General features: G+C 38.0%; 5 protein-coding genes across 11 annotated transcripts; 2 read left to right on the top strand and 3 right to left on the bottom strand.

Annotated features, from left to right (window-relative positions):
- The first annotated feature begins 24,566 nt into the window (after positions 1 to 24,566).
- On the top strand, positions 24,567 to 33,129 carry LOC110624860 (pumilio homolog 1). Of its 6 annotated transcripts, XM_021770272.2 has the most exons (9): positions 24,579 to 25,598; positions 27,028 to 28,430; positions 28,516 to 28,657; positions 28,768 to 28,875; positions 29,395 to 29,607; positions 29,718 to 29,828; positions 30,755 to 30,949; positions 32,175 to 32,349; positions 32,691 to 33,129. In XM_021770272.2, the coding sequence occupies exons 1-9, from the start codon at positions 24,996 to 24,998 to the stop codon at positions 32,729 to 32,731; spliced, it is 2,991 nt and encodes a 996-aa protein (XP_021625964.1). In that variant the 5' UTR covers positions 24,579 to 24,995; the 3' UTR covers positions 32,732 to 33,129. The 6 variants fall into 6 exon arrangements, 5 of the variants coding, with proteins under 5 accessions (XP_043817119.1, XP_021625965.1, XP_043817118.1 ...); XR_006352352.1 differs by lacking the exons at positions 32,175 to 32,349; positions 32,691 to 33,129 and adding an exon at positions 30,220 to 30,452 and having other exon boundaries at positions 24,567 to 25,598; positions 30,755 to 30,893; XM_043961184.1 differs by lacking the exons at positions 32,175 to 32,349; positions 32,691 to 33,129 and adding an exon at positions 30,220 to 30,342 and having other exon boundaries at positions 24,567 to 25,598; positions 30,755 to 30,892.
- Positions 33,130 to 35,697: 2,568 nt separating this feature from the next.
- Positions 35,698 to 38,180, bottom strand: LOC110624861 (L-type lectin-domain containing receptor kinase S.4). The gene has a single exon (XM_021770274.2). The coding sequence runs from the start codon at positions 37,919 to 37,921 to the stop codon at positions 35,855 to 35,857; it is 2,067 nt and encodes a 688-aa protein (XP_021625966.1). The 5' UTR covers positions 37,922 to 38,180; the 3' UTR covers positions 35,698 to 35,854.
- A 4,893-nt stretch (positions 38,181 to 43,073) lies between these two features.
- Positions 43,074 to 45,882, bottom strand: LOC110624846 (ribulose bisphosphate carboxylase/oxygenase activase, chloroplastic). Of its 2 annotated transcripts, none has more exons than XM_021770244.2 (7): positions 45,722 to 45,882; positions 45,079 to 45,395; positions 44,890 to 44,995; positions 44,395 to 44,480; positions 43,827 to 44,302; positions 43,413 to 43,733; positions 43,074 to 43,318 (listed from the first exon to the last, which is right to left on the bottom strand). In XM_021770244.2, the coding sequence occupies exons 1-6, from the start codon at positions 45,764 to 45,766 to the stop codon at positions 43,447 to 43,449; spliced, it is 1,317 nt and encodes a 438-aa protein (XP_021625936.1). In that variant the 5' UTR covers positions 45,767 to 45,882; the 3' UTR covers positions 43,074 to 43,318; positions 43,413 to 43,446. The 2 variants fall into 2 exon arrangements, with proteins under 2 accessions (XP_021625936.1, XP_021625935.1); XM_021770243.2 differs by having other exon boundaries at positions 43,452 to 43,733.
- Positions 45,883 to 50,091: 4,209 nt separating this feature from the next.
- Positions 50,092 to 51,239, top strand: LOC110624652 (LOB domain-containing protein 33). Its single transcript, XM_021769872.2, has 2 exons — positions 50,092 to 50,561; positions 50,669 to 51,239. Exons 1-2 carry the CDS (start codon positions 50,283 to 50,285, stop codon positions 51,035 to 51,037), a joined length of 648 nt encoding a protein of 215 aa, XP_021625564.1. The 5' UTR covers positions 50,092 to 50,282; the 3' UTR covers positions 51,038 to 51,239.
- A 3,027-nt stretch (positions 51,240 to 54,266) lies between these two features.
- Positions 54,267 to 59,354, bottom strand: LOC110623935 (probable phosphoribosylformylglycinamidine synthase, chloroplastic/mitochondrial). The gene is made up of 4 exons (XM_021768958.2): positions 59,143 to 59,354; positions 58,990 to 59,043; positions 54,608 to 58,809; positions 54,267 to 54,516 (listed from the first exon to the last, which is right to left on the bottom strand). The coding sequence occupies exons 2-3, from the start codon at positions 59,032 to 59,034 to the stop codon at positions 54,613 to 54,615; spliced, it is 4,242 nt and encodes a 1,413-aa protein (XP_021624650.1). The 5' UTR covers positions 59,035 to 59,043; positions 59,143 to 59,354; the 3' UTR covers positions 54,267 to 54,516; positions 54,608 to 54,612.
- Between the last annotated feature and the right edge of the window lie 12,060 nt (positions 59,355 to 71,414).

The raw sequence follows: 71,414 nt of genomic DNA, 5'->3' as shown, positions 1-71,414 counted from the left end.
ACTCTATTAAAACTTACTTAAAACTTCATGAAACATAAGGAAAAGCAAGGATCTACACTAACCTCTTGAAGATCGAGGGTGGTGTGACCCCTAACTCGGAGGTGTGGAGAATCCAAGCTCCAAAAGCTCCAAGCTCCCAAAACTCCTTTTAAGCTTTAAATCTTCAAACACAAGAGTAGGAATCATGAAAAACCTGAGAGATGGGTAGAGAAAACACGAAAACGACCAAAGGAAGGCATAAACTCACCTGAGCTCGAGAATGGGGAGAAAACTCACCCATTTCCGATCTGAGGGCCCTTTATAGGTGGCCTGGTCGAAGACCTTCGGCAGCCTAACGTGCCCCCTAAACTCATGCATGTTCGGCGGCCGAACTTGACTTTCGGCGGCCGAACCTTGGCTCGTTCAAACAAGACTTTCGGAGGCCAAAGGCGCTCCCGAAGCCTTTCCATGTTCGGCGGCCGAACTTCACTTTCGGCGGCCGAACCTGGCAAACGCCTCCTTGGTCTTTTCCCTTTCAAACTCAATTTATTTCCATTTAAAACCATGAAATCATGTGAAAAACATTTTAGAAAACACATTTTACCCCTTCTAGAGAGATCCAACACCCTAGATTCCGCCGGAAGGCAGGAATCCCGATGCCGGATTCTAGCCGGGTATTACAGTAAGGAAAGACCAGGACCCCATTCTACGGCCTGGCACAGTTATGGGACTCAAAGACCAGGAGCCCAGAGGAGGCCCTGGGAAAAATGGTAAGTAATGTATGTTATGACAGGAAGACCAGGACCCCATGCTACGGCCTGGCACAGAGTTAGCTTGGACTAATTGGTGACAAGTTCACCCAACCCTTATGTGAATTGTCTGTGTTATGATGCATTTCATTGGAGCATGTTTGATAATATGTTTTATGGTTCTACTCACTGGGCTTTTAGCTCACCCCTCTCCCTTTACCCCCAGGCTTGCAGGTACAGTATAGTGCGGGAGTCCGGATAGAGTAAAGAAGTCATGCTTATGTAATAGCTAGCAATGGACATGATCAAATTGTAATGTAAAAAGTACAGTATAGGTGTGTAATGAGATGATGTATATGGATGTTAGTGTGTGCTTGACCATAGAATGTTGTATCCCTTTTTATACATGATCTTGGTTATTTTATGTCACTTATGTAAATCAACTCAGCATATGTTTTGTCACCCATTGGGGACACTGATGAGATCCCACAGAGGGATCAATGTTATATTAATGTTTATGCACAGGTTGAGTTTGGTTGATGTTCATGGAAAGAAAAGTTTTAATTTTTATGTATGTTGTTGATCATGTATGGGATTAAGCAGGTTTTCAGGATGTATGTCAGGCTTGCTACGGGTCCCGGCGGCCTTAAGTCGACCCGGATCCTAGCGCCGGTAGCGGTCCGATTTTCGGGTCGTTACAGGGACCTTGTACAGAAAAGGGAAGTCCAGCCCATGGCTCCGGTGTGTGAGCCCGGAGGAGGCTATAAGGGTGATGGAAGAGATACACAGGGGAATATGTGGAGCTCACGAAGGGGCAGGGACCTTAGCCAATAAAATATTCAGGCAAGGATACTACTGGCCCACTGTCAAAAGGGAAGCAGAAGAGTTTGTCAGAAGGTGTGACATATGCCAAAGATTTGCTAATGCCATCAGAGTCCCAGCCACTCCTCAAGCCAGCATATCCAGCCCATGGCCATTCTCACAATGGGGAATAGACATGCTGGGACCCTTCCCCAAGACCACGGGGCAGAGGAAGTTCGTAGTAGTGGCTGTAGAATACTTCTCAAAATGGCCAGAGGCAGAAGCAATAGCCACGATCACAGCTCGCAAGATGATAGACTTTGTATGGGGAAACATCATCTGCAGATTTGGCATACCAAGAGTGCTTATCTCAGACAATGGCAGACAGTTCGACTGTAGTACTTTCAAAGCATTTACAGCAAACGTGGGCATATGGTACAAATTCTCCTCCGTGGCCCATCCCCAGACTAACGGCCAAACAGAGGTTACTAACAGGGCTATCCTCTAAGGATTAAAAAAACGGCTGGATGGAGCAAAGGCGAACTGGGCAGAAGAGCTCAACAGTATCCTATGGGCACTCCGGACTACCCCCAGGACGTCTACTAAAGAAACACCTTTTGCACTTGCCTACGGCACAGAGGCTGTAGTCCCAGTGGAGTTGCAAATCCCCACTCATCGAGTCCAATTCGTTAGTGAAAACACTAATGATGACAAGTTAAGAAGCAACCTGGATGCTCTTGAAGAAATCAGGGAAGAAGCTCAAGTCCGAACTGCCGCTTATCAACAACGGGCAGCACGATATTACAACCAAAAAGTCAGAGAAAGAAGCTTGAAAGTGGGAGACATAGCCTTGAGAAACCTGGAGGCTACAGGAAAAAGAGCGGCAGCGGGCAAGTTAGCACCAACCTGGGAGGGCCCATTCAGGATAACAAAGATAGTCAAACCGGGAGTATACCGAATTGAAGATATGCAAGGAAATCCGGAGCCTCACGCCTGGAATATCCAGCACCTAAAAAGGTACTTCCCCTAGTATATTTGCAAAAGAAAAGCACTGTACTTTGACAAACATAAATGAATAAAACAACACCATTGTTCACACAGTGGGATTATCTCTATTATCATTATGCATAACAATCCTCCATAGAAAAGAGGACCGGGATCCCCTAAGAACTCCCGAGAAAACAAAGAAGACCGGGATCCCCTAAGAACTCCCGGGAAAATAAAACAAAAAACGGCCGGTGAGGATCTTAAAGACCTCTCGGAGCATGAAGACCGGGATCCCCTAAGAACTCCCGGGAAAACAAAGAAGACCGGGATCCCCTAAAAACTCCCGGGAAAACAAAGAAGACCGGGATCCCCTAAGAACTCCCGGGAAAACAAAGAAGACCCCTAAGAACTTCCGGGAAAACAAAGAAGACCAGGATCCCCTAGAACTCCCGGGAAAACAAAGAAAACTGGGATCCCCTAAGAACTCCCGGGAAAACAAAGAAGACCGGGATCCCCTAAGAACTCCCGGGAAAACAAAGAAGACCCCTAAGAACTTCCGGGAAAACAAAGAAGACCAGGATCCCCTAGAACTCCCGGGAAAACAAAGAAAACTGGGATCCCCTAAGAACTCCCGGGAAAACAAAAAAGACCGGGATTCCCTAGAACTCCCGGAAAAACACAAAACAATCGGAGAAGGCCTTAAGGACCTCCCAGAGCAAAAATTCCCAATATCATCTGCAGGGACAACTCCTAAAAATACAGTTCCGACCTCACACGAAAGACGAGTCCTGAGCTACCAATGAAAAACAAGACCCCGACCTCTCGAAGGAGCTCGGGGCACAATAACCAAGAGCGCCACAGCCCCAGGCCAATCTTCAAAAGCGAGCTCAGTACAACATCAACCTCACAAATCAACTTCTAGTGCTGAACTAGCTAGCCTAGAAAGAGGTCCGAACAGCAAAGCGTCCGGACAATACTCAGAAGTACAGGACGCGCTGCAGATTGTAGGTATAAAAGCCTAAGCAAAAAGCAAAGAACCGATCTCCCAGCTCGGATAGACTCGCAATATGTGACATTCAGAAGGATAGATACAGGCAAAAGATCGTGTTCCTAGCTCGAGCCAATTGGTCATAAGCAAACATTTAACAAGAACAACCCAAACAGAAAGAAAACGACAAAAGCCGACCTCCCCGTCCCAGTGGAGCATGCAGAAAGGCAAGGACCAGACAGCCGACCTTACAACTAAAAAAGCAAAGTAAAATCGCCTAATGGGAGGCCATGCGAGTACAAATAAAATACAAAGATCCACTCCCTCACTACTCATGTAATAAATATTGAGGAAGTAAAGGGGCAATCCGAGGGAAAACCAATGGCATGAAACAGAGAACACCTCAGCTCCAATCCCCGTCAAGACAGAACTAAAAGCAAAAAATCAGCCCTGTTATTCACCATTAAAAGGTACGTGATCTGAAAACCGAGCTCATAGCTAAAAATAATCCAGCTCGACTAGTTCAGATAGGAAAAAGCTCATGAACAAAATTTCTTAGTGAAATATCTTAGTAAAATATGAATCACGAGATATGAAGATTAAGTGCTCCAGTTACGATAAGAAAAGATAAGTTCAAGAATGAAATAAAAGCAACAATAGTTCAAGTAAAAGAAATTAAACTTTCATTAGAAAAAGAAGATAGTACAACTTATTTATCTGATGAGTTTGAAGGAAAAACAATCCTCAAGGGACTTACATCTCTCGGAATGTCATCACCTATAGTATCTTTATTTACATTTACATCCGGAGGAGATCTAGCACCCTCTAACCCTGGGCCAAGGTCTCCCTCCTCAGGCTCGGGGTCTTCGCCTTCAGTCCCGAAGTCCTCCATATTGTCCCCCTATTGCTCGGACTCTTCCCCAGAAGACCCAGCCGCAATGCGAGAGGTCCCACTAGGCAAGGGGAAATCATCTTTGTAATACCCGGCTAGACTCCGGTATCGGAATTCCTACCGTCCGGTGGAATCTCGGATATTGGAGACCTCTAGAAGGGTAAAACCAGGTTTTCATGAATGTTTTAATGTTTTTGATGATTTTAAGTAAAGAGGAAATGAGTTTTTGAATGAAAACACCCTTGGAGGAAACTCAGGTTCGGCCGCCGAAACTCAAAGTTCGGCCGCCGAACATGCATGCACTTCGGGAGTGCTTTAGGCCCCCGAAGGCATAGGTGAGGAAAGTCCAGGTTCGGCCGCCGAACCTCAAGTTCGGCCGCCGAACATGGCATGCATGCGGAGGCACATTCGGCCCCCGAACGTGGCCTGGCCAGCCACTATAAAAGGGTCCCTTAGCCGAAAACGGGCGAGCTTTTCCCCATTTTTGGCCAAGGTGAGCTTTTCCGCCGTTCCTCACCATCCTTGAGTTCTTTCCTTTAAATCTTTCAAGTTTTTCATGTGTTTTAACTTTGTTTTGAAGATTTGAGCTTTTGAGCAAAGTTTTAGAGTTTGGAAGTTCAAGAATCCAACTTCTCCCACCTTCGAGTTCTAGGTCGTCTCTCTCTCGATCTTCAAGAGGTAAGAGCCGATCTTAAGGTCATTATATGTTTTAAATAGGTTTTATGCTAGATCTATGGGGTAGAAATGCATGTGTAGGTTTTTAGTGAGTTATGGATGATTTTTGAGTTTATGGACAATGTGGCTTGCAAATGCTTGTGTATGTGTGTTGTAGTTGGGGTTTAAGGTAGTTTGAGACCCCTAGGAGCTTGTATGCATGTTTTGGTTGAGTTTTATGCATGTTGAAAGAGTTGGGAGGCAAATGTGCATAAAGGAGCCAAGTTTCTGCCCTTTGACAGAAACCAGGTTCGGCAGCCGAAGGCACTTTCGGCCGCCGAACATGGCTGGGGAGGCAGGCCTTTCGGCTGCCGAAGTTGCCCCCGAAAGGAGACTTTCGTCTCTGTCTAGGACTTTCGGCCGCCGAAGGTGCCGCTGAACATGCATGAGTTTCGCCTCTGTCTGGGAGTTTCGGCCGCCGAAGGTGCCGCCGAACCTGCCTGACTTTCGGCTCTGGAGGGACTTTCGGCCGCCGAACCTGCCGCCGAAAGTGCCCTGTCCAGCTATTTCTTGCATGTTTTTCTATGATTATTCCATGATGTTTTAGGGGGTTTTTGGGGAATAGTTTAGAGTTATGTTCAGGTATGTTTGGTCCCTCATTTGAGTCCACCTGTGTAGGTTCGGACCCGAGGAACCGAGGACCCCAGCAGTGAGTCCGTTGCCCCAGTGTCTGGTCAGAGCTATCCAGAGGTGAGTAGAATAAACCTTATGTTTTAAAGCAAATGAGTTACACAGTTAAGCATGTTCATACATCATGAATGCCATGTGATGAATTAGGTTGTTGCATTAGAATTCACGAATATGTTGTATTGCATTTATGATGTTGATGTGGATTGGTTATTGGATGACCCTTTAGTCCTCATATGATATGATGATGCTACGGCATGAGATGGTATGGAAGTCCAGGTTGTACCCATTCTACGTCCCTGGCACGATGTAAGAGAAAGTCCAGGTTGTACCCATTCTACGTCCCTGGCACGATGTAAGAGAAAGTCCAGGTTGTACCCATTCTACGTCCCTGGCACATTGATATGTTATGATATGTTATGTTAAGAGAAAGACCGGTTGTACCCATTCTACGTCCCGGCACAGTTGGACTATGTAGAGGACTATTGGTGACAATACCATTCGAGATGTGATTAGTTGTGATGTGTTGCATTACATAATGGCATGAGATTTTAAATATTATTTTCTATTATTCTGCTCACTGGGCTCTTGTAGCTCACCCCTTTTCCCTAATCCCCCAGGATTGCAGGTACGGACTAGACAGAGAAGTCAGGAAGAGTAAAGTCTTATGTTTGTAATAGATAGATAGTGGACATGATGAATTGTAAGATGATGTATAATTGAATAGTTATGTTATGTGTAATGATATTGAAGTTTAGAAATTGTGCTTGACCATAGTTCATTGTAATCCCTTGTTGATACATGATCTTAGATATTTGATGATATATGTTAGCCAACTCAACACATGGATATCGCCTTTGGGGCATTGTTGAAATCCCACAGAGGGATTAATGTTTATGTATATGCTATGTATAGTGCATGCACAGGTTGAGCTTGGTGTATGAGGAATGAATGAAAAAGGAAAGTTTTAAATTTTATGTATGATTGTTGATCATGTATGGGATTAAACAGGTCTACAGGTTACATGTCAGGCTTGCTACGGGTCCCGGCGGCCTTAAGCCGATCTGGATCCTAACGCCGGTAGCGGTCCGATTTTCGGGTCGTTACAGAATGGTATCAGAGCCCTAGGTTTATATGGTCGGACCTAGAGTGTCGGGCTCATAGATGTTCTAGAAGGTCAAGCACAATAGGAAAGATCATGTCCACTAGGATAGGATGTGGAGTCCTGTCTTGTATGATGATGTGAAATGCCATGACTTTATGCATGTGCATTAATGATATGCTATGCTATGTGATGTATGTGATGAGGGTTCATGTGTGCCCACATGAACCATATGATGCTAATGTTTATATGATGTGTACTGTTTTTCAGAAAACAGGATGAGAAGAACCCGTCGATCGGCAAGATTGACTGGAGTACCACCTGAGGATGAGGGCACGAGCGCCCGTCCTCCTACATTGCCTAGGGCAATGTCTTGTAGAGCCAACAGAGAAAGAGTGTCAAGGGACCCTAGAAGGTCTTTTGACGCTAGCAGAAGGGGGACAGATAGAGGAGGAAGTTCTTCAGATGTGAGGGAGGTTATGGAAGAGGATCAGAGGAGGTATGGGAACCTGGATGTGAGCATGGAGGAAGAAGGGACAGGGGAGTCTCAGGGAGGCATTCAGGCCTCGGGGTATGGTTTTCCACCCCATTATCCACCCTTCCCACAGGGTTCAGGGTATCCGATGGGAGGTACATCGGATTACTCCAGCTTTAACCCCTACCCTACCTACATGCCTTATCCACCTTTCTATCCACCTTACACACAGTACCCAGCTTATCCACCCTCACCCTTCTATCCAAACCCGGCAAACCCCACCTCGGGGAATGCTGCACCCCCACCTCCACCACCTACAGAACCAGCAGCCCCAGTTACTCAACCTCCTAGACCTAGCTCAGTCATTGGGAGCAAAGTGAAAATGACAGATTACCTTAAGCTGGATGCTCCCAAATGCAAGTCAGGGGATGACCCCTTTGAGTATCTGAGAGTAGTGAAGACAATAACTGATGAGCTAGGGGCTAATGATAGCAGGGCCATTCAGATGGCAGGGTTCACCTTAAAGTGCAAGAAGGCACGGGAATGGTTCAAGTGTTATGTGGACCCGAGACTAGACGTTATGACATGGGAGGAATTTGCGAATGAGTTCGCTGGATGGGCTTTTCCAGACAGTTCCAGAGAACTGAAGATGATTGAGTTTGAGCAACTGAGGCAGTCAGAGCACATGGGTGTAGAGGAGTTCACGGATAAATTCTTGGAGCTATTGCCTTTTTCAGGGCAAGCTCTAGATACAGATACGAAGAAAGCCAAGAGGTATGTTATGAAACTGCATTCCAGGTACTCCTCGTTGATTCAGTCAGCTGAGAGAGAAAGTTTCCACACTGTGGTGGATATGGCTCGAAGAATGGAGGCAAGTGCTATAGTTGAGGGGTCAGTGAAGCAGTCAGTGACCCAGTCTTCAGGGGTTAAGACCCCAGGCAGACGAGGGCCAGGTCTCTCTTCTCAGAGCTCAGGTAAGAAGAGGTGGGATAACACCACCAGGAAGCCGAAGAAGAATAAGTTTTGGAACAAGTTGAAATCCGGTCTGGGATTTGGCGGTGGCTCGAGCTCAGGCTCAGATGGTATAGAATGCCAGAGATGTGGAAGACCGCATAGGGGAGTGTGTCAGGCTGGGACTAATACATGTTTCAGATGTGGACAGGAGGGACACATAGCTCGGGAGTGTCCTAGAGCGCTTTTTATGGGCCAGCCCCAGCAGACAGCTTCTGGTAGTGTGGCACAGCCAGCAGTTCCAGCCACAACTCAGGGCAGTGGCAGAGGTAGAGGGAGAGGGGCAGCCTCTTCTTCTGGTTCCCGAGGTGAAGGTCCATCAGCTCCAGCCAGGATCTTCACCATGACTCAGCAGGAGGCTAACACATCCAACACCGTGGTGTCAGGTAATCTCGTCATTGGGTGTTCTGATGTGTATGCATTAATGGACCCAGGTGCATCTCATTCATTTATTGCTCCGAGAGCCGTTGAGAGGTTGGGTCTGATAGTCTCTGGGTTAGAGTGTCCCCTATGGGTCAGTGGACCCAAGTGTGACCCGTCAGTGGCAGAGTCAGTCTGCCAGTACAGTCCAGTTTTTGTTGAGGGAAGATGCCTCTCCGCCGACCTTGTGGTTCTAGATTTGACAGACTTTGACGTCATTCTAGGGATGGATTGGCTATCTACCCATGGTGCTACCTTGGACTGCAGGGACAAGGTAGTCAGGTTCAGAGATCAGAACGGGTCAGAGGTTGTTTTCAGAGGAGACAAGAGGGGCACACCTAGAGGTCTGATATCAGCTCTTCAGGCTCGTAGGTTGCTTAGGAAGGGATGTCAGGGGTACTTAGCTCATGTGAGAGAGCTAGACAGTCAGGTCAGGGAGCCGGCCTCGGTACCAGTTGTCAGAGAGTTTCAGGACGTCTTTCCTGATGAGCTTCCAGGTTTACCACCTGCTAGGGAGATAGAGTTCGAGATAGAGTTGGTGCCTGGAACTAGACCGATCTCTATCCCTCCCTACAGGATGGCCCCAGCCGAGTTGAAGGAGTTGAAAGAACAGTTGCAAGAGTTGGTAGAAAAGGGCTTCATCCGACCGAGCACTTCACCTTGGGGTGCACCAGTTTTATTCGTGAGAAAGAAGGATGGATCCCTTAGACTTTGTATCGACTACAGACAGTTGAACAAAGTCACTACCAAGAATAAGTACCCATTGCCAAGGATCGATGATCTATTCGACCAGCTAGCCGGAGTAGGTTGTTTCTCCAAAATAGATCTGAGATCGGGGTACCATCAGTTAAGGATAAGGGAGGAGGATGTGCCGAAGACAGCCTTCAGGACTAGATATGGGCATTTTGAGTTCCTTGTAATGCCGTTCGGGTTAACCAACGCCCCTGCAGCATTCATGGATCTTATGAACAGAGTGTTTAGCCAGTACCTGGATCACTTCGTTATTGTCTTCATTGATGATATCTTAGTGTATTCCAGGAATGCAGAGGAGCATGCCCATCATCTGCGGTTGGCCTTGCAGACCTTGAGGGAACATGGCTTGTATGCCAAGTTCTCTAAATGTGAGTTCTGGCTGAGGAGCATTTCGTTCTTGGGGCATGTAGTGTCAGAGAATGGGATTGAGGTGGACCCCAAGAAGACAGAAACTGTGGCTAACTGGCCTAGACCCACTTCAGTGACAGAGATTAGAAGTTTCTTGGGTTTGGCAGGTTACTACAGGAGGTTCGTTCAGGACTTCTCGAAAATAGCAGCTCCTCTGACCAGACTAACCAGGAAGAATCAGAAGTTTATGTGGACCGACCAGTGCGAAGAGAGTTTTGAAGAGCTTAAGAAGAGGTTGACTTCAGCACCAGTTTTAGCTCTGCCATCTAGTGATGAGGACTTTACAGTCTTTTGTGATGCGTCTCGTGTGGGACTGGGTTGTGTACTGATGCAGAATGAGAGGGTGATTGCTTATGCTTCTAGACAGCTGAAGAAGCATGAGTTGAATTACCCCACACATAACCTTGAGATGGCAGCAGTAATCTTTGCACTCAAGATGTGGAGGCACTACCTCTATGGGGTAAAATGTGAGATCTTTACAGATCATAAGAGCCTGCAATACATCTTGAGTCAAAGAGATTTGAACTTGAGGCAGAGGAGATGGGTGGAGCTGCTGAGTGACTATGATTGCAAGATTCAGTATCATCCGGGTAAGGCGAATGTCGTGGCAGACGCCCTAAGCCGGAAGTCACTAGGCAGTCTATCCCACATCACGACAGAGAGGAGACCAGTGGTGAAGGAGTTCTACAAGCTCATTGAGGAAGGTCTACAGATGGAGTTGTCTGGTACAGGTGCCTTGGTGGCCCAGATGAGAGTGGCACCCGTGTTTCTGGAGCAGGTGGCTCAGGAACAGTATGAGGACCCGGAGTTAGTAAAGATTGCCAAGACTGTTCAGTCCGGCAATGACAGTGAGTTCAGATTCGACAGCAAGGGGATCCTCCGCTATGGGAGCAGACTATGTGTACCAGATGACATAGGGCTAAAAGGAGACATTATGAGAGAGGCTCATAATGCAAGATACAGCGTTCACCCCGGAGCCACCAAGATGTATCAAGATCTAAAGAAGGTTTATTGGTGGCCAGCTATGAAGAAAGAAGTGGCACAGTTTGTGTCAGCCTGCGAAGTGTGTCAGAGGGTGAAGCTGGAACATCAGAAGCCGGCTGGAATGCTTAACCCGCTACCTATTCCAGAATGGAAATGGGAAAATATAGCTATGGACTTCGTAGTGGGGTTACCGGCGGCGTCCAATAGAGTGGACTCCATATGGGTGATTGTGGACAGACTCACCAAATCTGCTCACTTCATTCCTGTCAGGAGTGGCTACTCTGTGGACAAGTTGGCGCAGGTGTATGTAGACGAGATCGTCAGGCTGCATGGGGTTCCTGTTTCGATAGTGTCAAATAGAGGGCCCCAGTTCACCTCCAGATTTTGGCGGAGTCTGCAGAACGCCATGGGTACCAGGTTGGATTTTAGCACTGCTTTCCATCCACAGACGGACGGACAATCAAAAAGGACCATCCAAACCATAGAGGATATGCTCAGGATGTGTGTGCTGGACTTTGGCGGTTCTTGGAGGCAGCATCTACCTTTGGTGGAGTTTGCCTACAATAACAGCCATCATGCTAGCATCAGGATGGCTCCATATGAAGCTTTATATGGAAGGAAGTGCAGATCAACTGTTTGCTGGGAAGAAGTTGGAGAAAAGGCCTTGGCAGGGCCTGAGCTAGTTGAGATTACCAGCAGGGTGGTACCCATAATCAGAGAAAGGATCAAGACTGCTGCAAGCAGGCAGAAGAGTTATGCAGACGTCCGCAAAAGACAGTTAGAGTTTCAGGAGGGGGATCTGGCATTGCTTAAGGTGTCTCCTATGAAGGGAGTGGTTCGCTTCGGGAAGAAAGGTAAACTAGCCCCACGATACATTGGACCCTTTGAAATCTTGCAAAAGATTGGGAATGTTTCGTACAAGCTGGATTTACCTGCTTTAATGGAACGAATCCATCCGGTTTTCCATGTTTCGATGTTGAGGAAGTTTGTGTCAGATCCGAGCAAGGTTCTTAGTGAGCCTGATGTGGAGGTCCAAGAGGATCTCACCTATGTTGAACAGCCAGTACGGATCATAGACACCCAGATCAGAAAGCTAAGAAACAAGGAAATCCCAATGGTGAAAGTCCTTTGGAACCACCACAATATGGAAGAGTGCACCTGGGAGACACGGGAGTCCATGCTCCAGCAATACCCTTATCTTTTCTGAGGATAGTTCCCTGTGAGTTTTATGTGTTTTGTAAGTATGTTATGTTTTATGCCATGCTGTGTGTGCTAGTTGAGGTACATTCGGGGACGAATGTTCTTAAGGGGGGGAGAATGTAATACCCGGCTAGACTCCGGTATCGGAATTCCTACCGTCCGGTGGAATCTCGGATATCGGAGACCTCTAGAAGGGTAAAACCAGGTTTTCATGAATGTTTTAATGTTTTTGATGATTTTAAGTAAAGAGGAAATGAGTTTTTGAATGAAAATACCCTTGGAGGAAACTCAGGTTCGGCCGCCGAAACTCAAAGTTCGGCCGCCGAACATGCATGCACTTCGGGAGTGCTTTAGGCCCCCGAAGGCATAGGTGAGGAAAGTCCAGGTTCGGCCGCCGAACCTCAAGTTCAGCCGCCGAACATGGCATGCATGCGGAGGCACATTCGGCCCCCGAACGTGACCTGGCCAGCCACTATAAAAGGGTCCCTTAGCCGAAAACGGGCGAGCTTTTCCCCATTTTCGGCCAAGGTGAGCTTTTCCGCCGTTCCTCACCATCCTTGAGTTCTTTCCTTTAAATCTTTCAAGTTTTTCATGTGTTTTAACTTTGTTTTGAAGATTTGAGCTTTTGAGTAAAGTTTTAGAGCTTGGAAGTTCAAGAATCCAACTTCTCCCACCTTCGAGTTCTAGGTCGTCTCTCTCTCAATCTTCAAGAGGTAAGAGCCGATCTTAAGGTCATTATATGTTTTAAATAGGTTTTATACTAGATCTATGGGGTAGAAATGCATGTGTAGGTTTTTAGTGAGTTATGGATGATTTTTTAGTTTATGGACAATGTGGCTTGCAAATGCTTGTGTATGTGTATTGTAGTTGGGGTTTAAGGTAGTTTGAGACCCCTAGGAGCTTGTATGCATGTTTTGGTTGAGTTTTATGCATGTTGAAAGAGTTGGGAGGCAAATGTGCATAAAGGAGCCAAGTTTCTGCCCTTTGGCAGAAACCAGGTTCGGCAGCCGAAGGCACTTTCGGCCGCCGAACATGGCTGGGGAGGCAGGCCTTTCGGCTGCCGAAGTTGCCCCCGAAAGGAGACTTTCGTCTCTGTCTGGGACTTTCGGCCGCCGAAGGTGCCGCCGAACATGCATGAGTTTCGCCTCTGTCTGGGAGTTTCGGCCGCCGAAGGTGTCGCCGAACTTGCCTGACTTTCGGCTCTGGAGGGACTTTCGGCCGCCGAACCTGCCGCCGAAAGTGCCCTGTCCAGCTATTTCTTGCATGTTTTTCTATGATTATTCCATGATGTTTTAGGGGGTTTTTGGGGAATAGTTTAGAGTTATGTTCAGGTATGTTTGGTCCTTCATTTGAGTCCACCTGTGTAGGTTCGGACCCGAGGAACCGAGGACCCCAGCAGTGAGTCCGTTGCCCCAGTGTCTGGTCAGAGCTATCCAGAGGTGAGTAGAATAAACCTTATGTTTTAAAGCAAATGAGTTACACAGTTAAGCATGTTCATACATCATGAATGCCATGTGATGAATTAGGTTGTTGCATTAGAATTCACGAATATGTTGTATTGCATTTATGATGTTGATGTGGATTGGTTATTGGATGACCCTTTAGTCCTCATATGATATGATGATGTTACGGCATGAGATGGTATGGAAGTCCAGGTTGTACCCATTCTACGTCCCTGGCACGATGTAAGAGAAAGTCTAGGTTGTACCCATTCTACGTCCCTGGCACATTGGTATGTTATGATATGTTATGTTAAGAGAAAGACCGGTTGTACCCATTCTACGTCCCGGCACAGTTGGACTATGTAGAGGACTATTGGTGACAATACCATCCGAGATGTGATTAGTTGTGATGTGTTGCATTACATAATGGCATGAGATTTTAAATATTGTTTTCTATTATTCTGCTCACTGGGCTCTTGTAGCTCACCCCTTTTCCCTAATCCCCCAGGATTGCAGGTACGGGCTAGACAGAGAAGTCAGGAAGAGTAAAGTCTTATGTTTGTAATAGATAGATAGTGGACATGATGAATTGTAAGATGATGTATAACTGAATAGTTATGTTATGTGTAATGATATTGAAGTTTAGAAATTGTGCTTGACCATAGTTCATTGTAATCCCTTGTTGATACATGATCTTAGATATTTGATGATATATGTTAGCCAACTCAACACATGGATATCGCCTTTGGGGCATTGTTGAAATCCCACAGAGGGATTAATGTTTATGTATATGCTATGTATAGTGCATGCACAGGTTGAGCTTGGTATATGAGGAATGAATGAAAAAGGAAAGTTTTAAATTTTATGTATGATTGTTGATCATGTATGGGATTAAACAGGTCTACAGGTTACATGTCAGGCTTGCTACGGGTCCCGGCGGCCTTAAGCCGATCTGGATCCTAGCGCCGGTAGCGGTCCGATTTTTGGGTCGTTACAATCTTCCCCATAAAGAACTTCCTCGCCATCAGAATCCACTTCTCTAGCTCGAAGTTTTGCCAGAGGAGTATCAGGAGCGCGTCTGGCTTCCCTTAAACCCCTATTATAGCCAGTTCTAAACATACGAAAGGCTTTCTGCCAAATAGCAGTCTTCATCTCCGCAGAGGCTTTATACTCGTCCAGATGCAACTCGCAGGCCTCAGCTATAACCGCCTTCAATTCAGAAGAATCCTTATAGTCTTGGAGGTGAGCTTCACAGGCCCGCTCAATCTTTCCTTTCAGCTCATCCGACTCCTGATACTCCTCCAGACGCCTCTCGCACTCCCGCTGGATCTTATCCTCGGCATGTCTAACCACCTTGAGCAGGGCTGAACATTTACGCTCTAAAGCCCTGACTTCATGGCTAAGCTGTTGGTTACGAAGCGTAGACTCCTCGGCCGATGAAGCCAGGTCTCTGATACGCTCAAAACTCGTGCTCAGCTCCTGCTCAAGGACCTCCACCCGAACCAAGGCCCTTTCCTTTTGAATATTCACCTTATTTAGGTGAACTTGAAGCCCTTCAAAATCAGCCTTCAGGGCCTCATACTGGCGCCGGACCTCCTCCTTCTAGCTTATGGCCTCATCCCTTTCCCGAAGGGTCTCCACCAGGGAGGACAACTGCTTCAAAACTTCTTCACTTCGAATCTCTGCTGCAGCCGCCCTTTCATCAGACTCCTTGAGAACCCTGCGAGTATGAGACAACTCTGCCTCCAGGGACTTGGTATGCTCTTGTGCCTCAGCCGTTCTCTCGTCGGCTCTTTTGAGGGCCTCCAAGGCAGAATGCAGCTCTGCTTGGAGGGACTGGGTATGAGCTCGAGCTGCTGTAAGGTTGCCCCTGGCATCACTAGTTACGGACAAATTCTCCTCCAGGCGCGCCTCCTCTATCCGGTGGTCCACAGATTCCCGGAGAGAGTGATCGCGGGCATCCACCTCCATGAAGAGGCCCATCACCTAAAACAAAGGAAAAAACTGTTAAAACAAAGAAAACCAGAATGAAAGCAAAGGAGGTAGCTTAGCTTACCATCAGGAGCATCTCCCTGATCGTATTTCTGAGCTCCTCGCGAGGTCGGGAACGGAACGTTGCTTGCTCTCTAGTAGAGCTAGCTAAGAGACCAGTGAGAGCAAGCAAGCGTGGATCCGAAGCCTCCAAGATGCCACCGAACATCCGTTCCTTAACAATCTCAGCAACCACGCTTGCGGGGGACTGATGAGTGATATCCTCTGCGTTCAGAATGTCGTTGTCAGGAGCAGACAGCAGTGGTATCACAGGGACTTCTTTCTCTTTCCCAATAGGAGGGAGAGCTGGAGCTGATCCCTTAGAAGCTTTGGATCTCTTCTGAGCTGGAGCTGGAGATGGCACTTCGAGGGAGGCAGGACGTTTGTCCCCTACCTTCTCTATGACATCCTCGCCCTTGGCAAGGTCGGACCTCACCTCTTCAGGGGCATCTCTGGTAGGAACTCCCGGGACACTATCGTCAACAAGAACGATCTCCAGTCCTATCCCAGGAGCCTCCTCTTCAATAATAGGGGATTCAAACCTCCCCCCTGGTGCCTCCTCAACAGGAATAGCAAGATCCGTCCTCATCTGTCCAATATCCCCTGCCTGCTTCACAACAGTTAGGGGAGCTCCCTCCGCATCCTCCGTAGAACCCTGACCAGATTTAGCCTCCTGAACAGGTTTCAAGGCAGGGGCCGACCTGCCATGACGAGATGGCCGAGAGGGTCTGGCACCATGGGAGCTCGACTTTGGAGCCCGAGAAGGAGCTCTAGCAAGAGGCCGGCTAACCTTCTTGGCAGAAACAACCCGAGCCACCTCTGCAGCAACCTCAGGCATGGGGCGCCCAGCCAGGAGGGCATCTAAAGCAGCGTTCATACTCTCTCGGGACAGAACTAAGTTCTTCGGGGGCTTGATCTCATCCATTTTAACGTTAGAAGCTGCCAAAAAACACAAAGTCAGAAAGAGTTAGCGTACTTTCTAATGTCACTTACGAGGAAAAGCGGAGTTGCTAAACAAGGCATTATACCCGTGTTTCGGATATCCCTAAGATTAGACACTAACATACATCTCTCGACGTCATACTTCTTGTCAACAGAAGTCAGTCGAAGATACCCCACCTGCTCGATGAGGCTCAGTTGGGGCAGGTCGTTGATGCCCGGGGGGACATCCTCCCAGTCTAGCCCCACTCCCCACGATACGTCGATATCTTTTCTCAGCTCCGCCACAAGAAAATTCTCTACCCATCCCTTTATTGAATCCTTGTAGCCCGTGAAAAGAGACAATCCACCACGGGGGGAAAAATAGTAAAATTTCTGAGTCGCCCTAACAAGGCGGAAGAAAGTGACAAATAGACACGTTGTGGGTGTAAAACCCCAACTCAGGCAAATGGATTCAAAACAAGCCATAAACAAAATGGAGTTCGGGAACAACATCCGGGGGGTTATCCCAAAATATCGGAAAACCTCGATGAAGAAAGGGGTAAAAGGGAAGGTCAGACCTAGGGCTGTAAATGAGTCAAGCTATTCGTGAGCTACTCGAGGCTCGACTCGATAAAAGCTCGACCGAGTTCGGCTCGTTTTTTAAACGAGCCAAGCTCGAGCTCAATTTTGAGGCTCGTCACTTAAACGAGCTGAGCTTGAGCTCCATAGTATTCGGCTCGTTAAGGCTCGCGAGCTGGCTCGTTTTTAGGCTCGTGAGCTGGTTCGTTTTTAGGCTCGCGAGCTGGCTCGTTGAGAAGGCTCGCGAGCAGGCTCGTTGAGAAGGCTCGCGAGCAGGCTCGTTGAGAAAGCTCTCGAGCAGGCTCGTTAAATAGACTCGTTAAATAGGCTCGTGAGTAATATTGTTTAAATAAATTGGTGAACCAATTCGTTAAATAAATTTATAAATAAGTTCATATATTATTAAAAAAATAAAAATAACTATAAAATTATAAAATTTAAACTATTATAAATACTTAAAAATTATAGTATTGAAAATTACAAATAATTAAGATTAATTATTATAATTAATATTCTTTAAAATTAAATTATAAAAATCTTTTGTATATAATTATTATAATAAGATTCCATAAAATTAATGTATAATCACAAATAATTAATATTAATTATTATAATAAGTATTCTTTAAAATTATAGTACTACATGATAAATTGAGTTGTAAAAATTATATACATTTTAAAATTAAAGTATAATTATAAAAAAATTTTGTATATAATTAAGAATACAATATAAAAGATGATAATAATTATCAAAGTATATTAATAATAATTAATTAAGGTTATATGGATGTTGAAGTTGAAATTCAAGTTAACTAATTGAACAAGCATGAAGATGATTATGAAGATAATTAAATTATATTAGCTTGTTTCAACTGTTGGAAGTTAGAATCAACTTTATTCGTTTGATATTAAACTTTGTGTGTAATCTAATTTTATTATGTTGTTGAATTTATATTTATTTGTGTTATTTTAGTTATAAATTGTGTTACGTAATTTTTTTTATGTACACACTCTTTTTTTTATATTATTTAAATTAATGATGATTAAAAACTGATTAAAGTGTAATTATTAATTCGAGCTCGAGCCTGAACTTGAGCTCAAATCAAACTTTTTAATTTTGAGCTCAGTCTCGAGCTTTTTTAACGAGTTTCTTAATCGAGCTTTCCGAGTTCGAGCTCGAGCTTTATTAACGAGCTTCTTAATCGAGCTTTTCGAGTTCGAGCTCGAATTAGGCTCGTTATTAAATCGAACGAGCTTTTCACGAGTCGAGCTCGAATCGAGCTCGATTATAATATTTAATTCTCGAGCCGAGCTCGAATCAAATATTAGAGCTCGAGTCGAGCTCGAGCTCGAGCTCGAGCTTCCAAACTTTTTTAATAAACGAGCTTGAGCTTTACAAAGCTCGGCTCGGCTCGGCTCGATTACACCCCTAGTCAGACCGAAATCCCTCTGTTTAAGAAAGAAGACTATGCAAAGACCCCTCTGGGGATCTACCAAACCAGGAGGGGAAGGTTTTGGAAGAACTATCCTTTCATTCCGGAGAGGAGCGTGAATAAAGTAAAGTGGAGTATCTAAATAACTCCGAGAAATATACTTGGTTATGGAAGAAGGAGTAATGTGCGACTCGAGATTGGCAACATCGGGAAGTTTAGAATCCTCCATGGAAGAGTAAAAGAGCGTACCTGAAATGCAATAAGGTCGAGAAGGCAGAAGAAGTCGAAGGAAAACAGAGAGCAGACGAGAACAAGTTTCTTCAGGAGACAAAGAGAATTCGAAAGGAAAGGCAATAATGAAACGAAGTGTCACTCTGAACAATTTTGTCTTGGAGCGGCGCGGTCATTAATTACTCTCGAAGTTTACCCCCTCATCAGTTAAACAATAACTAACGAGAAGGTAAAGGGGCAATAACCGACGGCCGCTGGACTTCGCCACCTCTATTAAGGGTTGGGCCCACGGCAATAGCCCATCACCCGAAAGCAATTGACGGCCGCTGGATTCTCCTCACCCGGTCTAGGGCCAAGCCCATGGCAATAGCCTGTCACCCAAAAGCCCACATGCCATCTGCATAGAACAAACCCAACTCGCTCAAACCTTAAGACCGGGCTCCACTTGGACCTCTCACCCAATGATAAAGACCAAGCCCTGCTCATTACCTAAGAAGGTCAGAAGCTCGGCTCACAGGTTAAAAACAGAGCTCAGGGTTACGACTGATCCAGCTCGGAAAAAGATACATAAAAAACTCAAAGACACAAGCAGATGGAAGCATGATAAAGACCAGCCCTGCTCATTACCTAAGAAGGTCAAGAGCTCGGCTCACAGGTTAAAAACAGAGCCCACGGGTACGACTAGTCCAGCTCAGAAAAAGTAAGTCAAAAGCTCAGTTGGCTGGTTCTGAACGATTAAAGGGGCAAGAAGGAGAAAGCAATACAGCAGATCCCTCGGGAAAAGTTACGGAGCAAGCAATCTAAGTACTTCATTTATGATAAAGAAAGAACAGCTCGAGTATGAACGCAAAACAAAAATTTCATTAAAAGAAAAACACATTACAGCATGTCACAGATACCAACACTACGGGATAAAAGGCTATCCTTAAAGGATTTACATGCCCAGATACATCATCATCTACGTTTACATCACTATCGCCTACCCCACTATCCTAGCTTTCGATTCAGACGAATTCTCATAGTTCGGAAGATGAGCTTTGCAGGCCAGCTAAGCTCTGTCTCGTTATTATAGGGGAACTGAACAGGTCGACCCCCATAAGCACCCATCACTGTTCCATCATAGATAGGCATTCTGAAGAGCAATGGAACAAGTGAATGTTGCAAGCCTACACCCAAGTGTGATGCACGATACACTCATGCACACCCAGGAAAACCAGCGAAACATTCTGAAGAGCAATGGAACAAGTGAAACTTTCAATATCGTGAAACATATGCGGAAAGGCATCATCAGGAGATGGGGCAGGCTTTGTTCCTGTTGACCTGAAGTTCTCGATCGATCTCAAAGTCCGAGAGGACCCAAAAGTTCGAACAATTGGAGCAGTTGAGACTGACTTGACACTGATGTACAGCCTTGAAGATTCGGAACCTCGAGAGCTCGACATGGAAGCCCGAGCTGGAGCGAGGGAAGGACAAACCATACCCCTTCTCTAAATCGAAAAGAGAAATCTCGCTGTTTCGTTAATGATCCCAAGGATAAGAAGGAAAGGTTAGTAATATATAGTCAGAGGCTGAGCTTTTAATGCGAAACAGGGCGTTTTCATACTCTAGGCTGGTAGCATCAGAATCCTTAAAGGCTATTCACCAGAAAGGAAAGAGAACGCACCGGGAAGATAAAAGTAAGAAAGCGAGGATAACAGTGCGCACAAAGAGCAGAGGAAAGCTAAATATAGAAAAAAGATAGAGAAGATTTAAAGCTACAAGTGACAATAAGATGAAAGGGCAAGCCGAATTCAAACAGACGCGGTCATAATGATTCTAGGGGTTTACCCCCTCGACAGTTGGGGCAATAACTGCCGAGAAGGTAAAGGGGCAATTGATGACCTATGAGTTCACCTCATCCCCGTCTAGGGCCAGACCCATGAAAATAGCCCATTACTTAGAGATCCTCAAGCCACTCACGCCAACTGGGTCCAGTCCATTAAGCCTCACGACCGGGTTTATCTGGCTCTCTCTACCAGGCCGGCCTCATCTTCTCTACACCTTGGGCCGATCCCATTTAGGCCCTGCTTTGTCCTTACTCTCCGGTCCAGCCCGGAACCTGAAAGAGGATCCATCCATCCATCTTGCAGACCCGCCTACCCGCGCCCTGAGAGAATCAGAGGCCGTTACGCATGGGGCAAATATTTGATTCCCTCGTACGTCCGTATCAGCGTAGCAGGGACAGATGGTCTACTGATACTCGTTCTATTGACACGTCACTAGCAGACAAAAGGAAACCTATAAAAGGAGAAATACTCTCTTCTAGGTTTAAACTTTTTCTAAGTTTTACAGAGCCCATTATAAAAATCCTATTTCTCTGGATCTCAGATCATCAAATATTATAATTAAATTATCTATAATCGTTTATCTTTTGACAAATTATGAAGTGTCTTATACTTATTTTCTAAAAAATAAAACAGAATAATTTTCTATTTATTGATAAATTTGATAAATAATAACAATAATTATAATATTATTTAAATCATAATACCTATAAAAATTATATAGAATAATTTAGTTATAACGTTAATATTAATGAAATATAAACTAGTTTGAAATCAAAGTTGATTCACAATTATATAAATTAATAAATGCTCTTACAATTTAGTTTGCCACCATAAACGAGTCCATATATTAATATATTTATTTTTGAGATAATGATAAAAAAATATTCTTTTTATTTTTATAATTATATTTTATTTTTTTTATCATTAATTAAATTTTATATTTTTTATGATTATTTAATTACACTCTAACATTAAATTTCTTATTAAAAATTAATAAAATTATACATTAATTATGACATTATTACCGCATCATTATCACATCATTTTAGTGAAATTTAGAATACAATTAATTATAATTAAAAAAATTAGAATTTAATCGATAATTTTTTAAAATTTAATATGTAATTATAATTTTTTTAAAAATTATAATTTTTATTATCGTTTCTCCTAAAATTAAAATCGATAATATTAAAAAAAATTATAATATTATCATAAATTTTTTAATTTTATCAATGATTTAGTATATTAATTTTATTTTAATTTAATTTTGAATGAACTCATCATCTAAATTATTTTTTTAAAGTCATACTAATTATTATTGTAATTTAAAAAAGTATATAATTAAAAAAACTATTTTTAAAAAATATATTAAAAAATAATTATAGCTATTTTATTATTTTATATTCTTGTAAATAAATTATACAAAATATAATTTTAAATTAATTATATATTTCATATTATAAAATATAATTAATATATATTGTTGATCATACACTTTTTAAAATTACAATAATAATTGGTATAGATTAAAAAACTAAAATATAGATTAATTTTGAATTAAATTAAAATAAATTAATATATTAAATCATTTTTTGTTAGGTATGCTTTACGGTAGTAGGTATAAATGTGGGAAATATTTTTTAAAAATTGTTAAAAAAATAATTTAATAATTAAAAAAAAAAAGAAAATGTGTTGTGGATAATATAATTAAATTATGGTATGTGTCAATGTGTGTTTAAATGGAGATAAGCACAAATATAATTAAATTATTGGGAAGATGGTATTGAAGTTGCAGCCTTTCATGACAAATAATTATAACAAAAAACCTTGATGTGATTCTTCACCTTCAAACTCACTACTTCAGACTTAGATTCATCATTTGTTTCTTTGTTCTGTATTAACAAATTCTCCCCAAATCAATTCTCCATTCATTTGATTATGTCAGTGGCTTTAGATGAATTGCATATATATAATTTATTATTTAGCAAATGATTTATTATATTTAAATTTAATAATTATATATATACATGAATTTGGTAAAGATTTTGTTTTTGGGTAGCATACTCAGAATCAAATTAAATGAAGGCATCATCACTTTTTTTGTATGTTTCAGAAACCACATGCTTTCTTTTATATTAATCATTGTTAATTTGTCCAGTCAAATCAGAGAGCATCTAAGCTTTCACTTGGTTAAAAATAAATTATTTTAATTATTAAAATATTTTTAAATATAATTTCTATAATTTTACTTTATTTAGAGAGATTTTCAATTAAACAGAATTTAAATATAGAAATAAAATGTTTAATTTTAAAAATAAAAAATATTATGAAAAATAATTTCTCTTTATATATTTTTGATATTTCAATGTCATTTTCTATTATTTTCCAAAAGCAGCGCGTGGTCAAAAAGAGTATTTATAGGAACCCGTGCCGCTGCATATCTAAAGGCCAGGTGTAAGTTAGTCATTTGTCACTGGCCAAAAATGGCGCGTGAATCTATGACTTCCGCTATTACTCGCCGGATTACGTGGCTCCAAACAAACTTCCTTGTCTCTACTGTGCATGTATACGCACGGTTGCATTTGTATTCGTGATGTATCAGATAATTAAAGTATGCAGTATCACCATATTTTCTCATTTATGTTAAATAATTAAATAATAAATTTTTAAATAAAAATAATGATAAGTATTCATTCAAAAAAAACTAATGATAAGAATATTTAATTGAGCTTTTAAATGCGTTAAATTTTGTTGTCATGCATCTAAAGAACATTATAAACTTAATTGGAAAGAAAATATTTATCTCATTTTATCTTTTTTTTATTTGTTACAATATTATCAATTTTTTTCAACGTGCATGCGGATAGAACTGCGTCATATTACCGGACTGAATTATTTTATTTTAGACTTAAGCTCGTGGTTGATTCAATTTGTCTCTCGTATTTAAGTCAAAATTTGAGATATTGAATCGATCAACAAAATAAATTTTAGATTAGCGTTATTTTTTTAAATTCAATTTTATCCAAAATAAATAAAATCCGACCATCATTAAATTCAATAATTCAATATATATATATATATAATTTTTTTTCTATTCCAATACATGTATACGATTAACAAAATTTGTTGAACTTAATTAATTAGAATCACTCGTGAATATATATCTCAATATAATATTATTTATTTTCAATTTACCACGTAATTATTTGAAATGTATAATATTAATGATAAAATAACTTATTAAAAATCAATAATTTAAAATTTTATAATTTATAAAATTTTAATATTTTAATGAGAAACTACTAATATTCTAATGCCACGAATGTATTTTTTTTTCCTTTTTTAGTTTTTTTCTATTTATTTATTATAAGCTATTTATGTTGAATTGCTTCAAAATATAATAAAAATAATAATTTATAATTTATTTTGGGTGGAAATAATATACTTTTATCTCCTCCAAAAAAATAAAATTATCATTAAAAAAACATACATATGCATGCCCATATCCGGATAAAACATTTTAGAATGTAACATCATCATGTGTTTAGGTACTTTACTGCAAAAAGAAAAAAAAGTTTTTTTTTTGTATTTTTTTTATTTTTAATAAAATTTTATTTTTTTAAAAAATTTCATGACATTATTTTTTTTAAGGCCATAATGATGCAATGTAATCCAATAGAATTATTCATTTTATTATGCAGAATGATATTCTCATATAATTTATAATTGAGAAAAATATATAAAATATTAAATTAACTTCAAAATGTTAAAATTATAATATTTTTAGAAAAATGGTATTATCAAAAATTTAAGATATGCAAGTGTTTTTTTTTAAATGGAATTTCTAAAAGTTTTTTGAATTAGGAAGGAAAAAAAAGGCTTTAATAGTTAGAAAAAGAAAAAAAAAACTAATGCCATAAATTTAGCATTGAATCACAAGAAATAAAACCCTAAAGACTTGTTGTGAGAACAAATCCTCATGGAATCAATCCCTGCCATCACTTCATGAATCCAACGGTCAGGATCTTGCCATTGCTCGTGCTTATCACTCGTATCTTTCTTCCCCTCACTCTCTTCCCTGCCTGTGTCTTTGTCCGAGTCTCTGTCTATCTCGCTCTCTCTCTCTCTAACAACATGGCTAAAGCCACTACCATCATTGATCATCTGCAACACTCTTCACTGTTAATCTGATCTCTCCGTATGTATTACCAAATTTACACTCTTTAGCACAACATCAACACCTTAACTCACAATCAAGGACTTTTCTTTTTCTTTTTTAAAAATTTTCTGTTTTGAAAAGAAAAGATTTTTGGGTTTCTTGAGTTCGTTGGTTTTGATCAACAAACAACAGCTTATTTGAACCAACAAACAAAAACCCAGTTTAATTTTAGCCTTTTTTAGCTTAAATTTAGCCAAAAGTTTCATTCTTTACACTCATATCTAATGATCACTGACACGTATTCAAAGATTTTGCCCGATATATCAATGCGATCAATGCTCAAAAACGAGGATTTGGGCAAACTGATTAGAGAGCAAAGGTTACATCAAGAGGTAGCGAGTGACAGAGAGGAGCTCAATATTTATCGGAGTGGGTCTGCCCCACCTACTGTAGAAGGGTCTTTAAGCTCGATTGGGGGCTTGTTTGATGCTACTGGGTTACCTGCTATCAAAAAGAACAACAAAGGTGGGTTCTTGAGCGAGGAGGATATACGTTCTGATCCAGCTTATGTTAATTATTACTACTCTAACGTGAACTTGAATCCAAGACTGCCTCCTCCTTTGTTATCAAAGGAGGATTGGAGGTTTTCACAGAGATTACATGGTGGTGGGGTTAATCCGGTGGTTGGGGACGGACGGAAGGGTGGTAGAGGCGGTGATAATGAAGGAAACAGGTCGCTTTTTGCAGTGCAGCCAGGGTTTGGGGGAGGGAAGGAGGAGAATGGGAATGGGGCTGGTGGAGGAGTCGAGTGGGGAGGAGATGGGTTGATTGGATTGCCAGGTTTAGGCCTAGGAAGAAGGCAAAAGAGCATTGCAGAAATCATTCAGGTGAAACCTGAAATTTCTATCTTTTGTTGTTGGTGGTTGTTTTATTTTTGAAACATACGTTTCTATTTTTTAGGTCTTCGATGCAATATTTGTTTGTATATTACCTTTCCCTTTAGCTAATCCTAGGATGATGTCTGGTCCTTTGAAGCATTTGGTGCAGATTTCTATGCTTCTTTTTCTATGGGTTATGTTAGGTATATGCTGTCTGGGTTCTATTTTTTCTGATAGTTGCCACTGATGTAAGAAATATTGATGATATTTTGTTAGCTGTAGCCTGTAGACATAGTCGATGCAGTGGAGCTTGTCAATGTATTTTGTTGACAGTTAGAGCTTCTGACTTCTATGATTTTTATTGTGTCAATATTCATTTCTTGATATGTAAATTCTACATTTGTTTTCTAAGTAATCTGTGGACGTGTTTAGGTATGTCGCTTGTATACTGTTTTAATGGTTACTGATATATATAGTTCTTCAAATTGATAAGTTCTGATAATTGCTCCTTTTTTGGTCATTTTCTGAGAGTTGTTTGCAACAGTATTGAGCTTGATCTGATATTGCAAGTTAATTTATCTCTGTCTTTGGTTTTTAATGTCTTTTAAGTGCTTGATGTTGGAAGATAGGTTTCTTCTCATTTTGATTCCTCTTGCATTGTTCTTTTGCCATTTACATCCTTGATCCTTTTCATTATTGATTAATGACAATGTGCTTTGCTGTTATTCTCTACCAAGATATTGTTGTTATTGCCATTGTTTTATTGTCTGCACTAAGCTGATGTATTGCCATTGTTTTATTGTCTGCACTAAGCTGATGTATGTATTAGTGATTAGTAAATAGCAATGTCTTTCTGCGTGAATTTTTTGATGTGTGTTTGAGCGGAAAACATAGCATAATCAAATGTGACTGTGATTTGAAAATGAACCTTGTTCTTTTATCCTTGTATTTTCTATTTATGTATTTTAAGTGGTTGCTTTCTTTTTGGATTTCCCCAAGTACCTAGATCTGGATGAGACAGGGTCATCCTTTTTATCTTGCCTATTCCTTTTCTGTTCATACAAAATGTTGTGTTACTTTGCATGAACAAATACGTAAAGGAATATGTGCTAGTTTTGTTAGTGCGTGCAGGTCTTATCATTGCAAGCCCAAAAAATGGTGATTTTTGGGCACATAAATGAAATACCATCTACTACCATTTTTCTGTGTGCTTTGAGCACACAAATTAATGCTATGGTGATTTTTGAGGAAATGAAAGTTTCTTAAAAATGCAGCTTGAGCTTCTACAATTAGTTATTCTCTTTGAATATTTGCTGCAATATGAATTCCATTCTTTTGTTCTTGTTTGATTGTATATCTCAAAATTTTGTTGAATTTCCTTGTCTTTTGCTTTCCTTGGCTTTGTTGCTTGTTTAAGGTGTTTGGTCATGTGATACAGGATGACATGGATCATGCAAATTCCATCTTAAGGCACCCTTCTCGTCCAGCCAGTCGGAATGCATTTGATGATACTGTAGAAACTTCTGAAGCCCAGTTTGCTCAGCTTCACGATTTAGCATCTGCTGATGCTTTGCATTCTGTTTCAAACAAACAGGGGGTGACCATGGTCCCAAATGTTGGTGCAACTGCCTCTCATACCTATGCTTCTGCTTTAGGTGCCTCCTTGTCACGAAGCACTACACCTGACCCTCAGCTTGTTGCTAGAGCTCCTAGTCCTCGCATTCCAACTATTGGAGGAGGTAGGACCAATTCTATGGATAAAAGAGAAGTTAGTGGTCCAAACTCATTTAAAGGTGTCTCATCAAGCTTGAATGAGTCTCCTGAGCTTGTAGCAGCTTTGTCTGGGTTGAATCTGTCTTCAGTTGATGTAGAAAATCATGCAAGATCACAAAGCCTTCATAACATTGATGACCACTGTGATCTCTTCAATCTGCATGGCGACCAGAACCATGTCAAGCAACAGTCATTTTTGAATAAATCTAATTTATCTGCTAACTCATATTTAAAAGGCCCCTCAACACCAGCTCTTAATGGCAGAAGAGGCTCTCCTTCTGACCTTCAGAATGCTGATAACACAAATTCCCCATTTACAAACTACAGCTTGAGTGGGTATCCTGTGAATCCTTCATCTCCATCCATGATGGGAAGCCAGTTTGGCAGTGGGGTTTTACCACCTTTATTTGAAAATGTTGCTGCTGCATCTGCAATGGGAGGAGCTGGATTGGATTCTAGAGCATTGAGTGCTTTAGGGCCAAACTTAATGGCTGCTGCAGCAGAATTACAGAATAGAGCTGGAAATCAGACTGCTGGTACTGCTCTGCAGATGATGCCACTAATGGATCCCTTGTATCTTCAGTACCTGAGATCAAATGAATACACTGCTGCACAGCTGGGGGCACTCAATGATCCTACTGTAGACAGAGAGTATCTTGGAAATTCATACGTGGATATGCTCCAAAAAGCTTACTTAGGAGCATTGCTTTCACCGCAAAAATCACAATATGGCATTCCCTATCTGGGCAAATCTGGCAGCTTGAATCACAATTACTATGGTAATCCAGCATTTGGTCTTGGCATGTCTTATTCTGGAAGTCCAATAGGTGGGCCACTTCTTCCAAATTCTCCTATTGGATCTGGCAGTCCTGTCAGGCACGGTGAGAGAAACATGCGTTTTAATTCTGGGTTGAGGAATCTGTCGGGGGGTGTTATAGGATCTTGGCACTCAGAGACTGGTGGTAATTTGGATGAAAATTTTCCTCCCTCTTTGCTAGATGAATTCAAAAGCAATAAAACTAAATGTTTTGAACTCTTGGAAATTGCAGGTCATGTTGTTGAATTCAGGTACATACCACCTGGTCAAACTTTTCTCCTTTTACTTTGCGCCTGAAGAAATTTTGATCTTATTGTACAATACTTTATTGAACAGTGCCGATCAGTATGGGAGTCGATTCATTCAACAGAAACTTGAAACTGCTACAGCAGATGAGAAAAACATGGTTTTCAATGAGATTATGCCCCAAGCTCTTTCATTAATGACTGATGTTTTTGGTAATTATGTGATACAAAAGGTATTTCTATATAGAAAACTCGAGTTTCCTGTGATGTTTGTGTTGAACTTTTAGTAAGGTACACAAAATAAAAAAAGCACTCATGAATGGATCAAAAAATTTATCTTCAGTTTTTTGAGCATGGATCTGCATCCCAAATAAGAGAACTGGCTGACCAATTAACTGGGCATGTCCTGACGCTTAGCCTTCAAATGTATGGTTGTCGAGTGATACAAAAGGTATTTATTTAGTCATCCTCCTTTTGATACTTGCATTATTGTATTTTGTTTAGACTCCTGCAATAGTGCTGTTTACTTTTGCTATTCTATCTTAATAGCTCATGTTGGAGTTGCTGACAAGTCGATTTCCCTAGCATTGTAGGGACTAGTTAGGCATCACATGTAAAAGATTATAGAGTGGCCTGCAGGATTCAGGAATTTCCGCATGTTATTGAGTTATTGAATTTTGTAACATTGTCTCAACCCACCAAAATTATTAAACCATTCATTATAATTTATATTAGACATCTGTTATTTTGGTGCTCTTGTCAAATTATGAAGAATTATGGGATGGCCAGTCCCTCATGTTTGGATTTTGGTTCTGACATACCAAGATATTTAGCTGGTCTGAGTATTTTGTCCCCTTCCAGTAAAAATGTCTGTTTTGCACCCGCACGTATTTTAATATAGAATGATGTACTTGATTTCAAAATAAATCTTAAGATTATGGATATTAAGCATTTTGTTCTTTATAACCAGGCTATAGAAATGGTTGAGTTGGACCAGCAGACAAAAATGGTGACAGAGCTTGATGGTCATATTATGCGCTGTGTACGTGATCAGAATGGGAACCATGTCATCCAGAAGTGTATTGAATGTGTCCCTGAAGATGCTATACATTTTATTGTTTCAACGTTTTATGATCAAGTTGTGACGCTATCCACTCATCCATATGGTTGTCGAGTCATACAGGTTGATATACCCTGTTCTCTTGTGTGCATGTAGCCATGTATGCATACATACGCATATATACATGTGAAGGTCTAACTGCTATGGTTCCAAATTGTTATATATTGTGACAGAGAGTCCTGGAGCACTGCCATGACACAAATACCCAGCGTATAATGATGGATGAGATTTTGCAATCTGTTTGCATGTTGGCACAAGACCAGTATGGAAATTATGTTGTACAGGTTTGGTGCACATATATCAATGAAGCTTTTAAGACAAATATGCATATTTTCTAAGAAGCATGGCGATGATGTAGGGTATTGATTATTGATAACATAGTTTTTAAGATATATTTTCCATTTTCAACTCTGGATATGTTCGGAGAAAATAGGTGCATGTGGAAAAGGTTGGGAAGTATCCATCAGGTGCTAGGAGTATCTGAGGATTTTAGTATCTAAAATGCGGGGGGGAAAAGCTCCTAAGTTTAAGTATTGCTGCTTCTTAGCATCTTTTGCTTGGTGATAAATTTATTATTTTCAGTGCTTTGCTTTTATGAGCAACTTTATTATCTGGCTATAATTTTATGATTGATGCTGAAGCTCAACGATGGTGCATTATGTTTGATATCTCTAGCCTCATGGAACCAAGGGGATTCAGTTGATAAGAAAATGTATATTTGCCATAAAATTTGTGGGAAGTATCTTGTTAGATCTGTCAGATGAGCATAAAGAATCAACAACTTAGCAATGAAGGATGGTACTTATTTGTTTCTGATTTTATTCTGCAACCATTATTTCCATGGATGGGTTAGTGAGAACATTGATTATGCTACTTACTCATCATGCACATGTACAACATATATAAAGGTGAAATGAGCTATCCTTGCCATAAAATACTCCACAAGATGACTCTAATTAAAGCACTATCTATAATTTTTATATCTTGATCTATTTCACATTAACGATAACAGCAGCAACTCAATAGCTACATTCACATTAACAATAACAACTCTACAATTACATGTTCGATAATTTATCTCACATTAAAAATTCTTTCTTACACATGCACACGCACACACGCTGAGATAGTTGCATGCACATTTTTATTTATTTGTCGATTTTTCTATTTTAAACTAACCTGTTCTAGTTTCTTGCTTGTAATATTACAGCATGTGCTAGAGCATGGAAAGCCTCATGAACGTTCAGCAATAATAAAGAAATTAACTGGGCAGATAGTTCAAATGAGCCAGCAGAAATTTGCCTCCAATGTTATAGAGAAGTGTCTAACATTTGGTACTCCCGCAGAACGCCAGGCTCTGGTGAATGAAATGCTTGGTACCACTGATGAAAATGAGCCTCTTCAGGTTTATGAACAACTAAATAAGCTGATAATTATTCTTGCTTGTGTCTCCTCTTTCTCTATATTCTCTTGTCTTTATGACGACTCCAGTATGTGAAATTCCTGAATTTATATTCCTAGTCTCAGCTTACCTTGTACCCCTAGAGCATAGTTATCAGATTCTCTTAATCCTCCTGCGAACTGCGTTCTGGGTACTTCGTACTGAAATGCGATACTTTTGTGTCACCAATCATTTGGAGACTGATTTTAGTCACCAACATAGAGGTTACAAGAAGAAAGAAAAGACGTAAGGGCTATTATAAAAGAAAAGTAAAAAGAAGAAAATACATTTTAAAATGTTTTAAGTGTGATACAGACATTAGATCTAAATGTTGGTGGAATAGGTGGAAATGTTAACTTGGGAGTATAAATTACTATTTTTATTAGTTAAAACTTTAATTTTTTTTTTCAACAAATATAAATATTATCAACTATTAGTCATATATTTAATTATGTAAACATTATATTATACTGTATAAACATAATTTATATGCCCCAAATTAAATTGGTGCACTAACTAAACATACCACTAGTGGAACTAACGTACCTATTGAGCCTACCCCCTACATATCCCTATATTTCATTCATTAACATGCTGTGTACCTCGTACTCAGTACCACGATTTAGATAACTATGCCCTAGAGTACCTGGAAGTTGTACAAAAGTTGTTAATGGGAGTTTCCAAAGATCTGTGCAGGAGAAACAGGCCTATTGGACAAGCTTTGCAACATAGATTTATTATTTGTTAGTTTTTAGAATTTGTAATCATGTCAGAATTTAGTCCTTGGATTTACAAAATTGGCAGCAAATGATTCATTGACATTAAAACTTGATTTCTTGAATATCTTTTGGCACTCATGCTTAAGATTTGAATTTGTCCGTTTAAGCAATGTTTTAATGGTTCACTTCTATATCATCCATTGCTGTTCCAGTGTGGTAGACATACATTTGATTGTGGGCTCCAGACCATGTTAAGGATAATGTTATCTCTGATTTTCCTTTATGCTCTTATTCTTCTTTAGGCAGCAGTTTACTAGATTTCACTCTCTAATTGTCATTTTGTAGTGGGGTTCTCTCTTTGGCGAACTCTGTTGGATGATATTCTTTTTTTACAGTTCCGCATATCTCATTTCAATGTTGTCTATTGAGAATTCTGTTCTTATTTTGGTTCTGTTTCTTGTTGCGTGCAGGTTATGATGAAAGATCAGTTTGCTAATTACGTTGTACAGAAAGTGCTGGAAACTTGTGATGACCAGCAACTTGAACTAATCCTTAATCGAATAAAGATTCACTTAAATGCTCTGAAGAAGTATACTTATGGGAAGCATATAGTTGCGCGTGTAGAGAAACTTGTTGCAGCTGGAGGTAATTCTATAGTTTTCATGCTTTATGATAATTTGGTCTGATTTCTACTGTTTGCACTAAAAAAAAGAAGAGCTGCAAACTCATTGTTTGACAGTTGGTTTAGGACTGAATATCATTTAATATGCCTTGTTGAGCATGTTATCATGTTCAGCAGCCAAAATGTGCTGTTTTATCGTCAACCAAGTATACATTAGAAAAATATGCGCACATTATTTTCTTCGAGTTCTTCCCGATATTATAACATAACTTCTGAAGGGCTGGGGTATCAAATGCTAATGTTAAATAAGAGTTGCATCACTAGTGCAGAAACAACTCTAACAAGTGCCCTCCATTTTTTGCAGAGAGGAGGATCAGCTTCCTTACCCTGCATCCTGCTGCGTAGATGGCATAGTTGAAGTTGTACAGCTAACTGAGGATAGTATGAGCGCCTCTCTTTTTTCTTTCTTTTAATATCTAGTAATGGCTGTCTATTGATTTGGATAGACAGGAGTTTAATGAAAATAAAATTGTCGGTTGTACTTAAAACTGTACATTTTTAGTTTGAGGATATACCTAGATGAGGCTAGCTGAGGCTCAGATGGTGAACATTCTGATGCTGATGCAGAGGCGATAAGAATTTACTGTACAAGTTTTAAGGTTGTAAAAAGGGAGGTAGTGTATTTGTGATCGCGACTGTACAAAATATTACCAGGCAGAGATGGCCTTTGTGTTTAGGAGAGTCTTGAATTTTTCTGTGTATGGATCTTTTATTTTCCTTTTAAAGAACTTTTCTTCATGTCATGGTTGTGGTGTTGCTGAGAATTTTATTACATGCTGGTTGATACTTGTTTGTTCATGTTCCTTGTCTGCTGCTCATTTCTGGATTCAATTGGATTTGATGTTGGTAAGTTATGAAAGCCTGTGCAGATTTTTTAATAGAATACTCAATCAAATGAAAGTTTGATGTGATGCATCTTTGGTGATTTCTTGTTTGACTCAAATGTTGAAGTTTCATGGCGAAATTGGCTTTAAACCAGAGTTTGATACAGATCTTTATGCTTTTGAAAAAATAAATATTTTAGAACATGCACACAGATTTAAGATAAACATAAACACAGTTACAGATCTTTATGCTTTTGAATTTTATATTGATTTGTGATAGGATTAATATGTTCGAGCGGAGCTAGCTTTTGAGTGAGTTAGACTTGATTTGAGTTGGTTCCGGTTTGAATGAGTTAGGTTGATCTGAGTTAGGCCGATTTAAATTTAACAAAGTGTAGGTTGATAGTGAGTTTGATATTTTGCAGGTTGATAGTGAATTTGATATTTATTATAATTCTCACAATTTATTTTTTAAAAAATTATTATTTAATTTTTATAGTATAGTAAAATTTATTAAATTTTTTATTTTAAAAAATATATTAAAAATATTTTAACTAGTGTATTAATTAATTTTTTAATTAATTTTTTATTAAATATATATTTTAAAAAGTGTAAAAAATTGATCGATCAAATTTGGATCTTATGAAAATACATCCAAAGTCAACAAAATACAGAGTCAAATGTTAGAGAATGAAGGGGAAAGAAAAGAAGCCTCCACTACGAAGTGATATTATTATATATTGATTTCATTAGGCACTTAGATCATTGTCCGCTACCGATCCACTACATAATTTTTTTTTTTGCTGGATTTTGACTTCGCAACATATATAATTTAACATTTAAATTTTATTTAAAAGATTATTCAGTTGACACTTTATTTTAACTTTTAATATTTAATTTCTATAAATTTAAAGTATATATAAATTATATAAATATATAGACAAATATAGCTATTTAATTTTTAAAAATTTAAAAATTATATAAGTTATGTGTGCTTATAGGAGTTGAATAAATTTATTTTATAAAGTTTGTATTAAATAATTTTATTTTTATTTTTCTTAATTTCTTTCTCATTTGACTTTTTTGCTTTTACAGTGTAGTTCACGTATAAACATGAATCATTGACCGGTAAATTCCATTTAATGTCCACCTTTTTGCTTGTTTACGTTGTGTTGTACTCCGACTTGTCCGCAAGACTTCTGCATCAAGTTGACTCACAAAAAAGTAGATCAAGTTAAGGACTAATGTGATAGGTTCATAAGACTATACAAACCATGGTCTGATTTGGATTATAAATCAAGGTTAAACCGTATGAATTAAATTGAAACTGAATTTGTCAAACGATTTTGGTTCATGAATTGGGACCTTAACAAATTAGAAAGGAACCAAGATTGGAATCGGTGGCCAGCAAGAATTGCCAGTTCCAAACCGAGACACTTCGATTGGTGAGGGCATCAACCATGCTACCATGGATGAAGACATAGTAGCATTATTGTTGCTACCATGAATGCCACTTGGACCAATCACAAGGGCACGTGTAAAAAACTTAAAGTTGCAATCTATAATCGGACAAGAAAGGCTATTCTAGAAGGAATTAATGCTTTTAAAACAAGATTTTTTTATCATAAATTGATTTTGAATTTCGCATGATATATTTAAAATTTTTTTTTTTTAAAAAAATTATATAGGTTGATTTGGCCCCTTTATGTTTTACTATAAAAATTAAATATATGATAAAATTAAATTTTAAAAATTTATATATTTTAATGTATAAAATATTAAGATTATTGTCGTTTTAAAAAATTTCAAACTAGATATGAATCGAAACAGTTTCACTAATATCCAATAAACGGACGATTTTAATTTGAAATTGAACTAAAATTAGCCTCTGATAAGGTTTAGATTTATAATTCAAAAGTGATTTATATTCAATTTTTTCAATAAACAGACTTCAAATGACACGTCTGATGTAACAAGGTCTAAAAAAATATCCAAAGTCATTTTCCCAAATTGGCAAAAATATGTCGCCAATAATTTATCACATAGAAGTTCCTACACCTTTAGTATTTGATAAGAAATGAAGAATGGCGTGTTAAACATGAGTTCTCTATGCAAAGGCAATTTGTTTCATGTCCATAGACTGCTTGGGACTCTTGCAAAAGTTTTAGACAAACTCACTGTTAAGTCCTTGTCAAAATCTGATCAGCCGCTGAAGCTGATCCATTTTGGAATTGCATGTGTGGACTTCTCCAGCATCTTTACTTTATTACCAAGGACTCTTGTAAATTTTAATATTGCAATTGACGTTTATTTCAACATGGGTCCGAATTGTACCCACATTTAGTGATGCAGATGCACTGCCAAAAACAGTGATCTGCCGCAATTTTTGGTGGAATCCATGGACAAACAGGATCTTGCCTGAAGTAGCAAACTTTTGGAGGACAACACAGGAATATCATAGACTTTATGCAGATGTCAAGTTTCTCACAGTGAATGTATAAAAATCTATATCAACTTGGAAATTTACAGCCCATGAATGGATATCAATCAATTAATTAATATCTGAGGATGAATATGTATACAGACAGCATATCTCAAGACTAGAAAAATTATAAAAAGGTGAAGATTTAGATCTGCACAATGGTTATCTGCCTTCATTTCGATGAGAAGGTGAGCGAAACGAAGTCGAACCAGCTTCAATATCAATATCCCCATAATCAGCCCCACATGACCATGTAGTGAACTTGTCAAAATTTGTTGATGATGGATATGAATGAACATAATCTTCAAACTCTCCACCATTACCACCCTCACTCTTTTTCCCATCGTATGCATCTGGGGCCGCAACCACCTCCGGCAACGACACTTCTCCCTCCAAGTATCTCACAACTTGCCTCATCGTCGGCCTAACGTTGGGTAAATTGTTGGAACACATTAGTCCGAGTTTCAACACAACAACAGCTTCAAGTTCATCAAACTCATCATTCAATCGCGGATCCACAACATCAAGAATTGCACCATTTTTCCACTTCTCCCACACCCAGTCCACCAAAATGAGCTCCTCAGGCATTGCTTTAGGCTCAATAGGTCTCCTTCCACACACCACTTCAAGCAGTAGTGCACCAAATGCAAACACATCTGAGCTTGTAGTAGGCTTGCCGGTTCTTGTTAGCTCAGGTGCTAAGTAACCTAAAGTGCCCACCACCCTAGTGGTGCTAGGATTAGTGCCTCGCTCATACAATTTGGCAAGACCAAAGTCACCAAGTCTTCCATTTAGCTCAGAATCTAACAACACATTGCCTGCCTTTATGTCTCTATGAATCACAGTCTGTTCCCATCCTTCATGCAAATACAGAAGGCCAGAAGCAACACCTTTAATAATATTGAATCTTTGTTCCCAATTGAGAATGGTTTTAGGATTATCAAACAAGTACTTGTCTAAGCTCCCATTAGGCATGAAATCATAGACAAGTAGTAAGTCACCTCGCCGGCGACACCAACCCAGCAACTGAACCAAATTTCTATGTCTAAGACGACCAATACTAGCAATCTCAGACGTAAATTCCCTCACACCTTGTTTAGATTCACGAGAGATTCGCTTAACAGCAACTTGAGTATTAGAATTTGGTAGAGTTCCTTTATAAACTTTGCCAAATCCACCAAATCCAAGAAGCTCTTTGTCTCTGAATCCCCTTGTTGCTTTCTTGAGTTCTTGATAAGAAAATCTATGAGGACCAACATCAAACTCCCATTCCTCGATCACATCCGCATTTTTAATCTTTCTAACCAGGTAAAAAGCTATACCCATGACCAAGATTATGAACACAACAGCTGAAAATGTGACAACAGCAATCAGCACTGTATGATTCTTTCCTGGCCGAGGTAGAGAAGGAAGAGAAGATAGAGATAAAGATTGAGCCATTTTATTCATTGTAAAACTCCATCCAAGAATATAGTGTGTGCTTGCCAGCAACCCAGTAGATGAAGAGAATCCCACATACATATAATCATGGAGGAAAGGAGAAAGATCTACTTCAAAAGACAAGATCGGAGATCTTGGTTTTGTGGAAGAAGATGAAAGCCTAACCTCTATTAGATTCTGGGTCGAGTCATAATCAACCCAAGCTTGAAAAACCCTACCACTTTGGAGAGTCAGATTCATCTTAGTAGAATTATCAATAAAAAAAGTAGCAGGAGCAGATTTATTTGATACCAAGCTATTTATATCAATACCCACATGGTTATCATTAATATCTCCAAACTCAAAATCTTGAACTGTATCAAATTCAACTGCGAAGATGTGATTGGAGAAATTACCAATATTGCTTGCATTGAGTAGGCCTAGGTACTGGCTTGGAAGAGACCCAGGTAGGTCTTTTGAGGGAGAGATGGTGAAAGCAAAACCATGGCCACCAAGCTTTGGGTACTCAGGAACTATGGCGAAAGCGAAGGCGGTGGAGAAGGAGAAAGCTTTGCCAGTGATAGAGCTCTTGAATTGCATTTGATTTGAGTAAAAAGCATGGCCTTTCAAGCGAAGAGAATTGTTTGTTAACCGAAGTATGCCATTATCTTCAATCTGAGCACCATCACAGACGCTCATGTTGCTCCTGGCATGATCAAAGCCTTGGGAAAAGAGCTCATCTAGCTGAGAAAAAACTGGGTTCAAAAGAAAAGAGAGAAAAAACAAGAAAGGAGACAGTTTCTGGAACATTATACAATGAAAAGTTAAAATTTCTGAAACAGAGGATGTTCTGTTTTCTGCAAGATAGCTAAAGTTTTGGCCTTTTGCTCTGGTTACATTTTCAGCAAGTGGTTTAAACTTAGTTTATAGAAGAAGAAGAAGAAGAAGAAGAAGAAGAGAAGGGGAAAGAGATTTGTGGGTGCTTCTTGGCTGGTGATGGTAACATCTAGGATTTCATCTTACCTTGGTCTATAATTGAAAAGGGCAGAATAAATATTTACAAGGTTATCTCAATAAAATTTAAGTGTCACTTGATTTTTAAAAAATTATTATGCACAACAATAACGAGTTGAGTTTCACATAAAACATTTGGTTACTCATTGACTATAGTAATAATAAATATAAAATTTTAAATTCTACTAACCCACGTCCAATTTTTATTTTTTAAAAAAAAAACCTTTAAAAATGAACCGTAATAGTCATAATTATCAAACTGCGAGTCCGTTGGCTGAGTCCATTCTGGCTTCACCTACCACTGTGGAAGGTAAAAGTGAGGTATTGTTGGCTGCTCTAGGCAGTAGGCTATAGCAAGAGTTGCTTATTCAGCAATTAAATTATTGTCATTTGAGATTAGCTTTGAATTAATTTCACTAATTTTTAGCCAATAAACCTTATTTATATTAAAATTATCTTCATTTATCCACAATTGTTACTTGATCCACTGGATTTTCGATAAATAAAAAGAAAATTTATAATTATATAATAGAATATAAACTTAAAGCATTTACAATTATATAATAGGATATAAATTTAAAGTATTTACATACTTAATTTAATAGTAAATATATTTAAATAAGTTTGAGAAATTTTATATTTTATTTTTTTAATTTTTAATTTTAATTTAAAAAAATATAAATTTAAAATTTGTTTCTTAATGAATCGTTGGCACCGCAACCATCAAAATTAAGCACGCCCTGGAAAATGAAGGATATGCACAATGAATGTTAATCAAATGGGGCCCATGGACAGAAGGGGTGTGCGTGTGAGACATCGTCCATTCATTGAACGACAATACGTTTAACGAGTGTAAGAAATGGTCTTGGCAGTGTCTGGATTTTCTGGAGGCTCCATCATACAGCCACCATGTGGATGTGGTTGCGCTGGATTGACTGTCCCTTTCTTTTTCTTCATGAAATCGTCCTTTATCTTTTGTAATAAAAGATTCTTGTCTCTCTCACCACAAACTGGAAGGAACCTCTCGGTTTCCTTTGCGGTGAGCTCCCACCCAAAATCGGTGCCCCTCGAAACCAAAACCAATGACTCTGTTTAAATCAGACCGTTCTAAGTTATGAATGATTTAACTGGTTCGATTTGATTGCAATCAATTAAACAAGATGAGAAACGTGGGTTGGTTTCCAAATTCTTTTAAGCCAAAAGGTAAACACATAGGTATGTCGTGTTTAAAGTCACAGATAAACATGCATATAAATTCAGTAAAATACTTTAATATATTATTTTTTTGGTGTTAATCATTTTTAAGAAATTATTTATATAAAAAAATAAAACTGATAAAATTTTAATATTTTTAAGGTTTAAATTTTTTTAATTGATTTCTAAAGCATATATAATATTTTAACATATAAATATATATAATTAAAAATTTATAATATAAAATTTACATTTATAGATTTAATGTAGTGATAAATGTATCTGAATAAATATAAATTTTATATTATATTATATCAATTTTTGATTTTATTTAAAAAGAATTATATTATAAAATTTTAGTGAAAATATTAATATTATTTTAATTGCAATATTCAATTGCATTTTAGTAAAAAAATTAAATTAATATTTTAAAACTACCCATGATAAATTAAAATACGAATTAAAAAATGCAAGTTGAAAAAAAAAAGAAAATTCAAGTCAAAATGTTGCCAAACTTAGACGTGGGAGTCACTACATTCGAAAATAATAATTGAGGGTTGGTGCTAAAATTTCTGAGTCAGTTGACGCTTTTCTTGATAATTTAAATCAAAGAGAAGAATTAAATATTTGACGTAATAAATTATTAAAGACGATAATATGACTCTAAAGAATTTGTTAAATATAATAATTTAAATTATTATTTTGATTTGATGTATGAAATATTTTTTTAACAAATTAATTTAAAATAATAATTTAAATTTAATTTACTAGATTTAGTAAATTCATAACGCCTCTAAGGCCTACGTCATCATCGTTAATAGATTTGGAGATTGAGATTATTATCTTTTTTACAAATTACATTTTAAAATATCACTAAAAAATAATTAGATATAATGTATTTTAACAATTTTTAATAATTAAAATCTAATAAATTTTTTTAATTAAAAATTAAGAATTGGAGATAAAATTGAGATCTCTCATATTTATTTATCATTAAATTATGAATAATTTTTTTTAAAAATCAAAAATTAGGGATTGAAATGAAGGAATTGAAATGATAAAATTGAGATATCTCAAATTTACTTATATTTATTTATTATTAGATTAGGATTCTGAGTGCTAAAATATAATAAATTTAAATTTAATAGTTTTTTATAAATATATTTAAAATAATATTTTTTTTAATTAAAAGCAAATGGCATGTGTGCAATAGAAGTCAAAAATTTGTTGGAATTTGGTAAAAAGATTTGGCTACTTGAATTGATTAATTACCTAATTAAGAATATAATTAAGATGGGAATCTTTTCCACATTCTTGATGTTTAATAAGTACAACTAGAAAATAAAAATAAATAAATAAATAAAAAGTCGAATCCTTTGTGCAACCTTCAGTATTTTTTTCTCATGATTTGGACTCAAAAGAAGAACTTAATTTAATAATTTAACTCGTTTATACATTAATTTTAAGCGTCATAATCTTATAAAATAATTTATTTTAAAAATAAAAAATCAAACTGAAATTAAATCAAATTGTAAATTAAATCAATCAGTTTCTATTCAATTTTAATTTTAATTTACAAAGAATCAATTTTTTTAATTTAAAATTATAATTTCATTTAAAAATTGAAATTAATTGATTAAATTTGATTCACAATCTAAATTGGACGGTGAAAATTATCTACAAATGGTCAACTACTCCAACGACCAAAGAAAGAAATTATATATAGTAAAGATTCTATTCTATATTGACAGAGACATCTCTTCCTTAAAATTCAACTTCTTTAGTCGCTTGTCATTTAATATATTGATATGATTTTCGTTAAATGTAATTATTGGATAATTTTTTTAAAAAAAACTTTAAAAAATTTTCACTATATTTTGAATTTTAAGAAATTTATTTTAATTTTAAACCCTTATTTAACACAATTCATTTTGTAAAAAAAAATCAAATAAACTATTATAAATCATGAAATATTTTATTTCTTTTAAAATTAAAAAAATTGAATGTTTTTATTTCAAATAGAAAACTGTTAAAACAAATTAGTTGGACATAATTTATAATTGTAAAAAAAAGATGCAATTTTTTTATTTAAAGAATTTACTGCAAAGTAATAATTTTTGGTGGTTAAATTATTCACTGAATTTAAATAAACTTGATGACGTTTTGGCTGATGTCTGTACATAACCATTTAGTATTTTAGTTTATTGTGGTTGGTTGAAAACAATTGACTTTTTAATATGTAAGAATTAATCACATAATCAAAATATCTCTCTCCACCCACAAAAAGTTAGCAACTTTCATTGCAATGCCTTCTGAAAATGACATCCTCCAGGCATCGAAAGTGCATAAGAGCTCTATCTCATTGCCTGATCCCTTGGATCAAACCCTTCTTCCTTCCATGGCTGTGCTTTTTTCTCTTGCATTTGGCCTTTATTGATTTTGCTAGACTCCCTAAGGGAATAACTGTGTTGGTTGCTCCCTTGTGCACCTGCCTGGAATGGATCTGCAAGGGAGCCGTAGCTTGAGATGAGAGGTGCTGCTACATTTAATTCTAGGTCAGATCTTCTTGTGGGTCGAATCCAGGCTTAGAGCTTCTGTTCTAGGACTTTTTTTAAAAAAAAAGAGAAAAAAACTGGGCTTTGGTCTTCTATTGCAATGAATTCTACCTTTAAAAGAGGGAAAAAAAGGAGAGAGAGTTTGTTTTAACAAAAGATATGGGCTGGTAACCAAAAGTGATGAGCCCAATCCAGACGTGAACCTTTGAACAACAAGCCTTACTCGTAGTAGGAAAAAAAAAAAAAAACGACTATTCGATTCAAACTATGCAAGCCAATACATGAAAAATTAATTTTTGTATTATATTTTTTTAGTATTATTTGCGATAATTATTTATATTATTACAGTATATTAATTAATATTATTATAAAATTTTTATTATTAATTTTAATATTTATCGTAATATCCTTTAAATTAATAAAATTTTAAATTTGATTTTGACATGATATGGAATGGAAGATAGAGTTGATAAAATATTTGTTAAACTGTCTTATCCATTGTTATGAGAATCTTATGGTTTTCACTCTGAATCTACAGGATCAATCTTAAATATATCTAAATTTTATAATTATTTATTCCAACAGTGACATTATTAATTTTATTCTATATTTTAATTAATTAAATATATAAGATAAATTATAAATACACTTAAATTGTGATTAAATTAAAAAAATTAATAATAAATCAAGTGAAAAATATGAATCGACCAAAATTTCACTTGATTTATTAAACTTTATAACTTTAAAATTTAAAATTTCTTTCATTTTTTCTATGAAAAAGTGTACGTAAAACCTTTGCTTAACTAACTATTTTTCTTCCATCTCCATTCTTTTTCCTCTCTTTCCTTTCTCTTCTTTCTTTTATTTTTAGTTAATTATCTTCATTCTTTTCCCCTCTCTTTTTTTTTTTAATTAATTTAATTATATGTGAAATTTCTCATATCTACAATCCAGAGAATTTCTCAGTCTATATGGGAACTCTCATATCTGTGTGATGCAGGTGGTTTACTTTCCGCCACTTACATTACGACACATGAATAAAAATGATCTAGTAGATTAGTAATTATTTTTATATTTTAATAATAAAATTTTCAAATTTATTAATTATGAATATGGAGTCTTTCAAGCCACAAGTAAATAATTCTCTAAAGTTGGTGGTAGGAAACAAACCACTGGTTTAAGATGATTGAAAATTGTAATAATCACACAAAATTAGAGGATAGAAATCCATTCAAGACAAGGAAACATTATAGGTTGACAAATCCCAAATGAGTTTGGAAGTGATTATCCTTCCACAGATTAACATAAAAAAATCCCAATAAAAAGGCCTAGAACTTGTAAGTGCAGCTCCCATCATCACTCCTAGCAGTTGGATCAAAGTTTGATGCACCTGGATCAGTGCAACCTTCAGGAACTGGTATATTAACTTGCTGGGCAGCTTGACCTGCAACAACAACAACAAAAGCAAAAAAAAAGCTTAAGGAGACTCTTGGGTGATTCAGACAAACATGTTCTTGTAAGATTTGTTAGATGCAAACCTCCACATCAAGGCCTTTATTAGGATCAAGGGAGCTAACCGTAGAATGTTCCTCTATCAATGGAATCTTGGTTGGCCTCACCAAGAGCAGCCTCACTCAAGTACTTGTCAGCCAATTGAACTCTCTTCACATTCTCTTGCTCTTGGACAAGCATCTGTCCGTACTCAAGGAGCTTGTCCAGGTTCATCTTTGGTTGCTCGAATGTTGGGGGTCCTTCTCTTGAGTTCACAAGTTTCTTTCCAATGGTTTCCACTCCTACGCCTGAAACCCACTTCCTCACTTCATCATCGTAAACTCTTGCCCTCACAGCACCGAAGAAGTCTGCATAATGAAATAAATTTCCTTAAACTCTAAGATTTTACAATATAAATTTTCTTCTTTTTTTTTTTTTTTTTTTTTTTTCCATCAACTGACCAATGGATTGTCCTGGGAAGGTATCAACAAGCTTAACAATGTCTTCCGGTGGAACACCATCAGTTCTGAAGATTCCAGTGCAGACACCAATTCTATCATCCCTGGTAGGTGCCCAGTAGAATTTCTCCATACGACCATCACGGATAAGTGGAGCATACAATGTCGAGAAATCGTTACCGGTGACGATGATAGGGACACGGGGATTCTCTTCCTTGTTGTACATACCGGGAAGTTGCACGTTTGTTGGGTTATCGGCAATGTTCATGAGTGTAGCATTCACCATCTGGTTGTTGACAGTGTATTGTGTAGTTCCTCCAAGTCTACCAGCTCCGGCATCGAGATCGTTGATGAAGAGGCAGCACATTTTTCCCTTCTTCTTGATGATATCAGCTGCCTCACGGTACCTTTGCCTGATGAGCTTGGCGGGTTCACCGGCGTTTCCACTTTCCAATTCTCCGGCACTCATCATGATTGGGCTGAAATGTGTGTCATACACAGAAACAATCAAGACAAGTTCCTGTATTAATATTTTGTTCTATTATTAATAAACAACAAGACATGGACTCACTTAATTCCCATCTTGGCAAAGACAAGCTCGCACTGGAAGGATTTTCCTTGACCTTTGCCTCCCCAGATACCCAAAATGAGAGGAACCTGAGACAATGAAACAGACTTTGTTCAATCTTTACTTAAAATATTACAAAAGGGTCCGATTACATTAGTTACACTGTTACTGAGACAACAGCATTAAATTATTATTTTATATACTTTAATTATACCCATAAATTAATAACAACAGTTTGATAATCACTGCATTTGTCTCTAAAATTAAGTATATAATATTAATTTAATTATTTTTCCCACGATAAATAAAAAATAGAACTAAAATTTTGATTTTATTAAATTATGTTATTATATATAATAAAAAAATAAATTTTACATATAACCGTTTTAAACTATTAAATTATTATTTTAATAGTATTAAGCTCCGCTAAGATACCGTTATCTATAAATATAGTGTTATGACTAAATAAGAAATGAGGAGTAAGATATTGAACTATACCTTGATGTTTGGCAGGGTCATGTAGTTCTTGGTAATGTGAACAACAAGCTTGTCCATGAAAGCAGGAGCAATGTAGAAACCATCCATGTTGTTGTCCAAGTTGTACCTGCAACACCAGCCACAAACTTCAATCCCAATAACATTGAGTTAAGCTAAGAGATGCGAAAGAAGTTGTAAAAAATCACTTACTGACGAAGCCCAGCGCTGAGGTACTCATAAGAATTCATAATAGCGTGGTGGGTTCCAGTTCCCATGGGAGCTTGGAAGAGGGAATCCACCATACCCTTTCCTCTGGCGATATCTTGTTGGTCATCAGATTGGTCAGTGCCAAGGCCTCCCCATCTGTCCCCCTCGGTCTGCTTCTGCTCATCGTACTCTGCAGAAACCTTGAAGCTCCCTGAGGAAACCTTGAAGGTTGGGAATCTTGTGCTCACTTTCTTCAAACTGCTGCCCAAGAAAGCTGAAGTTGGGACTGAAGACGCAGCACCGGTGCCATTCAAGGCCAGCTACATCACATTCAACTCTTTTAGACTTAATCTCAAACACATAGAGACACATACACGTATCCAAACTAAATTCAACTTAGAAATAAGCTTCGATTTGAATATCCCGTTAAGATGAAAATAATTAAGGCATCCCTGTTCCATCTATATGCATAGATATATAAAATAACCCCTTTCATGCAATACCCAGAAGTGAAAAGAGGCAAACAACATCATAAAGATTATTGAACGAGGAGCATGTAGACCATATAAGCTAGATGATTAAAGAACTCTAAGGTACGTGGAGATGAAGAGTAAAAAGCATAGGAAAGCCGAGAAAGATAGAGTACCGGTGCCCTGTTGACGGCTCCAACGGTGGAGATGGTGGCAGCCATGATAAAACGGCGGAGACTAGTGAAGCAAGAAAAAATGCAGAATGATGTTTGAGCAAAGAAGAGAGGACTGAAGAGGAGACTTATAGCAGTTTTTTTCAGTGAACAGAAATTATTTTCTCAAAGGATTAGGTTTCAAATTCCTAACGGCCACACAAACAAGATTGCCCGAATGCCACGTGGCGAAAGAATATTAGCTTAGAGGTGGAGTCCTCAACAGTTATCGAAAGGTTAGATTTGATTGTGAGGATAACAATTAAGGTGGTCTCATCACCACTAAAAAATTTTGTCTGTTTTATTACCACAAAAAGCTTGGAGACTAACCCTTCAGCTCCTCTGCGATTGAATTAAAAAATTTTTTTTCCATTTTTGTTGTTAAAAAAAAATGAAAAAGACGAGCTAATTGAAGACAAAGGTGATGAATAGTTTGTGATATCAAATGGTTTGCATGTTTTGTCTGTTTTCAGGATTAATTAGAGGTGGGATTTCATTGGGAATTCTCTATCAATTTCTTGTTTTTTTTTTTTTTTCAGAAGAAATATCAGAATAATAAAATAAAAATTTTGGGATAATAAGAGGAAGAAAAATTGTAGTTGGGCCATTTCTCTCAAATTCTTGTTTCTGTGGTTTTGTTTTCATCAGCAGCTTTCATGGCCTGTCCAAGTTTTCATGAAGAGAAGGCCAATGACTTGTTTACAGTTGGTTGGTTGGGAATTCAATCTAGTTTATTAAAACAATTGAAATTTTGAAAAATTAAATTAATGTATGAATTAAATTGAATCCAATAGAAAATTGTAATTTAATTCGATCATTTGACTATATTTTATTAAAGTAAATTTTAAGTATTTCTTTTCATAAAATAATCAAATCAAACTAAGAAAACAAACTTTCTAAAATAATATTAATCCAACTAAACCAATAAAAAAATTAACTAAAATAATTAGGTTAATTTTCTGTTATAACCGATTTTTATCCACCTTTATTTATTTATTTTGAAAATATATTTTCTTTCATGTTTAATGAGTAATACTTTTTTTCAATTTTTTTTTGTTATAGTATTGAAAATTAAATTAAAATTACTTTCATAATCTCCAACAAGTAGGCAAATATTAGACCTTTTTGCATATATAATTAAGATTATTTAAATAATAATGATGGCTAAAGAGTTTTTTTAAATAATAAAAGAAATCTAGCAACAGAAAAAAAAAAAAAAAAAACTTCAAGCCCACGTCTTCCAGCAGTGGAAAGTGGAAACATTAAAATCTCACCCAAATGTTTATACAAAAAATTTTTTCGTACGAATAGGTTTAATATTTAAATTTAATATTAAATATAATCATTATGATTTTATTATATTATTTCAAAATTTTTATAATCACTTAAAATTATCATTTTTTTTTATTATAAATACTTTTAAAAATACTCTACTTTTTCTATTTTATTCTTTCTATTCTCCATATTTTCTGCTGAATTATAAATTTCTCTAAAATAAATTAATAATTATAAAATATGTTAATAATTTAATATATGTTATAAAGTAAAATAAATTAGTTTTATTTATCACAACTGACCCCCCAAAATGATTTAGCTAACATGTGAAATTTTATTATTGTTACCATTACCTTTTTTTTTTTTATGTAATTAATTAACAGGAGACTTTTTAATTACCTAACACTTGTATAAAATGTTAATAATAATAGTGAATACACATGCCCATCTATTTTCTTTTATGAATCTTTTGGCCAGCAAAAGAGGAAAAAGCTTAATATCTTTTATTTGCATGTCTAAAGTCATTCTTTTTATGCATATTGTAGGCAATAATTTCACACTAAAAACAAAATCACATAAAAATTTTCAATACAAAACTTAAATGCTTTATCAAAACAAAGCTAACACGAACTAATGTTATTTTCTCCATTTTTTTGTGTTCATAAAGGTATAAAATTAATAAATATAAATAATAAAATAAATAAAAAGACTCCCATAATTTTATAAAATAATAAATTTTCATTTTTAAAAATTCATGATGTTCGCATCTCCATTATTTAGGCATGAACTTGTAAAATAAAGGAAAAAATATCGACTGAGTTGATTTGACAATCTCTGACTTGAGCATCTGATTCGCCTGTGTTTTTTTTTTTTTTCAGGTCCATACCTAAGAGGAAAAAATGTCAATCAATGACAGTGCATTAAAAAGGAAATTTAAGAAGCAAAATGAACAATTAGAAAGAATTGTTTTTGCCCTCTTTTAATCCAAATCATACCATAACATACTGTTGGCCTAGTTCTTCATTCTCTCAACATCCCCAACCAATCAAAGGGTGAATTAGGTATAGGCTTCGGGCTAAGGGAACCAAACCTCTAGACTCCCCCAGTCCTTGCCATAGTTGATCTAAACACAGACTAGCCCTACGGAGGTATTGGTTTACTTAATTGGTTACAAGTTTTGATCTCAGTGCTCAATGCAAAAACAGTCACCTATCCTAGCACCTTCATCCTTTCTAGGTTTCCTAATTAGTTTTCAAAATCCCATATATTGTATAAAGAAAAATGCAAAATTTGGCAAGAAAATAAGAGGAATTAAGTTTGTAGGAATACTACAAATGCATCAAATGAATTGTTTAACAATGTTCCCACATGGATCTTGAAAACTCTCACTATGATTTTAAAAAAAGTTGCACTAAAACTTTAGCACTTGATAATGTAGATTTTTCGATGAATGTCACTCACACTAGGATCATAATGCAAGAATTCACCCATATAAGAGAAAATTGAAGCAGTCTATATGACTTTGAATACAGATCAAGGAATTAAATTAAACTCTTACTCCAATATAATGTAGTTTCCTAATGGAGGAAAAGAAAAGGCGGAGATGTTTAACGTTAACAAGATTATTGACTCTCTTGTATGATTATGGAGTTGATGACAGCTCAAATTATTGAGAAACTAAATGGATAGGAAAGGAATTGCAGTTTTTGCCTACAGCCTATAAGCCTTAAATTTTATTCATCCGGAGTACGCTGCAAGTAGGTTCATGGACATGCAAACAGGCATAAGAGCTAACATGCAAGTAGATAAAAATTGATTATTTTTGCATGATAGAGAAAGTCACTTTCATCGTTAAACTCAAAAACCAAAAAGTTCCCCTCCACCATCCCATAACACTCTTATCCCTTGTGATTCATAAATTTGATTCAAAACAAAAAAACTACAGAGTTTTGAAAAGACAAAAAGTAAGCATCAATGTCACTGAAAATGGCATTTTGTCTCTCATCCATCTTCCTTCCTTTCTCTCATTTGCCCATGCATGGTTTCTTTCTAGAGCCTTGAAGCATTAGAAGAGATAAAAAGTTTAAGCACTTACAAGTTGCAACTGTTGCTGATAAACATGTGAGCTGCTCTCCTGGTTTTGGGAGCAATAAGATGAATCTTGTTCAAGTCTTCAGCCACCACTCCATTATTAGTAAGTGGCCAACAGCAAACCTGATAACGTGTAGCAATAAAATAAGCATCATAATGGAGAGTTAAAGCATAATGTAGGATTAGAAGCTGCATAATTAAAGGAATTACTATATCCAGACAAAAAACTGTCATTAGTCATGGCTATGCTTTGTCCAATGCCTAAGCTATGAACTCTGCATATAAAACAATATAAATTTGTTCTCTTCAGATAAAAAGAACACATTCAAAAGCCGCAAATGCACCAACTCCTACAGTTTGATTTTGACTGAAAGGATAAAATATTTTCAAACAATATATCATGATTTCTTCATGCAACTACCAGTATCCCTATTTGCTGAACTGCCTTTTCTTCATGAAAGTCTTATAGTCATAAACCTTCAAAGAGAGTAATAGAGAGCAATCAATGGAATAAGATTACCAAAAGAACCCAGAAAGTAGTTCAACAATGCCAAGAAATATTTTGGTCAACCTTTTCACATTAAGGAGTGGTAGATCCATTCACAACCTCATTACAGGTACAGTATGTGAATGTTCTGCAACACCTGCACAAGTATAATAAAACTAAAAAGGCATAGTTAGCCTGTAAACCTATTCTATTAAAACATTATGCATATTCAGATTGGAAGCTCTATTGTTTCTTATCATCATGCTCCTTGGAAAAGAAAGTTTTTATAATAATTGCCAAATAAAGGGGAAATTAACTGTTTTACTAGCCTAGCAATGATTTGTCAACAGAAAAATATTAATTAAAGCAATTAATCTCATTTTTAGAGCCAACTAATGATAATGATGATTAGGTCTATATTAATGAATAAAAAGCAGGCATGAATTAGGAAAGCTTACCCAATTTGAGAATGACAATTGTAGCCCATAAAGGAGACCCAAAAGAACCTACTTTTAAGAAAAGTGAGGAATGTCTCTTGGCCTCAACAAAAAGGGTTTATGACACTAGCAAGTGATGATTATAAAGAGCAAATCTCAACATTAGTTTCTAAACAAACCAGCCCTAGTACAAGCAAAATCCACTTGACACAGATAAGTGAAAAGGCATAGGACAATGACAGGGCTGGGTTCTTCATGTGGAGCATGCAAGTTCCTAAGAAGAAAGTGCACGAGTGAATGTGTGTTTGCACCTTACTTCTGTTATGATGAGGCTGCAACCCACTTTGCAGCAGTGCACAAGGTGTTTGGTGCAAGCAATGTTTCAAAACTATTATTACACCTACCAGTACAGAATCGAAGTGATGCTGCTATCACCATATCGTATGAAGCACTGGCTCGGATGCGGGATCCTATATATGGCTGTGTTGCTCATATTTTTGCACTCCAACAACAGGTTTCTATGTTCTTTCTCCAACATCCTCAGCCTGTGTACAATCATCCTAGAACTTGTCAGTTTAACTCCAATCAGAAATTTATACATTCTTTTAACTTGTCTTGCAGATAGCCAGCTTACAAGAGGAGATAGAAATTCTCGGGCACCAAATGGCTAATCTCAGTGTTGGCATTGTTAGTCGTGGAAGCTCACAAACAACTTCAAACCCAAACTGTGAGATACAGAACTATTCACTTCAAGATGCCATAAACATGCAATATTATCAGAATCAACCAGCTGCACCATTGAATGTTTCAGGATATGCATCTGGAAACCAAGCTTTTAACAGCCAAATGAATGCTGAACTGCCTCCTATATATGAATGGGAAGACCAAAATCCCTTCTGTGAATCCCACCCATATACTTTGGACAGACTACTTGAAGGAGCAGACCAAGAGGTCTTTCCATATTGTTCATGGTTGGACACTGGAAACTGATCCAAATTGATGCAGAAAAGCATTTTAAGCGACTTACAGCTTGTGTGAAAAATTACCATGATTTTCAAGATGACGATGTAGAGTTAGTCCAGTCTGAACCTCAGAATAATCTTTTGTTGTCTTAAAAAATTATCGCATCACCGTGCACTATCTGTAAATCCACTTGTGTAGACACCAGGAATTTCAAGTGAGGATGCAAACTTAGTCCAGTTTGAACACCTCTGAATAAGATTTTTGTTGTCTTAAAAAAGGTCACCTCTGCACTACAATCAGAGATCAAGCGTACCCAGAAATACTAAGCTCTAGCAAAGGCAAAATCTAAATCACTGAATGGCCAAAAATGGATGGATATTGAATCAACTTAAACACATTCTACAGAAATTTGATCCTGGAAGGTTAACAAAAATAGAAAAATCACTGCACTTTTCTGAGACTAGAAAGAGAGAACTAGTAGAAACCATGCAGACCAGCAATTAGATTCATGAATTAAAATACAACCATATCAAATCCACACCAGGTTGAAGGTACCATCAGGCAGAAACTTGTCATACAAATCATGTCCACAGAAACACACATGGATATGGGACAAGGTGGTTTAACAATACAACCAAGGCCAAATTTAACTTTCATTGCAATGAAAGGTAGAAGCCCATGAATATTTTGACAGAAGATATTTTCATGGAATAAAGTGGAACTAAGTCTGAATATCTATGTCTGTATATGGTATGGCATGATCATGGCAATAAAAATATGAAAAAATTACTACTTAGTTCCTATGATACGAGGAACCTCATTAATTGGTCCTTCAGTTCTGAAAAATACATTAAAACGTCTGTAACATTTTAAAAAGTCTACTAATTAGTCCCTTCATTAATTTTAGTAGTTAAGTATTTTACTATTTAGTTCCCATAGTTTTGAATAACTCATTAGTTGGTCCCTTAAGTTTTTAAAAGTCTATTAACTAGTCCCTCCGTATCAAGAGCATTTTAGACTTTTTTGCAATATTTAGCAGTTAAAATTAACAGAGAGACTAATTAATAGACTTTTTAAAATGTCAAAAGCATTTTAGTGTATTTTTTAAAATAGAAGGACCAACTAATAAATTTTCCCATAATATAGAGACTAAATAGTAAATTTTCCTAAAAATATCCTTCCAGAGGAATTAGGATCCATATCTACTTAACAGCAACAGGCATTCAGTTGATGCAGATAAGGACACAATCACAGTTTGCTTTCTACTTTATCTTCTTTGTATCATGTCCTGTCACTGCCTCATGTTAGGGTGTCACAATTTGCTCATGATGCCTTTCAACAAAATTATTGACCTTCTCAAGTGATCCACAAAAATAAGAATTAAAGCTACGGCACATCCAACACAGCCTTAATATGTCATTGTAAAATGATTGGATAAAAAAAGCACACAGCTACACGTAAATAATTCTACCATTTGGCATTTACACATCCAGAAAATCTTCAGTTTGCTTGGTCAATGCCTAAATTCCAAGGATACTATGATTTAAGGCATTGGCACTAAGCAGACCACTCATGTGGTTAGTCAAGTTCAATTAAACCGAACATCTAAGATTGACGCTGAAAGGACAACATACCTAATGCTTCTAGGAGAATGATTGCCAATCTACTTTTTGCAAGGCTGACTGCAAAAAACTCATGCCCAATGCGTTTGATTATGAGAGGCAACTTCTGCTTTTCTTAAAGGAGTATGTTTCTCTGGACCTAAATCTCCAATTCCCATCAGTTGTAGCCAACCAAAATCTGCATATTTTGGCCGTCACAGGGTTCACCAGACCAGCATTTGTATTGCATGAACAGTATTTTTCAGACTCTTGGGACTATGATCAAGAGACCACTGCACATTGCCATGGTCAGATAACAATCCCCACAAAATCAGCTTAAGTCCAAGCTGGGGACTTGAAAAAGGCTCCCATATCAAGTTAGGACTTCTCCAACATGAGAACTTGTTCAGTTCCATCCAGAAACGAATTTTGTGAATGTTTTGTGATTCAAACCAGAATCTGAATATATAGATGAAGCCACTGGGCCTAATTTAGTTTCAGCATCAAACAATCATTTATCTAAATATATGCCTTCATATACTGCACTATTCCTTTCAAGTCTAGTATATCCTAACAAAGTTGCAATGGCAAATATCTCATTTGGTGGGGCAACAGTGGAATCACATGGTTTGTGGAATTTAGTATATTTTTGTATTAAATATTTGCAGTTACAAGATAGGTATCCTAAGGTTGAGTGATTTAAGGTAGTTACACATTAATTCTGAAGAAATATCCAAAATTAGTTTATCTTTGATATTTCAACATGAAACCAAATAAGACAGGTATTTTAAGACCATAAAGAGTTGCAAGGATTGCAGCAGACTGCTAAATTGCATAGAATCAGATGGAGCACCTAAAGTATATATGTATAACTTCACGATATACATACAGATGGATAATATAACATATGAGCATATGCACAGTATCATCCATTCATATCCTATATCCTGATAAAATTCACAACAAAAAAGAAGCTAAAAGTAGCTTAGGCAAAACCTTTCACTATATGCCACTACCAAAAAACCATCCAAGTCAACAACGTGCAAGAGTGAAAAAGAGTATACAAAATACAAAGGGTTCAGAAACAAAGTCTATGCTCATTTATGAATACCTGATTACTGAGGCACTATGAAGGATTTTGAACACATTTTTACATGGTTAACGGGAATGACCCTTTACCTGTTTATGCTATAAACATATTTGATAAACTGGAAAGAGAACTTTGCAGTTCTAAATATATTAAATTTTTTATTATAGCCTAAAAATTTAGATTATCTGAGTTCCCTAACATCCTGTTATCATGAATTATAATTGCCATTGTAGATGTTGACACATAGATCTTTCATAAAGGTCTAACAAAAATACTCTCCACAGTAAGACTGGAATGGAGAGCTGCAACCTGAATAATGTGGCAAAACATTAAAATATCATGAGAGCTTTTATGAGATTATGCTCACTTGTTCACTGTTTGAATATTCATTCAATAATCAGTTGCAAGATGATAATTTCCTTGACTACTCCAACTTAACTTTTTTAATAATATGAATTGCATGCATAAAACCTTTTATGCCATACTTGTCAAATGGAAAGCATCTTCCTGAAATTGGCAAGAATTCATACTAACCAACCATCAAAAAGAACAACAGAAGGAAATCTATTGATAACTAAAATTTTGTATTACTCATGTCATTTGATACAAATGAAAGAAAAACCATAAGATATTGAAGGGAACAACATGAAACTCAAAAATTTCAACACCTGCGTCTTGGTGTGTATTTTTGCAGAGAAAATAAGCTTAATTCAAGGAACCATGGATAATTATTGAGATCCAAAACACCTCCTTACTGTTAAAAAATTCTACATCCCTTAATATGATGATCCATAGCTCTCCACCAATTCCACTAACTGCAAATTGGAATCAGGGGAGTAACGTATCAGTAAGCAATTACAACAAAAACTATGGTAAAACATATCATATAATAATAATAACAATCACCTGTCTCATGAGCACCATTCTCTAGCATTTTGGAACATCTTTAACCATGGGCTAGGACCTTTATTATCTACATTCCAGTTCATGGGGTACCATGGGAATTGCCACATCAAGAAGCAACGTTCTGGATGAGGCATCATAGCAAGATGCCTTCCATCAGGAGAACAAATTGCCGCTACTCCCAAGGGAGAGCCATTCACATTGAAAGGGTAAGCTTCTGTAGGATTCCCATCATCATCACAATATCTAACTGGGGCCAAGTTTGAATGAATCACAAGGTCAAGGACACCATCATCAGGGAAATATGCTCTTCCCTCACCATGGGCTGCCCACACCCCCAATGTACTACCTTCCATTCCTTTGAACATTATGGCAGGTGAATCCTTTATTGTCACACTGGTAAAGCGGCATTCAAATCGACCAGACTCATTGTGAATAAACCTTGGCTGTGATGGGTCACCTCCAGCACCAAGCACACCCCCAACTTGGGGGCCTGGGACCCAACCTAGTAGAGCCATGAGCTGACAGCCATTGCAAACACCAAGACTGAAAGTATCAGGCCGCTTGTAGAACTCCTGAAATTGATTTAGAAGGGGTTGATTGAATCGTATGGAAGCAGACCAACCTTTTGCAGAATCAAGGACATCAGCATAACTAAAACCCCCCACAAACACAACCCCACGGAATTCAAGAAGAGAGATAGCTCCAATCAAAAGGTCTGACATCGTAACATCCCATGGTTCAAAACCAGCAGCATAAAATGATGCAGCCATCTCTCTGTCTCCATTGCTGCCTTCCTCTCGAATCACAGCAACTTTTGGTTTAGAAGTTGCAGTCATATATTTCTCCTCAGTAAAGGAAGGAATAAAGGACAGTTTCCAGTAAGGTTCATGCCTAGACTTCAAACCTTCTTTCTCCATGTCCACACAAGAAACCAATCTTTGGAACTTTTCCAGGTGAAAACTGGTTTCTTCCCACATATCTCTAAGGATAGAAGTTTCCTCATTCAGATGAGTTACTGAATCAACTTTCAGTTCTATCATTTGTGAGGCAGTCACTTGCCCAATAATATCAGCAGAAACTCCTGCACTGGTTAGCTTTTGCATTACAGTATCCAAGTTCTTTGTGCTAATCTCAACAAGAAGACCAAGCTCTTCAGCAAAGAGTGTCTGGAAGAGACTATTCCCTTGTGAAGTCAGATCCAAAGCAATACCACAATTCCCAGCAAATGCCATCTCCATGGCACAGACCAGCAGTCCACCATCACTAATATCATGTCCAGAAGAAATGAGGTCATCTGCAATAAGATCTTGGACACACTCAAAAACCCTTTTGAGGTAAGGAACATCCTCAAGGTCAGGACAGTCATCCCCAACTTGGTCAAAAGCATGGGCAAGAGCAGATGCACCTAACCGCCGCTTTCCTTTTGCTATGTCAATGTGAAGCAACATGCCATCATCTCCCAATTTCAAATCCGGAGTAACTGTTTTTGTGATGTCAGGACAAGTGACATACACACTAATAACAAGATTTCCCGGAGCCTTAACAACCTCGCTAGCTGCATGGGCTGCCATTGACAGACTATCCTTTCCCCCATCAATAGCAATACCAAGTTCAATCATAGCTTCAGAAAGAGCTGTTGCAGCATCGTACATGTCTGCCCCTTCACCATCAAGCTTGGCAGCATACATCCAATTCCCACTTGCCTTAACATCAGAGAGAGAAGTAACCTTAGCCCACACCAGATTTGTAAGTGCTTCTCCAACAGCTAACCTTGCCATTGCCTTTGGATTAACCAGACCTTTGATTGGCTGCTCTCCAATTGCACATGCACCTCCAGTTAAGTCAGTGTAAGTCTGAGCAATAACAGCAACATCAGCAAGAGTAATCTGCAAAGGACCAACCGTTTGCTGCTGTGCCACAAGACCCGTGACGCATCTGTCCACTTTTGTTGTCAAGAAGCGTTTTGAACAGACAGAAGGAAGCCTTAAGACCCTCTTCAAAGCATCCATCACTGAGATCCCTGGGGCAATGTCAAGCGGCTCTCGTGCATGAACCACATGGTGAAATTCAAAGGTCTTCTGAGGCATATCCCCAAGTACTTTCTCCAGCTCAAGATCCACAGCAGGAGCAGGAGTAGGCTGTCCACTTGAATGACATTTCTTAATAGCTAAGCTATCAACCAAAACCACACGTCCCTCACCATTGATTGCCCCAATAACAGCCATCGACACCCTTTCTCTTTCACAGATTGATTGTAAAAGATCTCGGCTCTCAGGCTTCACCAAGATTGCATCTTGTTCCTGATATTCTGCACCCCATATCTCCAAAATAGACATTGTATGATCACCAACAACAATTGCCCGGATATCAATCACGGCACCCTTTGGATATATAATCTCCTTGACAACATTACAATTACCACCTGCTCCCTGATCATGGATGCTGATAATTGGATTGTTCTCCCCCATTTCTATGCAGGCACGAACAACTCGATAGAGTTTTTGTGCCATCTCAGCATCTCCACGTTGTACAGCATTGAAATCAAGCTCTGCATCATTTTGGCCACTCACCATGCTTGATGCTGCCCCACCCCCCATTCCAATACGATATGCAGGACCTCCAATCTTCACAACCAACATACCAACATCAGGCTCTCCCTTTGTTATGTGGGTATGATCAATCTGCCCGATTCCCCCACTGAACATTATGGGCTTCAACCATTCTCGCCTTTCCCCACTTGGAAGTCTCATGCCAAAAGTTCTAGTATACCCCTGAATTAAGGGCTCCCCAAACTTGTTTCCGTAGTCCGATGCCCCATTACTAGCATCAATAAGAATCTGCAAAGGTGATGCCAGGTTTGATGGGTATGTGAAAGAATGATCCTCCCATGGAGCATAAGAACCCTCTATATTCAGATTCCCAACACAATAACCAGCTGTAGCTGCAACAACAAATGAACCCCTACCTGTTGCATGGGTATCCCTAATTCTACCGCCAGCACCAGTCTCTGCCCCAGGATAAGGAGCCACAGCACAAGGGAAATTATGGGTTTCAGCAGTTAATAAAATATCAATGTCACAAGTTGTTGCATTCAGTGGACATGTCAAACCAGGCTGAACTGGTCGCAATTGCTTCACATGGAAACCCTTGATTGCACTAGAATTATCCTTGAAGCCAATTACAGAATTGTTCGGATTAGCCTGCAAGGTGCTCTTCACAATCTGCATGAGAGTTCTATCCATGGGTTGCCCATCAATAACTATTTTTCCAGTAAAAAACCAATGTCTACTGTGTTCACTGTTGGACTGTGCAATGTCAAACAACTCCACTGTTGTTGGATTCCGTTTGATATCCTCCTTGAACAACCTAGTGTAATACTGTAAATCTTGCTCATCAAAAGCCAATCCCATCTCCTGATTAATCTCTTCCAAAGCTTTCCTACCCTTCTCCAAAACAGGCACATACCGTACTTCCTCAGGAACCACACTAGTCTCAAAAGATGTCAGCCTCCGAGTATAAACACACTCGGTCATTCGATCATGAACCATGGCAGCAAACACATTAAGTTGATCTTCTTGCAACACTCCCTTACTGTAGAGCAAGTACCTCCTCGACCGTTCCATTCGAGTTACTTCTGTCAACCCACAAGCACGACAAATTGACACAGCATTTGCAGACCAAGCAGTTGTAAAAGACAACCTAGGCCCAACCTCAAGTATAACAGTATTCAATCCTTCTTTCTTCTTCTTCTCAAGAAAGCTCTCAGTCTCCAAATTCTCTGGCTCATATGTTTCCTGAAGAAGCCACCTAAGAACTCCGAGCTTCTCACTTGAAATCTCAGATTGAAGTCCAATATTAAAACACTGCTCGGTTTGCAACCCAACGATCTCATTTGAAACTTTTGCTTGAACCAACTTGAGTAATTCAAGAGTTGCACTCTCTTGAATCAATGGTAAGCGATAAAAATGTACAATTTGTTGAGCAGGCTTTTCAATCAAACTAGATTGTTCATCAACAGAGCTTGTCACACCACCAGAAACAATAGCTCTAGGCTTTGATTGAGCACAGCACCTCAACGAAACACATCTTTTATTAGATAAACCAAGTGGAGACTTACGATTACGAAGTGTTCCCCACAGCAACTGATTTCGCCGATTAATAGGCAAATCTCTCTGTAGAAACAGAGTTTGCTTAGAGGTGCCCTGTAAAGAAAATCCAAATAACCAACATGTGAAAAAAATTATGATCCAAGCCCAGAAACCTCAAAATAAAAAAGAAGCTAAAAAAATGTAAATTTCCAGCCAAATGATAGAGAAACCGAATACCAGAAGGACAGGAATTTCACTATCCAACCAGAGAACCGCATTAATACAAAAATTTACCTGCAAAAATTGAGTTGCAGTGGTGATTTCTCGGGCACCGGCCATTACTTGAACCTGTGTAAATCCAGCACAAATCAGAAACAAAAAGCTAAAGAAATGATCATAAACAAACAAAGACGGTAATTAAGAAATGAAAAGTACAGAGCGAGATACCTTCAGGTGTAGCTAGAATCGAAGGTGTGTAGAGAGATATAAAGAAGGTGGACTAGGGTTTTGTCAGTGTACCAGTAAAACCCTACTTTCCTGCTGAAGTAAACTTCTCTTCTCCGGAATCGGAATTTTTTTTTTTTCCTACTATTATTATTAGTCGAAAAGGAACGATATCTCACTCTTTGCTACAAAAACACTCTCTACCAGCTATTTTCATTGAAAATCGAATTCCATATAAAGTTCAAATAAATCCAATTTCATTTTTTCCTCGAATAAATCCTACACTTTATTTTTAATTCTAAATGAATCATAATATAATATAATATTATTTTTTAATAATAAAATATTATTTTTATTAAAAAAATTATTTTACTTAAAATAAAATTTTAAATATTTATTTAATAAAAAAAATTAAGTTGAATTTTGATTAAAAAAATCAATGGCTGATTTAAATTTTATTCATTTTTTAATCTAATTTTAGTTTCATAATTTTTCAATAAAAACTAAATAATTTTTCTTAGAAAGATAAATTATATTTTAATTTTTAAATTTTAATATAATTAATATATTAATGCTATAATTTCTATCTATTTTTTTAATTATTTCAATATTATTGTTCACTTTATTTTTTATACTATAATAATATATAAATTAATTATCATAATTTTATTTAATTTTATTATATTTTAAAAAAATCTCTTAAAATATTTTTTAATATTTAATAAAATTTAATATTTTTCAAATAAGTATAGTTGAAAAGTTAATAAATTTTTTTAATATATATAAAAATTATAAAATAAAAATAATAATTTATTTTTGCTCAACCACTACCAATAATAGGGGCATTGCATATGAACAGCCAAGGTCGTAATTGAGCCCTTGTGAGTTTTAATCTCAGATATGCAACTCTTACATTCTTATATCCGGTCCGGAAACTCAATGTCACCGGCATGACGTGTACTCACAAACTTCTTAGGTTGAAGACCAGGTTGCAAGTCAATCCCCATAAAAGTTGGATATTTTAAGAATAAAAAATTACCTTTTATCATTGACTGTATTTTATTTATTGACTAAATAGATTTTGTTGATGAAAATTTTGGTAATAAAATTTAAAAAATTAAGAATTTTGATTTTAGAAATATAAAATTATTTTATTAATTATATTAAAATTAGAGATTAAAATATAATTTATTTAATTTAAAATAAATATAAAAAAGAGACTCAAATTTAAAATTCCATCCACATTTTACATTTTAAAAATTAATAAAGACCAATTAAATTATTTCTCAGTGGACTTATAATAAATAAATTTGAAAATACTCATTTGATTTGATTTGGCTTGGTTTAATAGCTAAAAATAATGTTATTAGTATAATAAATTAAAAAATAAATTTTAAGGAAAAACTATATATGAAGAGGAAATTTACTATAATATAATTATTAAAATTATTTTTATTTAAATAATAAAGTTCAGTTTAGTTTATTTAATTTTTATATCAAAACAAATAATATTAATTATTTAGTGAAAATAAAGGGTAAAGGAACGAAATAAATTCTATGAAGTTATATATGGAAAAACACATGAGGCTTAGCTGCCCTGATTGTGGCTAATTATATATAATAATAATTTTTAATAAATATTTATTATTTAATTTTTAAATATTATTATTATTAATAAATCAATTTTTATATTTTTAAAAATTTATTAAAATATTTTTTTTCTTTATTAATAAAATAATCTTATTTACCGTTAAAAATATAATAAAATATCAAAATTATTGCATTTTTCTTCTATTTTGATTTTAATTTTTCTTATTTTTCTTCTTTTAATCGTCTCTCCATTATATTCTTCTTTTAGATGCCTCTCCTTCTCCTTCTCTTCTCCTTCATTTTCATTTATATCTCCTTCTTCTTTTTCTTTCTCTTTAAAAAGAAAAGAAAAAGAAAAATAATTATTTTATTGACAAAAAATAAAAATAATAACATATTAATAAATTTAAAAAAATAAGAATATTTTAATAAATTTTTAAAAATATAAAACTAACTTTAATAATAATAATATCCAGTAACTAAATAAAAAATTTTATTTTAAAATAAAATTAAATTTTAAAAATTTTATTTTTTATTATTTATTTATTTTTAACAGAAAAAAGAAGATGAAATAACTTTTTTATTAATAAAAATATTTTAATAAATTTTTAAAAATATAGAAATTAATTTTTTATTAATAATAATAATATTCTGAGACTAAACAATAAATTCTCTTAATTTTAATTTTATTCCTAATCAGTAAGTTCTTAAATCATTTTTTAAAAACAAATTTTCTGGGATCAATCTATCCGTTCAACATTTTTTTAATTTTTTAATTATAATTGAGTAAACGGTCTTGTTAAAGTGTAAAATGAGTTTTTTTTAATGAAGACATTCTAATATATCTATATCTCTTTTCATTTTTTGTCTCTCATTCTTAATTAGTTTAAGAGATTAAAAATATTCTTCTTGATGATCGCTGGATTTCTTCACCCCGGTATAAAGGCCAGGCCCATGAAAACAGTCCATGATCCGAAGGCTTCAATATTCCCCTCGAGAGCCAGGTCCAGCCCGCTCAGTCACAGGGCCGGACTCCGCCTAGACTCCTCAAGCAAACCAGCCCAAACCTCTCGGCCCAGTAATCAGGCCCTCACCAGGCTCAACTTCAGCCCTACCATTCAACCCAGCCCGGAAAGGGGAAAATGACCAAGATGCCCCGCTGGTAGGTCCTTCCGCATGCGTATCAGAGGAGAATCATATGTATCAGAGGAGAATTAATGGCCGTTACGCATGGAGCAGGCGCCTGACACATCCGTACATACGAAGCTAGGCGACAGAAGACAGCTAGCATTATGGCAGAGAGACAGATATATATATCACGGTAGAGGCCACGCAGAGGGCTCTCTCTTCTTCTTCCTTTTCCTTCCTGGACACCATTTTTATTCTTTCTGTAACCCTTGCCTAAATATACTACTCTGAGCCATAAAATCTGACTTGAGCGTCGGAGGGCCTCTGCCGGGGCACACCCGGTAGGCCCCTGACCATTCTTTCTTATTTTACAGGTCCTTTCACCAGGTAAAACATGGAGAGACCCATCAGGGAGCCCAGCAAGAAGGGACCCAGAAGAAAACCAGATCTATCATGGACCAGGAAGAGGAAAATATTTATCAAATGGCGCCGTCTGTGGGAAAAGAAAGAGATTTTACTATCTCAAAAGTTTTCAGATCCACCCATTGAGATCCACATAAGGTACAAAAGTTTGAGCAGATAACCCAGCTGAAAAGAAAGGTTCATTGCGCTAAAGAATATTTTGATGGTCTTCCAGATAATTTATTTTAATATTTATTAGATTTTATTACGGCTGATTTTTTCTTTGAAGTCTGGTGAATATTTTCTGTAAAAGGAAAAAAGGGTGAGGAATATATGTATTTGTTGGAATTCTGAGGTCTGCTGTATAAAAAAAAAAAGGGAAGAAAAGAAAAGAGAAAGAGAAGAAGAAGGCGAGAGAAAAAGAAGAGGAGTCCGTAAAAAAAAAAAAAAAAAAAGAAAAAAGAAAGAAAGAAGAATGAGTAATATATATATATTTGTTGAAACTGTGAGATCAACAGTACACATAGTGTAGAGGTTGGATTCTATTGTGAAGTCCCAGGTAACAGGTTAAAGAGGAGGAGTCCACGAGAAAAAAGCAGGTCGGATGGTCGGAATAGCAAGACAGAAAGGATCTCGGCAAATCTGACGACCACAACATAGATTATACGTTGAGGTCGGATTCATGCTCGAGATTAGATTCGTGGTCGAGGTCGGAGCCATATTTGAGGTCGGACTCGCATTTCAGGATGAATGGAAAGCATCGGGGTGACAGGGAGACAACAAAAAATTATCAGCAAACAATCTGGTCGTACTGATTGAAATCATGTCCAAAATCTGCAAAATCTCAAGAGAAGCTAAAAAGATTATCAAGCCGTGGTTGCGGAGTGAGAATAGTCATCCTGGAAGAAGACTAAAACTGAAAAAGCTATGGAGAAAGAGAAGAAGGAGGTGAGAGAAAGAGAAGAGGAGTGGAGCTGCCAAAAACTCGCCGACCTGAGACGGAAGTTGCTAGTCTGGTCGAGCTCCAAGAAGTAAGGTCGGCGCGGCGCGAAAATGGGCTAATGGACAGAAGATGCATCGATCTGATGAGAAAGTAGCCGGTCTGGTTGAGCTCCAAGAAGTGAGGTCGGCATGACCAGGTAGCAATCCGACCTTGAAGGTCGGCGTGGCATGACCAGGTAGCAATCCGACCTCGTAGGTCAGCGCGGCATGACCGGATAGCAATCCGACCTTGTAGGTCTGCACGAAAATGAACAATGTCGGGACTGCCGATTTCCGAGCCATCGATCTTGAGATGACTGGCGTCACTAGAGCTCCATGGGGTGAGTCTTTCGAATTCGACCGATTCGGTGTTCAGTACCTCAAGGCCAAAGATTCCGCCGAGAAGTTCGCCATCGTTCAGTTCGGCATCTGTCTTTTCCGCTATGATGACCACCGCCACTCCCTCACCGGCGTTCCTCTGAAGTGACCAGATTCAACTGTAGCCGTCGAATCCTTCTCCTAACAACAAAATCAGATCAATTTCTTTGAACTTATAAATTTTACTCCAACAAAGATCTAATCCCAGGCAGCCCAACTGCGAGTAGCTTCGCCGCCGACCTGCTGATAGTGATGCCGCTGAATGGCGGCTGCGAATTCCTTCGCCGTCCACCTGCAGATGCCTTGATTAAAATAATGGCTCATATTGGGCGAGAGAGTGGATAGTGAGTAGCACCACCGCAAGAAATAACACCAGCAAGTACTGGGAAGGCATTTTAATGTTTTCAGGAAACAAACAGAGAAAGAAAAGTGAGATGAGGAAGGTGAACGCCTAAATTGATTTCTTATAATGGGATAGGGCTTAATGGAAAGACAAGTGTCCTTCTCTGTTTGCCTTTTTTGTTTCCCAATAATACATATATATTTATAAAAAAAAAAAAAGGAAAGAAAGAAAGAAATGGACAAAACAGCCAACAGCCGGGCCCACCACCCCAACTTTTACTCAGGGAGAGAGAGCAAGCAAGAGCAAACAGCAGTATATTATTACCCGACTACCATATATATTGGAGATGAAAAAGGGAATCACAGTCAGAGAAACGAGCATACGACGTAACACTTTGCTATTGATTTGTGCTTCTGAGGGGTTGAATCCGGAGGCACAATACCTCCCAAATCTTAAGAATGCCCTCCATGATGAACTTGGTCTTTTGAATAGCTGGAAACCCACTGATTAGGCATCATGTGAGTAGATCGGTGCGAACCGCACTTTCAATTATGAACCCGCACTCACTCGGTCCTCGAGAGCCTGCACTCATCTAAAATGCTGCTCGCCACATTTTTGACAATCATACCGATTGATGATTGAAATAAGGTACACATTACTTGACACGCGTCATTAACATAATTACTGTTGGAAAAATTTATAAGCCCCTAATTGCTTATTTTAAATACTCATGATATATATATATGCTCCAGTTACCCAAATCGCACTTTGCTGAGTATATTTATTATGTTGCTTCAGAATTTCAAGAATGCCTTTAGTTATGGGCAATTATTTTAATTAAATATTATTGAATACAAATGATTTCATAGATTATTAAGAGGCATGCTTCGCATGTAAATAGTAAGGCTAAATTTAATCAAAGTATACCTCTATGAGCTTAGATATCCTGATAATAGCTTGCATTGTATAGATTGAAAATTTATGGAGAAATTTACACATGCAAAATATTGTTCATTGCATCTCTAAAAGTGCATGAGTTAATACTTGCATGCATCTGAAAAATAAAATTAAGTGTCATGTGCGACATATTATTGATAAACATTATTGAATTAACAACGAGCATCCTCGTTATATACGCCCTGGGCAAGCTTTTATTTTGCAGAAAAATCCTAAATCTCGCCCGAAGACCCTGAGACATAGAGACCTCAGAGGTAGAAGACCGGGATCCCCAAGATCTCCCGGATACAAGACCGGGATCCCCAAGATCTCCCGGATTCAAGACCGGGATCCCCAAGATCTCCCGGATACAAGACCGGGATCCCCAAGATCTCCCGGATTCAAGACCGGGATCCCCAAGATCTCCCGGATACAAGACCGGGATCCCCAAGATCTCCCGGATTTAAGACCGGGATCCCCAAGATCTCCCGGATTCAAGACCGGGATCCCCAAGATCTCCCGGATACAAGACCGGGATCCCCAAGATCTCCCGGATACGAGACCGGGATCCCCAAGGTCTCCCGGATACAAGAAAAGAAGACCTCACTGAGGTCCTGACAAGAGAAGACCTCAATGAGGTCTTGACAAAGGAAGACCTCAATAAGGTCTTAGCAAAAGAAGACCTCAATGAGGTCTCACCAAGAGAAGACCTCAACGAGGTCTTGGCAAAAGAAGACCTCACTGAGGTCCTAGCAAAAGAAGACCTCAACAAGGTCTTGACAGAAGAAGACCTCACTGAGGTCCTAGTAAAAGAAGACCTCACTGAGGTCCTAGCAAAAGAAGACCTCAACAAGGTCTTGACAAAAGAAGACCTCACTAAGGTCCCACCAAAAGAAGACCTCACTGAGGTCCTAGCAAAAGAAGACCTCACTGAGGTCCTGGCAAAAGAAGACCTCACTGAGGTCCTAGCAAAAGAAGACCTCAACAAGGTCTTGACAAAAGAAGACCGGGATCCCCAAGATCTCCCGGATACAAGATCGGGATCCCCAAGATCTCCCGGATACAAGACCGGGATCCCCAAGATCTCCCGGATTCAAGACCGGGATCCCCAAGATCTCCCGGATACAAGACCGGAATCCCCAAGATCTCCCGGATTCAAGACCGGGATTCCCAAGATCTCCCGGATACAAGACCGGGATCCCCAAGATCTCCCGGATTTAAGACCGGGATCCCCAAGATCTCCCGGATTCAAGACCGGGATCCCCAAGATCTCCCGGATACAAGACCGGGATCCCCAAGATCTCCCGGATACGAGACCGGGATCCCCAAGGTCTCCCGGATACAAGAAAAGAAGACCTCACTGAGGTCCTGACAAGAGAAGACCTCAATGAGGTCTTGACAAAGGAAGACCTCAATAAGGTCTTAGCAAAAGAAGACCTCAATGAGGTCTCACCAAGAGAAGACCTCAACGAGGTCTTGACAAAAGAAGACCTCACTAAGGTCCTAGCAAAAGAAGACCTCAATGAGGTCTCACCAAGAGAAGACCTCAACGAGGTCTTGACAAAAGAAGACCTCACTGAGGTCCTAGCAAAAGAAGACCTCAACAAGGTCTTGACAGAAGAAGACCTCACTGAGGTCCTAGTAAAAGAAGACCTCACTGAGGTCCTAGCAAAAGAAGACCTCAACAAGGTCTTGACAAAAGAAGACCTCACTAAGGTCCCACCAAAAGAAGACTTCACTGAGGTCCTAGCAAAAGAAGACCTCACTGAGGTCCTGGCAAAAGAAGACCTCACTGAGGTCCTAGCAAAAGAAGACCTCAACAAGGTCTTGACAAAAGAAGACCTCACTGAGGTCCTGACAAGAGAAGACCTCAATGAGGTCTTGACAAAGGAAGACCTCAATAAGGTCTTAGCAAAAGAAGACCTCAATGAGGTCTCACCAAGAGAAGACCTCAACGAGGTCTTGACAAAAGAAGACCTCACTGAGGTCCTAGCAAAAGAAGACCTCAATGAGGTCTCACCAAGAGAAGACCTCAACGAGGTCTTGACAAAACAAGACCTCACTGAGGTCCTAGCAAAAGAAGACCTCAATGAGGTCTCACCAAGAGAAGACCTCAACGAGGTCTTGACAAAAGAAGACCTCACTGAGGTCCTAGCAAAAGAAGACCTCAACAAGGTCTTGACAGAAGAAGACCTCACTGAGGTCCTAGTAAAAGAAGACCTCACTGAGGTCCTAGCAAAAGAAGACCTCAACAAGGTCTTGACAAAAGAAGACCTCACTGAGGTCCCACCAAAAGAAGACCTCACTGAGGTCCTAGCAAAAGAAGACCTCAACAAGGTCTTGACAAAAGAAGACCTCTCTGAGGTCCTAGTAAAAGAAGACCTCACTGAGGTCCTGACAAGAGAAGACCTCAATGAGGTCTTGACAAAGGAAGACCTCAATAAGGTCTTGACAAAAGAAGACCTCACTGAGGTCCTAGCAAAGGAAGACCTCAATAAGGTCTTGACAAGAGAAGACCTCAAAAGAGGCAGAAGACCTCAAAAAGGCAGAAGACCTCAATGAGGCAGAAGACCTCAATGAGGCAGAAGACCTCAATGAGGCAGAAGACCTCAAAGAGGCAGAAGACCTCAAAGAGGCAGAAGACCTCAAAAGAGGCAGAAGACCTCAAAAAGGCAGAAGACCTCAAAGAGGCAGAAGACCTCAAAGAGGCAGAAAACCTCAAAGAGGCAGAAGACCTCAAAGAGGCAGAAGACCTCAATGAGGCAGAAGACCTCACTGAGGTAGAAGACCGGCAAAGATCTCAAAGATCTCCCGGAGCAAAAATAGCCAGAATCCCCAAGATCATCCGGTGCAACAAGCAAAAACAACTCATAAAGAACATAGTTCTGATCTCACATAAAAGATTGGGGCACGGGACCATAAATGAAAAAGCTAAACTCCGACCTCCCAAAGGAGCTCAAGTCATCAGGTAGATAGACTTTAATCTCACACAACAGCCAAAAGTACCAAAGCATCATGCCGATCTCAAGAAAACGAGCGCAGTACTGGTAAACCCGATAAGACAGACCGAATTAAGGCAGGGCGATTCCTAAGCAAACTGCATACCAAAATACAAAGCCAAACAGAGAATCAAGGGCAATCATGAGAGGCAACGACCTCGAGAATTGACCGCTCACACTAAACCAACTCAGCTGACCTAGAGAAAGGTCCAAGCAACAAAGAGCCCGCAAAATGCTCGAAAGAAGACAGCCCATAAATACTCAGGGGCAAAAAACATATACAAGAGTCCAACGCTCAGGCAAAAATAATAAAAAGGCAAGAAAGGGATACTTTCGACAGGAGCAGTTCTCAGACCACACGGTCATGAATAGAGTTTAAAGATTTATCCCCTCACCAGTCATGGAATAACTGCTGAGGAGATAAAGGGGCAATTGATGATCGCTGGATTTCTTCACCCCGGTATAAAGGCCAGGCCCATGAAAACAGTCCATGATCCGAAGGCTTCAATATTCCCCTCGAGAGCCAGGTCCAGCCCGCTCAGTCACAGGGCCGGACTCCGCCTAGACTCCTCAAGCAAACCAGCCCAAACCTCTCGGCCCAGTAATCAGGCCCTCACCAGGCTCAACTTCAGCCCTACCATTCAACCCAGCCCGGAAAGGGGAAAATGACCAAGATGCCCCGCTGGTAGGTCCTTCCGCATGCGTATCAGAGGAGAATCATATGTATCAGAGGAGAATTAATGGCCGTTACGCATGGAGCAGGCGCCTGACACATCCGTACATACGAAGCTAGGCGACAGAAGACAGCTAGCATTATGGCAGAGAGACAGATATATATATCACGGTAGAGGCCACGCAGAGGGCTCTCTCTTCTTCTTCCTTTTCCTTCCTGGACACCATTTTTATTCTTTCTGTAACCCTTGCCTAAATATACTACTCTGAGCCATAAAATCTGACTTGAGCGTCGGAGGGCCTCTGCCGGGGCACACCCGGTAGGCCCCTGACCATTCTTTCTTATTTTACAGGTCCTTTCACCAGGTAAAACATGGAGAGACCCATCAGGGAGCCCAGCAAGAAGGGACCCAGAAGAAAACCAGATCTATCATGGACCAGGAAGAGGAAAATATTTATCACTTCTCATTATAGTGTTTGAGTTAGATCTCATCTCTCATTCTTAATTAGTTTAGAAAGTTGAAAATACTCTTCTCATTATAGTGTTTGAACCATAAATATATGTGGTTAAATTTTTTTTTTTTAGTTAAAGAATAATTAAGATTTTAATTTAATTGATTGTGAGATTTACGTGATTATATTATTTATTTAATTATTATTGATATTTATATTGTTTTTGTAACTAGCGTTTGTTATTATTATATTAATTATTGCAATAAAAGTCCGCTGCACGGTTGTTAAAATAATATATTACTATTCAGATTGATTAAATCCGTAATTATTTAGTTTAATCTGAAATAAGTGGTGAATTAGGTTGCATAAAACTCTCATAAGAAATAATATAATCTAATTTAAATGAACCGAGTATCTTGCATTTATTAGTTAGAATCAAATACTTCTGTCAGGGTCATAGAGTTATCAGGGACCAAAACTATAATTTTCCAACATTGAAATTCCCAGGAAGCAATAGTGGGATAAATTAGTAGTAATTAGTAGGAAGATAAGGGCCGATACAATTTGTTGTAATTCCTTTCTATGTATTTATTTTGGGGTGTCATATGAGACATGTTGATGTCTCCTCCTGCCACAAGCCTAGTTGTTCCTAAGACTTTTTAGGGGGAGCGACTAGTTGGCCACCGGCTGGGGCTGGACCCAGTTGGCTACTGTAGGCCTACAGAGATCCTGAGTTTTGCCCTCACTCCTTGTAGACCATCCCCCCTATCTACAAGGGAGGTGAGAATTATTGTAACAATTGTGTCTATGATAATGTATAATTACTATTTTGCCCCTTATAATAAAATAAGTAGTCTGTTCATAAATTCTCATGTTCAATTTTTATCTTTTGTGCCTACTGTGAGGCTTCTGATGGAATGCTGCCTGTTGGCTTCGTTGTCCATTTATACAAACTTGACTAATCAGGATATTCATATTGATAGGGTATCGGGTGATTCTTAAGGCTGGCTTGGCTTGAAGGTGTTCAAGTCAAGTGCCGCATGGTTCCAGGCGATTACTAAAATCTGAAACCGTGACAATTGGTATCAGAGCAAGAAAGATCTGCGAGCAATATAAAGGAATGACAAAGTTTGGCACGGGCACGAAGGCCCTTGAGAGAAGGGTGAGAATGGTTCTGCCTGGTTGGATGTCTATGCCACCTAAGAAGGGAAAGTGTTGGAGATTGATTCTGGTTAGAAGGGCCTTTAGGCACTAGAGAGGGAAAAATGAACATTGTTGGCTATGATAGCCAAATTGTCAGGAGATTGAGGCCACCAAAAACCTTTTTCATACGAATGACACCCGATGGGGTGATCCTGAGTGTAAAGTGATGAAAGGGGGGAGGCAGTGACCTCCCAATTATGAAGCTACGAGGAGTAGTAGTACGAACATTTGTGAGGCAAAGAAGACAAAAGCGTAAGCCTTCTAACTAGATTGGCCATATTAACTAGAGGTGTTGCACGCTCCACTGGGGACACCATTAGGAGAGAGGTAATGACTTAATACTGCACACTCCATTGGAAATGTCTTCTGGAGAGAGGGTAATGACTAGGTGCTATATACTCCCTTTTTGTGACCCTTGGAGAGAGAGTAATGACCTCCGGGTGTAGTGATAAGGGGGAGGATGAGCCAATAGAGCTTAAGGCCATTTGAGAATCCCGATACCATTCCACTCAAAGTTGAGGCAAGAGGCCTCCCAAGATAGAATTGAGGCAAGAGGCCTCCTAAGACAGAACTGAGGCAGGAGGCCTTCTAAGACAAAACTAAGGCAGTGACCTCTCATGTATTTTCTTTTGCTTGCAGGAATGGTGCAAGAATATTGAATATGACATAGGAGAGACTATGAGCAATACTGCAGAAGTGAACTAGAGGAACATTTATCAATGGCGTGAATTACGAGCTAATGCCTATGAAGTAGGCAGGGATGGAATCCCAGAACCTCAATCCTTATTGTGGGATGGAGGTAAATAATTTTCTTTTCAATATGAACTTATTTATTAATATTATTGGGAATTGTGACTGTGCAGACATATAAAGAACAACATTTATATGATCAAACTATAAAGCTAAACTTATTCAAAGAATGAAAGTGTAAAGTCCTATGGATATGGAGTGTTCACACTATACCTAAGAAAATGGGGATATGAAATGATAAACTTCAATTTTATTGCAAGAATGTCACATTTGTTATTCAAGAGAGTTGATAAACTCCAACAAGGAGTTTATAAGGAAAGTACATAAAGGAACTTTTCAGTATTTGTGGCTGATACAAAAGAATGTGGCACTTGATTTTTAATAGAGTAAGCGGATTGTGACAACAAATTCAAGAGATATGACTGAGTTTAAAACATTCT

This window comes from Manihot esculenta, chromosome 10 (genome assembly GCF_001659605.2).
Source record: "Manihot esculenta cultivar AM560-2 chromosome 10, M.esculenta_v8, whole genome shotgun sequence".
NCBI lineage: Eukaryota > Viridiplantae > Streptophyta > Magnoliopsida > Malpighiales > Euphorbiaceae > Manihot > Manihot esculenta.
This window is presented reverse-complemented; position numbering and strand designations above follow the sequence as displayed.

Coding starts and splice junctions, on each gene's coding strand:
- LOC110624652 (XM_021769872.2), top strand. CDS start 50,283: ATGACAGGGCTGGGTTCTTCATGTGGAGCATGCAAGTTCCTAAGAAGA. Junction 50,562..50,668: donor TTTTTGCACTCCAACAACAG/GTTTCTATGTTC, acceptor CTTGTCTTGCAG/ATAGCCAGCTTACAAGAGGA.
- LOC110623935 (XM_021768958.2), bottom strand. CDS start 59,034: ATGGCCGGTGCCCGAGAAATCACCACTGCAACTCAATTTTTGCAG. Junction 58,810..58,989: donor CTGCAACTCAATTTTTGCAG/GTAAATTTTTGT, acceptor TTTTCTTTACAG/GGCACCTCTAAGCAAACTCT.
- LOC110624846 (XM_021770243.2), bottom strand. CDS start 45,766: ATGGCTGCCACCATCTCCACCGTTGGAGCCGTCAACAGGGCACCG. Junction 45,396..45,721: donor GAGCCGTCAACAGGGCACCG/GTACTCTATCTT, acceptor AATGTGATGTAG/CTGGCCTTGAATGGCACCGG. Junction 44,996..45,078: donor CTCAGCGCTGGGCTTCGTCA/GTAAGTGATTTT, acceptor CTGGTGTTGCAG/GTACAACTTGGACAACAACA.
- LOC110624861 (XM_021770274.2), bottom strand. CDS start 37,921: ATGTTCCAGAAACTGTCTCCTTTCTTGTTTTTTCTCTCTTTTCTTTTG.
- LOC110624860 (XM_021770272.2), top strand. CDS start 24,996: ATGATCACTGACACGTATTCAAAGATTTTGCCCGATATATCAATGCGA. Junction 25,599..27,027: donor GCATTGCAGAAATCATTCAG/GTGAAACCTGAA, acceptor CATGTGATACAG/GATGACATGGATCATGCAAA. Junction 29,829..30,754: donor ATGGAAATTATGTTGTACAG/GTTTGGTGCACA, acceptor GTAATATTACAG/CATGTGCTAGAGCATGGAAA.